Source organism: Lithobates pipiens, unplaced genomic scaffold (assembly GCF_037356315.1).
Source record: "Lithobates pipiens isolate NorthernLeopardFrog02 unplaced genomic scaffold, aLitPip1_a1.2 Scaffold_23, whole genome shotgun sequence".
In the NCBI taxonomy this organism is placed as follows: domain Eukaryota; kingdom Metazoa; phylum Chordata; class Amphibia; order Anura; family Ranidae; genus Lithobates; species Lithobates pipiens.
Genome location: NW_027507785.1, coordinates 9546040 through 9618128, shown reverse-complemented (window position 1 = coordinate 9618128; position 72089 = coordinate 9546040). Strand labels below are relative to the sequence as shown.

Below are 72089 nucleotides of genomic sequence, written 5' to 3'. Positions count from 1 at the left end.
TGACAACCCCCGCGCTTTAGAGAGAATGGTGTCCCTGTCTCTATAGTTGAGGAGTTTAAACAAGAAGGGCCTGGGGCGGTTGCCCGGAGGTAGGGGGCGAGACGGTACCCGGTGGGCGCGTTCCACAGCAAAAAGCGGTGATAAGGAGTCCTTACCAAAGGTGGCAATTAACCAGTTTTCAATAAAGTCAACCGGGTTTTTATCCTCAACACGTTCCGGAATCCCCAGAGCGCGAATATTATTGCGTCTCATGCGATTTTCCATCTCATCAAGTCGCATAGCATGCTGTTCGGTAAGATGGCAATTATATTTCAGATCCCTTTGCATGGGGGCCAGATCATCTTCTACTGTGCTCAGCCTGCCTTCAAGGGCAGCTGTCCTCTCCCTGAGCTTTTGCATGTCATGGCGGACAAAAGTTATTTCAGCCTTAACCCCTTTGATGTCCTCTGAGAGGGCTGCAATAGATTGATTACAGGATGTAACAGCAGCAAATATGTCCCTTAGCGTAGGCTCTCCCTCTGGTACTGGAGAGGGGATGGTCTGTGTCTCAGGCCTATCACTGTCTCTAGGTGTGCCAAGTAGTTATTTAAACTGAGCACTGAGGCCGCGTACACACGCGGGGACTGTTCGCCGAAACTGTCCGCTGAAACCAAGTTTCAGCGGACAGTCCACTCGTGTGTGGGCTTTCAGCGGACAGTTTCAGCGAACAGTCCGCTGAACAAGGTTTTTCGGAAATTCCGAAAAACTGTCCGCTGAAACCTTGTTTCAGCGGACAGTCCCCGCGTGTGTAGGCTTGTTCGTCAAACAAAGTTGCGCGCATGCTCAGAAAGGATTTTCACGCCGAAAGTTATAATGCAGTGTATAGGACGTTGTATTTTTCGTCCCGTCGTACGTGCCGTTCACGTCATCGCGCACGGTTTCAGCAAACTGTTCGTCCGTCGTGTGTGGGCATGTCCGTCCATGCTAATTTTGAGCGGACTGTTTGCCGAAACTGTTTGACGGACAAAGTTGGGCGAACAGTCCCCGCGTGTGTACGCGGCCTGACACATGAACCTTGCTGCGTGGTCTTTCAGCTAGTGCTTGTTAACCCGACCTGTTTCCAGTATCTTGACCCGGCTTCACCTGAACCTTCTCCTTGACCTCCACCTGCCTACCTGATCCTGGCTTGTGTCTGACTCTGCTATTACCTGATGCTCTTGTATCTTGCTGCCCGTCTGTGTACCGAACCCGGCCTGTGTCCCGTCTCTGCCTCTGCCTTTCGTCTCTGTACCTGCTCTGTCTGGCTGTTGATGACCTCCTGGCTTACGTCCCGGCTACGCCTCCATCTGCTGGCCCAGCGATACGGAGCTCCGATCCTCAGAGCCTGTCCAGCGCTCTACAGCCATCTGGTTCCTGTCAAGGTCCGGCCAGCACCATCCACTACATCGGCCCTCGTTCCACTCTGTGTCCTTCACACCCTGTCACCACTATCAGGGGTGTCGGACAGCAGGTGCAAGAGAAGCCCTCTCTCCAGCTCGATCTTCACCAGGTACGTGACAGCAACATACAGGTACGTGATTCTGCCTGTATGAGTCCTTTTTGCCGCAGTATATCTGTATGAGGCGGTCGGAAAGTGGTTAAGCATGACTGTCACAAAAGACACATTTTTCCCTTTATATAATTACATAGTTAGTAAGGTTGAATAAAGACACCAGTTCAACCTGAGTGAGTGTCTACAATTGTCCCTATCCCTGTACATTGCACACTCACATCAGTCCCTACCCTCAAGGAGCCCACAATCCAAGGTCCCCATTCATATACTAGGGCCAATTTTGGACAGAAGCCAATTAACCTACTGTTAGGGTTAATTCTGTGTCTAGGGGGGTCCCTTCAACCTCTCAGACCTTAGATCCAATGTATTATATAAATTCAGAGTACTCTGGAATCAATTCTCAAAGGACAAATAAATTCACACACACACCATGGCGTCCTTCGAGAACTAATTGTATTGAGATTTTACAAAGCAAATAATATAGTGTATTTTACGTCATACAGAATAAGACATGCGCAGTAGACATCAAGACGATTACAGCTGGTCAAGACAAATCGCTATTGTTCTTTGTTCTAAGCTAGCTGAATTAATATAAGAAAAGATACATAATTTCTTTTGTAGCAAAAAGATGCTGAGAAACAGTGTGAAGGTTATAGATAAGTGTGTGAGAACACACGGGTTAGAAGAATCTCATGTTGAGACAGTTATCTGAGAAGTTAAAGGGGTGTTCAAACTGTACATATTGTGAAATGGAAGTTTGTGAATATTAAGATGGCTGACAGAAACAAGATGGATGCTTAGCATAACCTTTCAACCCCCTCTTTAAGTCATGAAATGACTTCTACAGATCCGCAGCCTCCTGAAATCTACGGTTCTTGCTACGTTTGTTATATTCTTTTACATAAAGCTGCAGATATTGTGTATATGCGTGAGAAGGTTGGTCTGGTGTAGTACACTTGCTAATACAAAGTAGAATAAGCTTGAAAATCAAGTAGCCTATCAATCCTAACAATAGTACTATGATAATCATAATCACTATGTCCTTTAACCATGAAAACATTCCACCTAAACCCAAACTAGAAAAGGGATTCCATCCATAATTACCTATGTCCCTTGCTTGTTTCATTAATTCATTTACCTGTGTTCGGTGTTGATTAATAACATCATAGTAGTCTGGGATTTCCAGGCTGGTATTGTGAAACCATGTACAACATTCATAATCTTGGGTCATCTCGCATAAACCTGTCAGAGCTGCACTCATGCTTTCAATAGCAAATTCGTGTAACTCTAGTTGTCTTCTAATTGCTTTGAGCTCGACATTGAGTAGTCCTATATCTTGGGAGTTTTTTTCCATAACATCATTTATTAAACTAGTGTAGTTATTTAATTTGTCCATCATGGTTATGCCCCATCCTGTCCAGGATGGAAACCATGTCCATGACTTATCTGAAGTAGAAAACATAGGTGGGTTTTCTCTCTTGTATTTATAAGTTAACCTATGTACTGGACTTGAAGTAACTTGTATGTGATGTTCCTGATTCTGGCCTAGGGCTGACATGACTGGTACCAACTGTGCTAAATAACACCATCCTTTCACTCCTGCGGGGATCCATGGGTAACAAATTTTAGCACAGCATACATATGTATTGTTTCCCAATGAAAAACTTCTTAGAGAACTACGTTGGGGCTCAGTTCCAGCCTCAAATGCAGCACTAACAAGTTTACTCACAAGTATCCCAGAGGTTGTGTTCCTGTGGAAGGGAATACCCTTTGAAATGTTAAATACAGACTTGGAACACATACCTATTCCGTTGGATGTATTGCCTAACTGAACACACCACTCAGGTTCATGTGTCTTTCCTAAAGTGTAAAACATAATACTCTGATTGCGGTACCCTTCCGAGACATTCTTAATACTTAAGACTAGAGTATTTTCCAATAATGACTTGAGGTTCAGAGGGACAGCTAAGAGTGGGATTTTAGCAGTTTCTGGGTGCAACTTACTACAAATCCAGCATTTTTCATATCCTGACTTTCTAGCGTAAGCATATTTAAATTTTAACAGTAACATTTTTCCAGAAAAACTTGTTTCTTTGATCAATTCATTAGAGACATCTCTTTTACTGCGATTTCTGAGGTGAAAGTCAGTATGGTTGGAGTGTATTTCGCTTTTACCACATATGAGTTTCAAGGCACCTAAGTCTTCAGGATGAAAAATACAGTTAGTTATTATCCACACTGGGACAAAGATCAGAAGTAGAAACATCACCAGAAGGCAAAAGGCCTTCCCAGAAGTCTGTGGTGAAATGAGTGACATCACTGTCCTTTATGTCTGTGCTTGTCTTTTGAGGACTTAAAACACCTGCTTCACCTCTTTTCAGCCTTTCTTGGATTCCTGGGCTTAGATCAACCTTCTTTACTCTGCTGGCATGGATCCAAGTAGGACTTTCCTCTGTAAGGATGGCGGTCCTGGTGACGGCTACCACTTTGGTCACTGGTCCGAATGGAACCTCTTGCGGCTTTCGACCTTTCTGAAGCCTTTGGACCACAACTTGATCACCGACCTGGAACGGGTGGGTTGGTATCTGTGAAGAAGAAGGAGAGGTGCGAGCAACTCTTCTTTCGACAATATCAAGAGTTTCAATCAGTTTTTTTACATATTCCTCCTGTATTTGTTCCAAATCACCTTTCTCTACCATCAAGGGATGATTAGCCCACGGTGTGGGGAATGGCCTACCCATGAGTACCTCAAAGGGGGAATAACCCGTCACACTGTGAGGGGTCATTCTGATTTCAGCTAATACAGCTGGGAGAACTTTTTTCCACTTGCCAAAATTCCCACCCGTAGCTTTCCTTATCCTGTCTTTAATTGTTCTATTCATTCTTTCTACAATTCCTGAACTCTGTGGATGGTAGGGGAGGTGAAATTTCCAGTCTATTTTTAGTACTTTTACAAGATCTTGGCATATTTTAGCTGTGAAAGCTGGGCAATTGTCTGAATTTATTTGCAATGGACACCCCCATCTAGGAATAATTTCCTGTGTGAGGATCTTCACTACAGTTTGTGCGTTTTCATTGTTGGTGACAAAAATTTCGGGCCAGCGTGACATTATGTCCACGATAACCAAAAGATATTGTTGTTTCTTTCCTTCTTTGGGCATATGTGTAAAGTCTATCTGTAAATGGGTAAACGGTGTTGTTGGGTATTCAAGATGTTCATGCTTTGATTTCTTTGGGTTTGTTGGATTGTTCCTAATGCAAGTGACACATCTCCTTACAAAAGCTTTGACTAGATTAGGTAATCCTGCAATGAAAAAATCTGCATCTAGAAGTTCACATGTGGCATGCCATCCCTTGTGACCCAGTCCATGGTATTGTGCAATGAACAGGGGGGCGCTAGCAACAGGAATACACGGCTTCCCCTCTTTGAAGATTAATCCTGTTTTAGGATCCTTTTGTATCATCCCATCACAGTTCCATTGCGCAATATCATCAGGGGTGGCAAAAGCCTGTAGTTCCGTGAGCCAATGTGTCTCTTTCAGGGAACATGGCTGAGGTGTCAGCATGGGCATTTGAATGTTTGCCTTTTGTGTAGATGCAGCTTCTTTAGCTATTCTGTCAGCTAGTGCATTACCTTTGGCTATATCAGTCATTTGGCCTGTATGTGCCTTACAGTGCATGATAGCTAGTTTTGAAGGCAACTGAATTGCATCTAGTAATGCTGTGACTAGGTCAGAGTGTGAGATGCTCTTTCCATCTGCTGCCACATATCCTCTGCGAAGCCATATCACACCATGGTCCCAAACCACACCATGAGCATACCTGGAATCAGTGTAAATGTTTACCTCTTTTCCTGCAAACAGCTGGCATGCACGGGTTAATGCTATCAATTCAGCAGCTTGTGCAGACTGATAGGGTATTGGATTGGCCTCGAGGACAGTATCCGGCAGTTGGACAACAGCATATCCTGCATGATAGACATTATCACTCGGTCTGCTGCAAGAGCCATCAACAAAAACTGTTTGTGCAGTAGGAATTGGTACTGAAAGCATATCTGCTCTAGGCGAAGTGTCCTGATGTATTGATTGTGTACAGTCATGAGGTGGTGGCAAGTCATCCTGTTCTCCTTTAAGACCTAATAAGGCATTCAAAATTGGAGCTGGGCCAGAGTTTATGTTTGAACTTTTTATTTTCAGGTTTGGATTGGACAGGAGGATGACTTCATACCCACTCAATCTTTGTGCTGACATATGCTGAGTATGTAAAGTTTTGAGGAGTGTGGTAACGCTGTGTGAGGTGTATAAAGTAGTGTTATGGCCCAAAGTAAATGGTGCTGCCAACTCTGCGACCATAGAACAAGAAGCCAACGCTCTGAGGCAAGCAGGCATGCCTTGCACCTGTACTGGAACCACCTTTGAAAAAAAAGCTACAGGGCGCAGTCTCCCACCATGTTCCTGGGCCAGTACTCCCGCCATGGTTCTGCAATTTTCCCTAGCAAACAAGTGAAACATTTTGCTAAAATCAGGGAGGCCGAGGCTCGGGCTGGTAACCATTGCACTTTTCAACATGGTAAAAGCATTTAACATTTCATCAGACCATTTTACAATATCAGACATTTCAGAGAGGGTTGCTTGTCTCAATATATTGTCATAGAAAGAGCAGTCAGGTATCCATTGGCGGCAGTAACCAATCATTCCAAGAAAAGGTTAGCAGGTCTTTCTTGGTAAGTGGGCGGGGCAGACCCACTATAGCAACAATTCTTTTGTGACTGACTTTCCTAACTCCCGGAGACAGCACAAACCCTAGGTACTCAACCTCCTGTTTACACCATTGTCATTTTTTCTTAGACACTTTGTGACCACACGTATGTAACCATTTCAATAAGGATAGGCTATCAGCTCGGCAGTCCTCCTCTGAAGAACTACAAATCAAAAGATCATCAACATATTGCAACAGTACAGAACCATGAGGGGCAGTCCAAGGCCTGAGGGTGGCTTGGAGTACTATAGAATAGACCACAGGTGAGTCTATATATCCCTGGGGCATTCTACACCAGGTAAACTGGCGATTGTGTTGGTCAATCGACACAGTAAAAGCAAAGAGTGGCCTTGTCTCCTTGTCTACAAGGACAGAGAAAAAAGCATTCTTTAAATCAATCACAGTAAAACATTTGGCTGTTGCTGGAATGGAGGACAGCAGAGATGGAACATCAGGTACAATGGGTGCTATTGGGACTATGAGGTCATTTATGGCCCTCAAGTCCTGTACAAATCTGAAGGAGCCATCCGGCTTCTTTACAGGGTTAACAGGTGTGTTGTATGGAGAAATAATTTCCTCCAGGATTCCATCCTGCAGAAACTTTTTCACCATTGGCACTATGCCATCCATCTTTTCTTTAGAGAGTGGATACTGTTTGTGATAGATAGGAAAAACGCACCTTCTTTGAGAGTGGCCTTGTATGGTGTGCATGAAATAAGTCCTACATCCAGATCTGATGTAGACCAGACCTGGGGGTCTATATCCTCAAAATCTTCTTCACTATTTTGTTGTGACAGCATCAATGAACCTGGTTTGCATGCTACTATAGTGATTTTATCTGAGGAAATGTCTAGACCTCCTTCTGAGTTGGTTCTAATTGTGATTCCTAGTGGCCCAAACAAGTCTCTTCCCAACAAATTTACAGGACACCTTGGTATTATCCTGAAAGAATGTGTGCATATGGTGTACCCTTCATCATCTTCTATTGGTAGGGGTGGAGTCCTATATGTTTTTGTCAGTATCCCATTAATTCCCAAAGAGGGTTCCGCTGGTTCCCATTTGCCTCTGAAATGATCTTCACAAATAGTACTCCTAGTGGCCCCGCTATCAACAAGATAGGGGAGGAGTCTCCCATTTATTGAAATAGCAACCATTGGACTGTCAGTGAAATCATCTGAGACAAAAGGAAAAGCTGGGACACTACCCTCCGGGCAACATCATTGTTGTTGATTTCCCCATTTGATTGGAAATGTTGGACCTTGTTGGATGGATGCCTGTGGTTGTTGTGTCTGGTTAGGGACAGAGCTGGAATCGGGAGTCTGAGAAGGGGTGGGGTGAGGACACTGACTCACCCAGTGGTCTTCAGCACCGCAATTGAAACATCCATTGTTTCTAGAGCGACTCATCCCTCTTCCATTTCTGCCTCTAAATCTGCCTCTAAAATTTCCTCTGCCTCTAAAGTTCCCCTTCGTATTCCCTTGGAAATGTTGTGTGGAGACATCTTTCTGTGAAAGAGCTTTGCCAAAGTCAGTTCTAGAAAGTGTTGACCATTCAGTAATCATTTGTTTGACTGGGACCACTAAATGGGGTTTGAGATTACTCAGGAAAGTCTGGATCAATAATGGATCCAAAGTTGTCAGAATGCCCAAACCGGCTTTCTGTCCATCCTGCCATATGAACCACCTAAGAGTTAACTAGGTATCGCTCCGTACATTTAGTGTTCCTATGAAAACCAAACAATTTACTTGCTTGACTGCCACCTAGCGGTGCAGACAATCAGACAACGGTGTGAATCAGACAATTAGACAATACCTCAACCTAGATTCCTTTACCAAAAAAATCCAGTACTGTCCGTGATACTTTTTTGTACTAATACAGCTACAATCACTTCAAGACTGTAACAGAATAAATTTGGAACAAGTTCAAGAGTATTTCAGATACAATAAACACACAATCTTGCTCATGGACCTGCTGTTTTGTTTCAGACAAATTTAAACCACAGATGAATTTAACTTGCAATGTACATTAATCTGTTTACCTTTCACAAAATAGCTTTACCCAAATTGTAACATTATAACCTCCAGGAATACTACTCACCAAGTATGCCTTTTGGTTCTGGAAACAAAATAGCAGTCCACATATACACACTCAGCGCAATTCATTCAGCGTGATACTTTTAAAGCAAAGCAGTTATACAATCATACACAAAGTTTACACAATACATTGATCGTCAGTCACCAGTTCTGTGCCGAACAGAACGAAAACTCTAGAGTACTCTGTAAATTTTCCTAGGTCCCCAAAACCTATTCTTTTAAGGTCACCAAAACCTTTTCTTTTAAGGTCACCAAAACCTTTACAAGTGTCCCCAAAACACTATATGACCTCCAAGGTCATGACCGGTCAACTTATGTATACTTATGAGAGGTTCTATAACCCAACAGCAATCTCTGTGGGATGGAAGCCAAGTCACACACCTGACACCTGGACTCCGGCAAGTCAATTTCACTCAATAAGAATAGAATTCACTTACCGAGCCGTTAGTAGCTTTCCAAATCCATTAAGGGTTAACATCCATCCCGAGACGAGCTCCCAGTTCTGTTAGGGTTAATTCTGTGTCTAGGGGGGTCCCTTCAACCTCTCAGACCTTAGATCCAATGTATTATATAAATTCAGAGTACTCTGGAATCAATTCTCAAAGGACAAATAAATTCACACACACACCATGGCGTCCTTCGAGAACTAATTGTATTGAGATTTTACAAAGCAAATAATATAGTGTATTTTACGTCATACAGAATAAGACATGCGCAGTAGACATCAAGACGATTACAGCTGGTCAAGACAAATCGCTATTGTTCTTTGTTCTAAGCTAGCTGAATTAATATAAGAAAAGATACATAATTTCTTTTGTAGCAAAAAGATGCTGAGAAACAGTGTGAAGGTTATAGATAAGTGTGTGAGAACACACGGGTTAGAAGAATCTCATGTTGAGACAGTTATCTGAGAAGTTAAAGGGGTGTTCAAACTGTACATATTGTGAAATGGAAGTTTGTGAATATTAAGATGGCTGACAGAAACAAGATGGATGCTTAGCATAACCTTTCACCTACCTGCATGTCTTTTGAGTGTGGGAGGAAACCGGAGTACCCGGAGGAAACCCTGCATTGTGGCAATACATTTTCAACCACACCCTGTTGCTGTACCCCACCCTCACCACCGTGAACAGATGGAGTTTCATTCCAGACATCTAGCTTTTTACCTTTGATGCCCTGTACACACGGTCGGAAATTCTGACGGAAAAAGTCAGATCGGTTAATGTTGTCGGAAAATCCGATCGTGTGTAGGCTCTATCGGACTTTTTCAGATGGAAAAAATTTTGAGAGCTGGATCTAAAATTTTCCGACAACAAAATCTGATTGGACTTTTTCAGATCGTGTGTAGAGAATTCCAACGGACAAAGTGGCACGCATGCTCAGAATAAATTAGCAGACGAAAGCTATTAGCTACTGGCCTCTTTATAGTACCGCCATACGTGATTTACGTCACCTCGTTCTGAACGATCGGATTTTCCGACAACTTTGTCCGACCTTGTGTATGCAACACCAGTTTCGGACAAAATCCGTCTGAAAAAATCCAACGGATTTTGTGGTCGGAATGTCCGACCGTCTGTACAGGGCCTCCCCACTGAACAGAACACTGCAGCAAGGCAAGTCCTTTTTAGCACAAACAGGGGATCTCCCATTTGGGGTCACTTCCACTCCGGTGTGCGCAGTCACATAGTCCATCTTTCTTACCCAGTCTGCAGACTCTGAATCACAGGAGTTGCTACGGGCAACCGCTCTCCTCTTGAACTTCCGGTCAGCCTTTTGCTCTCTCCTGCTGTATTTACCAATGTGGTCACAGGGTGAAGTGGAAGACTCTTGGGCCTCCCAGCCCTCTTTGTGGGAATAGTGAGCCACTTCGTCATAGGAGCCCCACCAGCCAGATTACACTTCACTGGTTGCTATGGAAGACTGCATTCTCCCTGCAGAGCTTCTCCAGCCCTCTCCAACTGGCTGTAATGCCGCGTACACACGACCAGACTTTCCGGCAGAAAAGGTCAGACGATCTTCCTGACGGAGTTCCGACCGAACGGACCAAAGTCAGTTAGTTCTGAACGTGATGACGTACGACAGGACTAGAAAAGGAAGTTCAATAGCCAGTAGCCAATAGCTGCCCTTGCGTCGTATTCGGTCCGTCGGACCAGCGTACAGACAAACGGTTTGCCCGATAGGAATTGATTCCTTTAGAAAGATTTAAAGCATGTTCTATTTCTAGCTCCGTCTGAATATTTTGAAGAAAAATGATCGGAAAATATCCCACACAATATCCGACGGAATGATTCCATCTGACCTTTTCTGACGGAAAGTCCGATCGTGTATACGCAGCATTACAGTTCCTCTTGAGCCCACAAACCAGGACTCTCATCAGGATCATTCCACCATCCACCATAGGTCTCACGATCAACCTTGCCTTTGTTGCTACGAGCAACAACATGCATCTTTGCAGCAACAGATGCAGAGTTCCTTTTTTGGGCGTACTGTCTCCTTACAGCTGAGACACAGCACCCATTACTTTGCTTCACACAGCAACAGCAATACATACGGTCCAGAAATATTTAGACAGAATAAAGGTGGATAAAGCACCTGGACCTGATGGCATCCACCCACGGATTCTAAAAGAATTGAGCTCTGTAATTTCAAAGCCATTGTATCTAATTTTTAGGGACTCATTAATGATGGGAATAGTACCACGGGATTGGCGTAGGGCCAATGTGGTGCCTATATTTTAAAAAGGGAACAAAGTCTTTACCAAGTAACTATAGGTAAGTTTAACTTCTGTAGTTGGGAAGATACTGGAAAGTTTAATAAAAGACCACATAGACGAGTTCTTGCTGGAAAAAAATATTTTAGGCAACAGACAGCATGGATTCATGAAAGACAGAAGTTTTCAAACAAACCTGATTTCTTTTTATGAGGCGGTAAGTAAAACCTTGGACAGAGGGGTGGCGGTGGACGTGGTATACTTGGACAGAGGGGTGGCGGTGGACGTTATATACTTGGACAGAGGGGTGGCGGTGGACGTGGCATACTTGGACAGAAGGGTGGCGGTGGACGTGGTATACTTGGACAGAGGGGTGGCGGTGGACGTTATATACTTGGACAGAGCGTGGACGTGGTATACTTGGACAGAGGGGTGGCGGTGGACGTGGTATACTTGGACAGAGGGGTGGCGGTGGACGTTATATACTTGGACAGAGGGGTGGCGGTGGACGTGGCATACTTGGACAGAAGGGTGGCGGTGGAAGTGGTATACTTGGACAGAGGGGTTGCAGTAGACATGGTACACTTGGACAGAGGGGTGGCGGTGGACGTGGTATACTTGGATTTTGCAAAAGCGTTTGACACAGTTCCCCACACACGGCTCATGTATAAGTTAAAGTCTACAGGCTTGGAAATATCAGTTTGTAAATGTATAGAAAACTGGCTAAAAGACAGAATTCAGAGAGTAATGGTTAATGATTCTTATGCTGCGTACACACGGTCGGACTTTCTGAAGGGAAATGTTTGATGTGAGCTTGTTGTCGGAAAGTCCGACCGTGTGTACGCTCCATCGAATATTTGATGTCAGAATTTCCGGCCACAAAATTTTCCACCAACTTCACTTGTTGTCGGAAAGTCCGATCGTGTGTAGACAAGTCTGTCGCACAAAAAGCTCATGCATGTTCGGAATCAAGCAGAAAGAGCCGCACTGGTTATTGAACTTCTTTTTTCTCGGCTTGTCGTACCTCTTGTAGGTCACCGCGTTCTCACGTTCGAAATTTCCGATAACATTTGTGTGAGCGTGTGTATGCAAGACAAGTTTGAGCCAACATCCTTCGGAAAAAAAAAACACGATTCCGAACGTGTGTACACGGCATTGCTCTGAATGGTGTAAGGTTATCAGTGGTGTACCCCAAGGTTCAGTGTTGGGACCCTTACTTTTTAATATCTTTATAAATGATATTGGGTCTGGGATTAAAAGTACCATTTCCGTCTTTGCAGATGACACTGAGCTATGCAGTGGAATAACGTCCTTACAGGATGTCTCCAATTTACAAGCCGACCTCAATGCTCTGTCTAATTGGGCGACTATGTGGCAGATGAGGTTTAAAGATAATAAATGTAAAGTTATGCACTTGGGGGCTAAGAATATGCATCATACATGCTAGGGGGAGTACAACTGGGGGGATCAATGGTGTCGAAGGATCTGGGGATTTTGGTAGATCATAAGCTCAATAATAACATGCAATGCCAAGCTGTGGTTTCCAAGGCGAGTAAAGTCCTTTCTTGTATTAAGAGATGTATGGACTCCAGAGAGAGAGATATCATTTTGCCCCCTTGTACAAATCATTAGTAAGACCTCATCTGGAATATGCAGTTCAGTTTTGGGCACCAGTTCTCAAAAAGGATATCAGGGAACCGAAGAAAGTGCAGAGAAGGGCAACCAAACTGATAAGAGGGATGGAGGAGCTCAGCTATGAGGAAAGATTAGAGGAACTGAATTTATTCTCTCTTGATAAGAGGAGATTAAGGGGGGGGGGGGGGGGGATATGATCAACATGTACAAATATATAAGGGGTCCATATAGTGAGCTTGGTGTTGAATTATTCACTTTACGGTCAACACTGAGGACGAGGGGGGCACTCTTTACATCTAGAGGAAAAAAGATTTCATCTGCAAATACGGAAAGGTTTCTCCACAGTAAGAGCTGTGAAAATGTGGAATAGACTCCCTGCAGAGATGGTTCTGGCCAGCTCAGTGGATTGCTTTAAGAAAGGCCTGGATTATTTCCTAAGTGTACAGAATATAACTGGGTACTGACATTTATAGGCAAAGTTGATCCGGGGAAAATCCGATTGCCTATCTGCGATCAGGAAGGAATTTTTTCCCCTGCTGTAGAAAATTGTATCATGCTTTTCTGGGGTTTTTTTTCGCCTTCCTCTGGATCAACTGTGGGTATAGAATTAGATATATGGGATTGTATGACTTTTTTTTTTTATGGTTGAACTAGATGGACTTGTGTCTTTTTTCAACCTGACTAACTATGTAACTATTGTTCCAAGGGACTTAACATTGTCCATTTCAATCTGCAGATAATGATTGTCCCACTGGATTCCAAAGTGTTTTGTATGTGATGAACAAAGACTGTCCTTGATTTCATATTGTCCTGCGTGTGGCAGACATAGCTTTTCCCAGTGGAACTCCACTTTGCCTCTGCAATGTGGCAAACATTGTTTCAAAGGACCCCTCGGGGTTCTTACATGTTGTGGACATTAGAGACCCCACAGAACTCCATGTGGCAGACATATATTGTCCCATGGGACTCCACATTGTCCTGCATGTGGTTGATATTAATTGTCTTACCCGACTTCACATTGTCCAATCCATGTAGCATACATACCTGTAGATTGCATCACAGGACTCTACAGTGTCATGTATGTGGTGAAGAAAGGGTTTGATGCTATTTGACCAGAATGTGGAAAACATACATTGACCCCCAGCTTCCAAAATGTTCTCCAACTTTCCAGAATTGGACGGAGGCACCAGAAAGCTGCCTGTATGAGTCATCCAGCCCTGAACTTTAATAACCCTGACCCAATTACAGACTCTATGGGTTAAACATGTGTCAGCATATACATCTCCTTACACTCACACTGGTAGTGTAGAATGAATGAATGACTTGTATAGCGCTACCTATACGAACTGAATTGCCTCAGGGCGCTTTCTTGCCACCGGTGTCCATCTGCAGCTTTTATGCAGTCCATTAACCCGTGGGTCCCGATGCACTTACAACATTGACATACACATATATTATGGCCAATTTTTTTGGACAGGGTCTAATTAACCTACCAGCATGTCTTTGGTGTGTGGGAGGAAACCGGAGTACCCGGAGGAAACCCACGCAGGCACAGGGAGAACATGCAAACTCCAGGCAGATAGTGTCGTGGTCGGGATTTGAACCAGAAACCCTATTGCTGCTAGGTGAAAGTGCTAACCACTACACCACTGTGCTGCCCAGTGTAGGATCCGGAAATGGCGTTTCGTTGTTTATTTCAGCATATGCAATATACAGAAAATTGGAAGAAGACTTAGCCCTTGTACACACGGTCGGAGAATCTGTCGGAATGTGTCCTATCGGACCATGTTGTCGGATAATCCGACTGTGTGTGGTCTCCATCGGACTGATTCCGTTGGAATATCCGTCGGACCCAATTTTCCAACTTGTTGGAAATATTTTCCGACCAACTGGTTCGATCGGACATACTCCGATCATGTGTAGAGAATTCTGATCGGACCAAGTGCCACGCATGCTCAGATCAAATTCCTACATCAAAGCTATTGGCTACTAGCCTGAACGTAGTCCCATCGTAACGAAATAACGTCATCACGTTCTGAATGATCGGATTTTTCGACAACTTAGTCCGACCGTGTGTATGCAACAGTTTCGGACACAATCCGACGGATTTGGTTGTCGAAATCTCCGACCGTGTGTACAGGGGCTTAGGCTGGTTTAGCCATTGCTTTGGTGTGTTCTTTCCATATATAGGGACAACATTTACATTTTGTAAATAAACAATATGATTTTATTAGTTTAATACATGGGTCTTAAAACTATGGCCCTCCAGTTGCTCAGGAACTACAATTCCCATCATGCCTTGTTATGTCTGTGAATGTCAGAGTTTTACAATGCCTCATGGGACGTGTAGTTTCGCAAACAGCTGGAGGGCCGTAGTTTGAGGATCCCTGGTTTAAGAGTTTGGGTCATTGTCTCATTCTGTACCTGGAAAGTCTGATGCTATAGAAAAACAAATTTTGTTTTTTCCTTCTTGGATTGTCATGTATACTCCTATGTTATTATCAAGCTCACAAGTATCCCTACAATTCATTTAATTAATTTCACAGCAGTCAGATGAATCCACAATTCCCCCTGATGGATGTTAATCACTTCCCTAACAGGCCAATTCTGGCATTTCTTTCCTATGTGTAAAATGTATAATTTTTTGCTACCACTAGGCAGCCGCCTAGGGCACACTGCTGCCTAGGGGCGCCCGACTGCTGGTTTCCCTACGAGTTTGCATGCAGGCTGCAGCATGTAACTAACTCAGTCCGACTGGTAGTGTAACGAGCCATCGTAGGTATACATCGGCTCCTTTAAGTGGGATAGCAGTCGCGCATGCGCTCCGCTGGAGGCGTGCACCCGCTGCACTCCGGGGATGCCGATGCTCATGGCCGACTGTCCAGGGCCGCCTAGGGTCACCCGGCTGCTGGTTTCCCTCCCTGTTTGGATGCTCTGCAGAATGTAACTAACTCAGTCCGACTGGTAGTGTAATAAGCGGTGCAGCAGAGCACTGGAGCCAGTGCTAGAGGAAGCAGAGCCGATGATTCCTGTACAGCAGGGCCTTCTGTCAGATGGGCAGGGCAAAGGGGGTGGAGTCATGGGTGGAATCAATGGGGCAGCAAAATTAGGTTTTGCCTAGGGAATCAAAAAGCCTTGCACCAGCCCTGGCCGCCAGATCAGTTCTCGGGCTTCCGAGAACTGAAGCCTGAGAACCACTGGAAAGCGTCGGGAGGGGGCGACCCCCTTCCTGCCGTTTCTAAAACTGATCCAGTGGCTCTGGTCCTCCTAGGCCATAAAGATAAACTACGGCCATCTTTCCTCTGTTCATCTCTGTGGCCAGCTGCAGGATCAGTTCTTGGGCTTCCCGATTAGCCAGGTAAGCCTGAGGACCACTGGAAAGCGGCGGGAGGGGTCGAACCCTCCCACCACTTCTAAAAGTGATCCAACGGCTAACTAGCTGCTCTAATCACTTTTAGCAAAAAGGCCGGCGCCTTAGGAATATTTTAATACCGGGGTTATGACATATAGCTACAGCCATATCCCTGGTATTAAACATCAAACTATTAATGTATTTTCCCAGTTAGGCGCTCTGCAGGTAAGCTTATACTAAGGTAAATGTGCAGTGTTTAGCCAATATTCACATTGGCTGTAGCTGGTGAGAATGCTGTGCAAGCGCAGTGCACTCTGCATTCAGGGCAAGTTGAGTGTGCAATTATGGCATTCAATTTTGTGGGCCATTTATTTTTTTCATTGAGTTTACTACTGCTTTACAATCCCTACAATGTACATTGATCAACCAGAGGATATTGTTTTTTTTTCTAAACAAAAGTAGAGTTATTATTTTAGTCCTTCTTGGTATCTTAAGAGAATATTGTGCTCCACACATAATCCTGCTGTTCTCTGATACCATTGTTGATACTTGTACTGACCCTGGCTTGTGACCCTGATGACGATTCTCTTCTGCCTGCATCAACCCCGTGTAGCACCCTCTAGTGCAGTGATGGCGAACCTTTTTGAGCCCGAGTGCCCAAACCGCAATGCAAAACCAACTTATTTCTTTCAAAGTGCCAACACAGAATTAAACCTGCCAGCGGCTCTGTACAGAGGATGGGACTGATCATCCCTCTGAATAAATCCTAAGGGACCAAAAACCTACAATTCTAGCAGATTTGCTCAGAATGCAGGGATCAGCAATGCGTTGTGCTCATAATGCACTCACCTACCTGACCATTACCCTCACCTCCCTGACACATGCACTCACCTACCTGACCCATTGCACTCACCTGCCTGACCATTACACTCACCTCCCTGACACATGCACTCACCTACCTGACCCATTGCACTCACCTGCCTGACCATTACACTCACCTCCCTAACACATGCACTCACCTCCCTGACACATGCACTCACCTACCTGACCCATTGCACTCACCTGCCTGACCATTACACTCACCTGCCTGACCCATTGCACTCACCTACCCGACACATGCATTCACCTACCTGACACATGCACTCACCTACCTGACCCATTGCACTCACCTGCCTGACCATTACACTCACCTCCCTAACACATGCACTCACCTCCCTGACACATGCACTCACCTACCTGACCCATTGCACTCACCTGCCTGACCATTACACTCACCTGCCTGACCCATTGCACTCACCTACCCGACACATGCACTCACCTACCTGACACATTGTACTCACCTGCCTGACCATTACACTCACCTACCCGACACATACATTCACCTACCTGACACATGCACTCACCTACCTGACACATGCACTCACCTACCTGACCATTACCCTCACCTCCCTGACACATGCACTCACCTACCTGACCCATTGCACTCACCTGCCTGACCATTACACTCACCTCCCTAACGCATGCACTCACCTCCCTGACACATGCACTCACCTCCCTGACACATGCACTCACCTACCTGACCCATTGCACTCACCTGCCTGACCATTACACTCACCTCCCTAACACATGCACTCACCTCCCTGACACATGCACTCACCTACCTGACCCATTGCACTCACCTGCCTGACCATTACACTCACCTACCCGACACATACATTCACCTACCTGACACATGCACTCACCTACCTGACACATGCACTCACCGAATTAACACCTTTATTTTGCAAAATTGAGTAAAATCTGTAACTGTACAGAGCACAATGTCAGCATTGTAGTGAGTTGGTTTGTATTCGTTTTTTGTAGATTGTTACATACCGTTAAACAAGCAATAAACAGTGAAAGGCTTACTTTAGAAATGTTTAGATGCAGGGAAATAATGGATCCACTCCACATTGATCTTGCCTTTCTCCAGTCTCTCCGGCAGCTCATTCCCGCCCACAAGTCTCCTCTGATCCCAGCCGCATGTTCTCCCAGTCACGCCCAGCGCGTCAGCGCTGATTTGTTTGATGGTGGGTGCGGTGTGGATGAGACAGCCTCTATGATTGGATTAGCGTGCGCACGTCACCCCTGGGCATTTATTCTTTGTCACGCCCACTCGCCTACAGAACTCTGGGAGATGTAGTTTGCGGTGCGGACGATTATGCTTTCACTGTGTGCTTTTCTCATTTAATGGCTCTCCTTTCATGGCGTGCCCACAGAGAGGGCTCAGCGTGCCGGCAGCGGCACGCGTGCCATGGGTTCGCCATCACTGCTCTAGTGTGTGCTAGGATTAGAGTAGGCAACTCTTACTTTGACTCACATGCTAAGTCTGTGAGTCTTAATAAGGTCAGGGTTCATTGGAGTTCACGACTGGGTGACTCATCCTGGCAGGTCTCTCTGGTGCCTCTCCCCTGGTCTGGAAGGTTGAAGAACCTTCTAGAACTAGAGGGTGGAGGTTAAGAGGAGCTACCTTGAATATTTATGGAGCCTTGGCCAATCCCTTGAGGAAGGCTGGCAGGGGCAGGAGACAACCCCATAAATAGACATGGGCCATTCCGACAGGGCAGTCATATGGAAGATGGAGATGCAGTGTTGTGGAGGCTGTCGGTGGCCCTAAGGGGTACCCCCTAGTTGGGGGGGGTGTTTCCTGCGTTGGGCTGGGGCTCAGGTGCTGGAAGCATCCTGCCAAAACTCATGCTAGGAGGTCTTCCTGGAGGCACAGGAGCAAAGAGTGGACACAGTGAGTAGTTCAACACTTGGGGACTAAAAAAGGGGGGAGACTGCCACATGTAGCCTGTCTCTTTTGAAGACAGCGGTGGTGGCTTAAGTCTTCAGTTCTGTCCCTGAGAGATCTCCTGAGAGTCAGCTGGGTGGGCTGGTGGAGTCAGTTGGGTGGAGTGGTGTAGAGAGGCAGCCAGGAGGGCTGGTGAAAGAGACAGTGGCAGCCAGGTGGGCTAGCCCCTGCCTGAAGAAGTGGTGTGGGGACTAGTAGCCACCGAGGAAGGAGGAAAGGTTACATACTGTTTCACTACATCTGAGCAACACATAAGGGACTGCGAGTTCCTGCCTGGTAATGGGCTGTCGCTGATCTAACAAGGAGCCTGTCAGATCCTTCAAGAGTGATTCAGCAGAAGCTGGCAAGTTTGTGCAGGAGGAAAGTAAAGAGGAGACTGTATATATTTGTATATAGGAAGTTGTCCCTGGAGTTTTCAGAAGTCGAATGGGCATTCCATAACTTAACATCCCTATCCAAGTTGTTAGCCCATAATAAATAACAAAAACAAAGCTACAGACTCGGATTCTGTGTGCCTGGCTTGTGCAGGAGTGGGGGATCCCTGATCATCTGCAGCTCCTACGTGGGGTGGGGCTTGCTACACCCAACTTGTGACCTTGATGCTGATTCTCTGACGCTTGAACTTGGCTGAATTGATCTTGGCTTGTGACCCCATCGCTGCTTCTGTGCCTTGTGATCCAGACTTGATTTCTCGTTCGCTAAGAACCATGCCTATCATGGAGTTTCTGGCCACTGCCCCCCCATTCCCTAAAGGTACATTCCTAACACCAGATGAAACCTAATCAGCCAACTAGGCTTAAGTGGTAGGTGTAACTATGCAAAGTCAGCAGCTTTTCCACCAGACTGTGACTCCTCCTCAGCTGGTGTCCCAGGCATAGACCTGCCTGGAGCTCTGATGTCAGAGGAGAGGGCAACCATTCTGCAATGAGAGGCATGGACAAGATGGTCTTTAGCTGGCCATACTGTACCTGGTTTGTCTTTTTTAAGGCCAACTAGGCTTAAGTTGTAGGTGTAACTACGCAAAGTCAGCAGCTTTTCCACCAGACTGTGACTCCTCCTCAGCTGGTGTCCCAGGCATAGACCTGCCCGGAGCTCTGTTGTTACAGGGGAGAGGAGAACCTTTCTGCAATTAGAGGCATGGACAAGATGGCCTTTAGCTGGTCATACTGTACCTGGTTTGTCTTTTTTAAGGCCAACTAGGCTTAAGTGGTAGGTGTAACTATGCAAAGTCAGCAGCTTTTCCACCAGACTGACTCCTCCTCAGCTGGTGTCCCAGGCATAGACCTGCCCGGAGCTCTGTTGTTACAGGGGAGAGGAGAACCTTCTGCAATGAGAGGCATGGACAAGATGGTCTTTAGCTGGCCATACTGTACCTGGTTTGTCTTTTATAAAGGGGGATGAAGATCTTCGCCGTGTTAGGACTGTTCCACCACTCACTGCTGTTAGAATATAATGATCAGCAGCTGCCAATCGAGAAACATTTTCCAATATGTTCCTTTGACAGAAGTTAAAGATCAACTTCTCTCAAGTAGGGATGACCACACACAAATTGAAATTCATCCAGTCCCTGCTGAACCAACTGATATTTAATGAGTGTATGACCAGCTTTATTTAGAGCCCTCAAGCTTTGCTGCAGAGGCTTGACAAAATGGCACTCCACCAATATCCATAGAGGAAGAATTCTTAATGTATTAGCTCAGGATCTGGAAATAAAGGACTTGGGAATTCAAATCATTTATTTTATGATGCAAGCAAATTACATGTCCAATCAAACCTTCATAAGCCAAAAAAAGGACGAGAATCATTAACGAAAACACAGTTCAGTCATTGGTGTTTGCCCAAAAACTATCTTAAAAGGTAAAGTATTCCATGTCTCTCTAGATGTGTGACTGAGGAACATAAGCGCCAAACTCATTGCATCCATCAATGACAATAATACTTTGAAAAACAAACTTCATGATCAGACATGAGGTTTGTTTTTTCAAAGTATCATTGTACCTTTCCACTAGATTGTTGGATGACATGGGGTGTGAAACTCCTGGGGCATCCCAAAATCTTTGTAGCTTCTGCCCCTTTAATATCCCCCCTTCTGTTCGAATTTCCACGCTGCCGTGGAGGAGGAAGAGGGCGAACCCTCTGGTCCCGGAGCTTTGTCCAATTCAGAACATGATTTTTTTCCAGTGTGAACCTTCAGGTGTCTGATAAGCTGTCCCTTCTGTATAAAACCTTTATTACATTCAGAACATTGATACGGCCTCTCTCCAGTGTGAGTCATCTCATGTTTGAGAAGATTTGTCTTCTGTGTAAAAGTTTTGTCACATTCAGAACAATGAAAAGGCTTCTCTATATCCGATTTGTCTCTAGTGTGAATTTTCTCATGTCTGATAAGATTCGCCTTACTGATAAAAGGTTTACCACATTCCGAACACTGAAATGGTTTATCTCCCGTGTGAATCATCTGGTGATGGACAAGGTGTGACCTCACTGAAAATGCTTCATTACATTCAGAACACTGAAACGGTTTACCTCGTGTGTGGATCATCTGGTGTTGGACTAGGTACGACCTCATTGGAAATGCTTTGTTACATTCAGAACACTGAAACGGTTTATCTCCCGTGTGAATTATCCGGTGTTTGGAAAGGTACGACCTCGATAAAAATGCTTTGTCACATTCGGGACACTGATATGGCTTCACCCCAGTGTGACCCTTCATGTGATTGACAAGGCTGGGCTTCATTTTAAAAGTTTTGTCACATTCACTACACCGATACGGCTTCTCTCCGGTGTGGTCCCTCTCATGTACGATAAGCTCTGCCTTCTTCACAAAAGCTCTGTCGCATTCAGGACACTTGTATGGCTTCTCTCCAGTGTGAATCCTCTCATGCATGATAAGGTTTCCCTTCAACGTAAAAGCTTTGTCACATTTCAAACAACGGAATGGCTTCACCCCGGTGTGCACCCTCTTGTGTCTGAGAAGTAAAGGTTTCAACCTAAAAGCTTTGTTACATTCAGAACATTGATATGGCTTCTCTCCGGTGTGGACCCTCTGGTGCAAGATGAGCTCTGCATTCCTTATAAAAGCTTTATCGCATTCTGAACATTGATAGGGCTTCTCTCCAGTGTGAACTCTTTGGTGTATGGTGAGGTGTGATTTCCATGGAAAAGACTTTTTACACTGAGAACACTGATACGGCTTCTCTCCAGTATGGACCCTCTGGTGTAGGTTAAACTGTGACTTCGTTGTAAAAGCTTTGTCGCATTCCGAACAACAGTAAGGCTTTTCTTGATGGTGAGTCTCATGGTGCTCGATAAGAGCCGACTTCCATTCAAAGGCTTCGCCACAGTCAGAACACTGATGCATGTTCCCTTCAGTGTGAACCATTTGGTGTGTAATAAGACATGCCTTTTGTATAAAAGACTTTTCACATTTTGAGCACGGATATGGCTTCTCTCCAATTGGAGCTCTTTGGTGTCTGATAAGCTGTGACTTTGTTGCAAAAGGTGTGTCACATTCAGAGCACTGAAATGGTTTTGTGTGAACCATCTGATGTTTGCGAAGCTCTGACTTCCTTAAAAAAGCTTTGTGACATTCTGAACACTGAAATTGTTTGGCGCCAGTGTGCATTATCATATGACTGCCAAGAATTGACTTTTGAGTGAAAGCTTTGCCACATTCGGGACACTGAAATGGCCTCTCCCCCGCATGAAGCATCTGGTGTTTCATAAGTTTTCTCTTTGTTGCGAACGTTTTTCCACATTCGGAACAGTGAAATGGCTTCTCTGCTATATGAACCCTCTGGTGTACGATAAGATCCGTCTTTCTGGCAAAAGCTTTGTCACATTCGGGACACTGAAAGGGCTTCTCTCCTGTATGAACCCTCTCATGTCCGATAAGATTTCCCTTTGTTGTGAAAACTTTGCCACATTTGGAACACTGAAATGGCGGCTCTCCTGTATGAACCCTCTCGTGTGCGAGAAGATATCCCTTTGACGTGAAAGCTTTGCTACATTTGGAACACTGAAATGGCTTCTCTCCTGTATGAACCCTATCATGCGCGAGAAGTTTTGACATTGCTGCAAAAGCTTTGCCACATTTAGTACAAAAATACCTCTTCACTTTAGGGCGAGCAATCTCATGTCCGAGGTTGGGTTGAATTGTAATAGCTATGACGCTTTGAGAAGCAAGATACGGCATTCCTTCTGTGTTTTCCATCTGGTATTTAGTTAGGTCTGATTTTGCGGCAAAACCTTTGTCACAATCCAGAGAACGTATTGCTTCTCTCTTGAATTCGACTTAAATCCGTTGTCACCTCCAGAAACCGCAAATCTTCTGAGGCTGGATCCGTGCCGAAGAATACCCAAAACAATCATCAAATTTTAAAAATGCATATGACTTGTATCCAGAGTGAATAATCCGGTAAAGATGTTCAATCTCTCAGAACACCCATATGGACCTGGCACCAGGCTGGCTCAGTTGGGACTATGATGACCAACCTGATCAGAGATTTGGTTCACCAATCCACCTGTACGGAGATAAAAAAATAAAAATGGAAATTCTGTAAGTGTGGCTAGAGTAAAGTTGCTATTTCATTTAACCTTCATTATTACATTTTAAAATCGTTTATGTACATGTTTGTTTTAAATTTATAGGGAATGCTCTGTTATTCCCATTATTGCCTTTGGTTGATATAATTTCATTTATTCTTTGGACCCAGTCAGAGCATTTTCAGCACAGAGAAACTACAATAAATTAGGAGCGGTGTGTTAAGCTTTGTGAGGATTCCTTGCTGTGACTCTAATCCCTTGTACACACGGTCGGAGAATCCGTCGGAATGTGTCCTATCGGACCGTGTTGTCGGATAATCCGACTGTGTGTGGTATGCATCGGACTGTTTCCGTCGGACCAAATTTTCCAACTTGCTGGAAATATTTTCCGACAAACTGGTCCCATAGGACATACTCCGATCATGTGTAGAGAATTCCGATCGGACAAAATGCCACACATGCTCGGATCAAATTCCTACATCAAAGCTATTGGCTAATAGCCTGAATGTAGTCCCATCGTAAAGAAATTACGTCATCACGTTCTGAAAGATCGGATTTTTCGACAACTTTGTCCGACCGTGTGTATGCAACAGTTTCCGACAAGATCCGACGGACAAAATCCGACGGATTTGGTTGTCGGAATCTCCGACCGTGTGTACAAGGGTTTATAATGGTTTTAATGACGTTTTCAGGTCTTTTTTTTTTTTTAAATCAGAACAAAGTTTTACTTGAGCACATTTGAAAATACATGTCTGTAAACACTCACAAATGAATGTAGAGTTGTAATGTATAAAAACAAAATACTGTACAATAAAACCTTGGATAACGAGTGTTTTTTTTTTTTTTTTTTTTTTGCAAAATCTTAACTTGATAAACGAGCGATGTCTTGCAATAAGAGTAGCAACTAAGTATAAAAGAGAAGAAGAGAGCGCCTCTTAGCCATTGTACACACGGTCGGACATTCCGATGGACAATGTCCGATAGGACCGTGTTGTCGGATAATCCGACAGTGTGTGGGCTCCATCGGACTGTTTCCGACGGACCAAGTTTTCCAGCTGGGCTATAAAATTTTCCGACAACATGATCCGATCGGACTTTTTCCGATCATGTGTAGAGAATTCCAATCAGACAAAGTGCCACGCATGCTCAGATCAAATTCCTAGACCAAAGCTATTGGCTACTAGCCTGAACGTAGTCTCGTCCTAACGAAATAACGTCATCACGTTAAGTACGATCGGATTTTCTGACGACTGTGTGTATGCAACAGTTTCGGACAAAATCCGTTGGACAAAATCCGACGGATTTGGTTGTCGGAATGCCCGACCTGTGTGTACAAGGGCTAAGTGTAGCAATATGGTTACATTTTTTTTTTTTAATCAAAACATTTTTATTTGTTGATGCAGCAAGTAATTATACAAGTACAAATCAAACTGTAAAAAAGCTGAATATAGTCACAATCGGTCAGAAATAAACAGAGCATATCTCCAAACACAGCCAGATATGTTGCACTGCATCATTTCATAGCTGTTAAAGCGAACTTTTAGCACTTTGGTTAAACAACTTTTTCTTTCTTTTTTTGGTAGCGGATTTTACTATAACAAGTGTTTAAAGAGGAAGTAAACTCTCTCACTCTGATGCTTCTTTTCATTTAGTCCATTATAATAAGTAATTATCAGACTATAGCCACTGTAATCCAGCCCAAATCGCATATTACTGTTTAAAGAAACTTTAAAAAACTTGTTTCCAGGGGTTAGGCAGCACCATCTTAAGTATTGTTTTCTGAGTCCACAGTGGAGTGTATTTTTACCCTTACATTGAGCACTTCCTGTACTGTTAACCAAGCCTCCTTCTCAATCCAACGTTTCTATTGCAACCCTGCTTCCCTGTTCATAGCTTACTTGTTTATTTCATAGTATTTACTTGTGCCGATGTCTAATGTTTGCCTTTGTCTGCCTTATCAGCTTCAGCTGATAAGACTGCAGTAATGGCCAAGTTTAGACTGTACGTGAGGTCACATGGTCACATGGTGTGTAGGAGGAAGCTCTGAGTGATTAGCAGAGTTCAGTGTTGTGCCGTAGGAAGTCCTGATAACAGATAGATAAGCACAGAGAGTGTGCCTTAAATCAGGGAAGATCTGGGCATGCTCAGTAACTTCATTCTACTGAACAACAAGGATTACAACAATACTAAGCAAGTAAGGAGATATCTACAAGCAGTGTTCATTAGGGTTTTTATGCTGATTTACATGGGAAGTTTTGGGGGAAGGTCTACAACCACTTTAACGTATCAAAACGAACACTTTTAACTGTTTTCCCTTCCTTTCTCCTTTCAACCCAACCCCTCCCTCCATTTGCTTCTCACTTTTCGTTATTAAAGTTGTATCAATCTATCCATAACTAATTGTGTGTGTGTGTGTGTGTGTGGTGGGGGGGGGCAAGAGCTGGATCAGACATCCATGGCTGCCAGACAGCTTCACATTATTTCATGGCATTTCTATGGCGATATGCCAGTTGTTCCCTGATCAAGAGTGAGTTCACATATACAATCCATTGTTTCCCCGTTGGTACAGTAGGCTCCATCCAGTGTCTGGCTATAAGGTTTCTAGCCAGGTATAGCAGTCTAATAATCATAGTGTACATTCCCCTCTGGTACATCTCATCAATCGCACCCAATAGACACACCAGAGGGGTGGAGGGCACCAGTACCTGCCCCAACTGAGATACGGTCTGTGTGACCTCAGTCCAATATCTATTGAGCTTTGGAAATCGCCACAGCATGTGGATGAGGTCCCCCTGGTGTATTTTACGTTTTGGGCGTAGAGGAGTATCCCTCAGGCCCCATGCAAACAGTTTTGTTGGCGTCCGATCTTCTGCGTTCTATGCAGAATAAACAGCTGCGATAACCTATGGGAGGCTGAAATGGAGACAGTAGGGATTGATTCCAATGCCATGTCCCATTGATCACCATCAATCTCTCCAATGTCTTTGGCCCATTTAGTTCTACATTTCAAGGAAACGTGGTCCTGAATGGAGAGCAACAATGCTGAATAGATTGTGGAAATCTGTCCCTTTCTGACAGTCGCATGAAATAGTTCCCTAATGCCCCGTACACACGAGAGGGATTAAGTCTGACAGACTTCCGACGGAGTTCTAGCGGAGTTCCGCCGGAGTTCTGGCGGACTTTTCGACCGAACGGACTTGACCACACACCATCACACCAAACTCCGACGGAGTCGAACGTGATGACGTACGACTGGATTCGACGTAGGAAGTTCATAGACAGTAGCCAATAGCTGCCCTAGCGTCGGTTTTAGTCCGTCGGAGTAGCACACACACGAGCGAATTTTTCGAAGGGGACCGGGTCCGGCGGAGTTCCGTCGGGAAAATTTGAAGCATGCTTCATTTCTAAAGTCCGTCAGACTTTTGCGAAGCTAAAGTCCGTTGCAGCCCACACACGAGCGGATAGTCCGCCGGACTCAGTCCGTCGGAGTTTGGATGTCGAAAAGTCCGCTCGTGTGTACGGGGCATTAGAAGCGGGAAGGAGGTCACCGACAGGGAGGTTACCTGACCCTGAGACTGTAGGGCGTGTCGGAGTTGTAAATACTGAAAGAAACATCTATTGGGGAGTGTAAATTCTAAGCAGAGTTGTGCAAAAGATTTCAATACCTTTCCTACATATACCTGTGAGAAAAACCAAATCCCCTTACGTTTCCATAGGGCAAATCCCTCTATTTTTATGAGTTCTGGGTATCATGGATTATCCCACAGAGGGGTGAATCTTAAGGGGCCATCAACCTTCAGTGCCTCCTGGACTGCCCCCCACACTTTTCTGAGGAGACCCACTGTCTGAGTTTGGGGGCAAACCAGGGAGATCCATTTCCAAATGGGAGCTGGCTTTCAAGTCCGGGTTGGTTCGGACCACTAGATGGACTATGGGAACGTCTAAGTCTTCATCACTCTCCCACCCTGTGAGCTGCTGCATTTGAGAGGCCAAAAATATAGTTTGGGATGCGGTACCACTAGACCTCCTCTATCTTTACTATATTGTAGGGTAGTTAAACTAATTCTGTCTCTTTTCCTTTTCCAAATGAGGTCTTGCATCTGTGTATCTATTCTCTTGAACCATTTATTAGAGATCCACATGGGGGAATTCTGAAAGATATACAGCAGTTGTGGGGCCCAGATAATTTTTATTAAGTTTACTCTCCCGACGACTGATAGGGGGAGCTTGCATCAGCTAAGGGACTTTTCTCTTTGTTTATCCAATAAGGGGCTCAAATTTGGGTCAAGGTATTTGGAAGTGCCTGGAGTCACACCGACCCCCAGATATCTAAATGAATCGGCAATAGTAATTTGTCCTGTCTCCTGGGGCATGGGTTTTGTCACGGGATCTAGGGGCATCAGGATGGATTTGGACCAATTTATTGAGAAGCTCGAGAATTCACCAAACCTGGTTACAAGCGCCATTAGCACCCGCAGAGAGGTATTCGTATCTCTGAGATAAAGTAGGGCATCATAGGCTTAAAGAGAAATCCTTTCCTCCGAGAGGCCTGTACGGAATCCTACTATGTCAGAGGATCCACGGATTAGTATACCCAAAGGTTCCACCGCAAGGGCAAACAGGGATGACAGCGGGCACCCCTGCCAAGTGCCCCTATGTAATGCAAATGACTGGGATAGAGTATTGTTAATGCAAAGTCTCATCCTGGGGGCCGAATAGAGGATCTTCAACCAGTTAACAAACATTTCACCCAGGCCAAAAAGAGCTAGGATCTCCCAGAGGTAGGGCCACTCCACACTGTCAAAAGCCTTAGCGGCATCCACAGACAGAATGGCCTTCCCTCCAGGATTGTCCACTGTGGTTTGTAAGTGTATAAAGAGGCATTATTGGCTTTAGACCTAGTAGGTATAAACTCGGATTGGTCTCTGTGCATGAGCCCCCAAATCACTCTGGACAGTCTGTTTGCCAGTACCCGTGCCAGGAGTTTGACATCCAAATTCAAGAGGGATATGGGTCTGTATTAAACCGGTAGGAGCTTGTCCTTCCCCGGCTTGGGTATCACTACTATGATGGCCTCTTGCATGCCTGCCGGTAGACATTCCTCCTCCTCCGCTGCAGAAAAAGCCTGCAGCAGCTGTGGAAGGACACCATTATAGCACAAATAAACCTTAGCAGGTAAGCCATCCAACCCCAGAGATTTATATTTCTTAGCCCCCTGAAGGGCCTCTGTCAAGTCCCCCATGGTGATCGGAGCACTCAGCATGGTCCTATCAGCCTCCGAGACTTGAGGGAAGGTACAGTCCCATAGGAATGACTCCAGTTTAAAGGAGCTGACCCCAGCCCTAGAGGAGTACAAATCTGTGTAAAATTGGTGAAATACCTGCAGTATGTCAGCCCCAAGGGTGTGAGTCTCCCCGACTTAGTGGCCAGAATGGAAGCCATGTCTCTTTGATCTCTGGCTAACAATGCAAGAAGATGGCCTGTGTTCTCTCCCTCCTCATAATACTCTTGTAAGAAAAAAATCTCCTCTTTTCGGCCGCTGACAACACTACTGAATTGTATAATGATTGGGCCTCAATCCATGCCTCTCGATTCTTTTTGGGAAGGGTCTGTGACCACTTTCTGCTCTCTAGTTTGTAGGTCGTCCCTGATTCTGGATTCCCATTCTCCTGACCTCCTCTTCACACCAGTGAATCCTTTTGTTGAAACTTAGGAACTTCCAAGGCACTAGCAATCCCATCCGGTGTTGGCATCAGTGTCAGCCAGAATGGATTAATCCTCCAGAGGGGTCAGACTTCCTGAGCCATGACATCTATCTGTACCCAAAAGGGAGAATGGTCAGAAAGCAATCGGGGGTTCATAAGCTGCATCTAGCATCCTCTACATAAGTGAGACATTTCACAAGCCCAGGTCTATGCGCGAAAGGCCACCATGTGAGCCTGAGTGACATGAATAGCATTTGACCATTGGATGCCTCTCCCTCCACACATCTTTCAGACCCAGTTCAGCCAACAAGGATGCAAATATGGTTCTAACAGTGGAGTGACCAACCGGTCAGGGGTTTAAGGATAATCTGTCCAGTTGTGTGTCTAGGACATTATTGAAGTCCTCCAGTGTGACGACTAGTACCTTGGGGTATAGGGCCATGAACTGGGCAAATTTCTTGAGAGGGTCCAAGGAGTATGTGGGAGGGCCATACATGGCTGCCACAATACACAGAAATTCATTAAGCTTACATAATAAGAACACAAATCTGCCGTCCCTGTCAATCCTCTGTTGCGAGCACTCAAAAGATATCCTCCCAGAAACCAGCACACTAACCCCCCCCTAGAATAGGAGGAGTGTACTGAGTGGAACTGTGTAGGATATTTGCGGGATCGCAACCGGCGGATCGAATCAGGCTGTAGATGCATCTTCTGGAGACAGATCAAGTGTGGCTGCAGTCTAGAGAAATATTAAACATTGCAGCCCGCTTGGTTTTGTCCCCTATATACAATCTTGGATCAAATCATGGTTAACCTGAATCAGGCAAGCATGTGGTACCAAGCTGGTATAGTGGTTACATCTTAAAGGTTTTAATAAGGAAACATGGAATACATTAAAAATACGCACGTTGGAAGGAAGAGCTAATGCATAAGCCACTGAGTTAACCTTATGGATTATGTGGAAAGGCCCAAAATACCAAGGTGCCAGTTTTAGTGAGGGAACATGGAGTCGGAGGTTACAGGAAGACAGCCAGACTTTCTCTCCAAATTGGTTGGAGGATGCAGGTAGGTGTCGGCAGTTAACATGGAGTCTGTACCTCTCCCTGGAGTGTTGCAAGGATTCTTGGACCTCCACCCAAGTGGAATGGAGTTTCTGAAGATGTTCCTCCAACTCAGGAATTCATTGCGGAACAAATGTTTCAGGCAATATGAGTGACTGGAACCCATAGTTTCGCCATAAACAGAGATAATAGGGAGGCAGCATTGATGGTGCTATTGTGAGCAAACTACGCCCAAGGTAATAGGCCTGAACAGTTGTTACGGTGATCTGCAATATAGCAACATAGGAACTGCTCCAAGCCCTTTCTATGGCCCCATTGGACAGTGAGTGATATGCCAAGGAGAAGGAAAGCAGAACTCCCAACTGTGCACAAAATGCCCGCCAAAACCTAGACAAAAACTGGCTACCCCTGTCTGAGACGACAACTTCAGGTAACCCGAGTGAAAATTGATGCCAGTTCTTTAGATGTAGGCAACTTCTTTAGCAGAATGCAAGGTGACATTTTCGAAAACCGTTCAACCATCAGGAGAATAACTACGTTCCCCTGGGAGTTAAGTAAAGCCATAAAAAAAATAAAAATAAAAAAAATCAATAGAAGTGGGTCCATAGTGGACAAGTGGGTCCAAGGCTTTTCTCCACTGGGCATGGGTTGTAGGGGGTCCACTGGAAGGTGTAGGTGTGTTTTATTCTGGGCACACATGGGACAAGTGGTTACAAAGGCGGTTATATCAGAGCCAGTGTTGATTTTTCTCTGGGTGCCCAGCTGCTTTAGGAGAATGGTAAGTCTGGAGCAAAGCAGTGTGGAGATTCTCAAACAAAGCAGCAGTCATGAGGTTTTCTAGGAGGAGAATGAATTTGAGAGGCCAGAATTCTCTCACTCAAAAGGTGAAGCGAGTCTAGTGTGAATAGTGGCGAAAATGTGGTCTGGAGATTTCACAGAAATAGGAACAGACTCCATTTTGGAAGAGGAGGAAAACCACTACGATAATGCATCTGCCATTATATACTTTGTACCTTGTAAGAATGAGACTATGGGGTTGATTTACTAAAGGTAAATAGTCTGTGCACTGCAAGTGCACCCACAATTGAAGTTGTTCTAGATCTGAGGGGAACATGCAAGGAAAATAAAAAAAACTGTATTTTTGCTTGCACATGATTAGATAATAAAAATCAGCAGAGCTTCCCCACAAATCTAGAGCAACTGTACTTGCAGTGCACTTCTAGTTCACAGGGTATTTGCCTTTAGTAAATCAACTTCCCTGTAATTGAAGCTTGACAGAAAAAGAGCATACCAAGCCCTTATAGGAGAAAAGCATTTAGCCTCAGACAAAATGAGGACCAGCACAGAAGTACTCTTGAGGCGATGCCTCCATTCTTTAAGAGCTAAAATGATGGCTAATCATTCTCTGTCCCCAATTTCATAATTGCATTCTGCTGGAGACCTTTTTTTTTTTTAGAAAAATAGCTACCTCTCAAAAGGTAGGACGCTGAGACAGGAGAGCACCTACTCCACTCTCAGAAGCATCAGCTTCAAAAACGAAGGGATAAACATTGGATCAGGACGTGCCAGCACTGGAGCTGCAGCAAAAGTAGCCTTGAGGGAATCAAAGGCTTTAATGGAATCCAGGGACCAGTTCTGTGGGTTGCCCTATTTTTTGGTCTTATCAGTAAGGGGTATGACCAGAGAAGTGTAATTCCGAATACATTTCCAACAATTGGCAAAGCCCAAAACATTTTTTGTAGAGGATGTAGGTCTAGGGGTCAAGGCCACTGTAAGCCCTTGTAAACACGGTCGGAGATTCCGACGGAAAATGTCCGATCGGACCGTGTTGTCGGATAATCCGACCGTGTGTGGGCTCCATTGGACTTTTTCCATCGGAATGTCCGACCAACAAAGTTTGAGAGCTGGATATAAAAAATTTCCCACAACATGATCCGATGGGACTTTGTCCGAACGTTTGTAGAGAATTCCGATCGGAAAAAAGTGCCACGCATGCTTAGATTAAATTCCTAGACCAAAGCTATTAGCTACTAGCCTGAACGTAGTCCCGTCGTAATTAAATAACGTCATCACGTTACGAATGATTGGATTTTCCGACAACTTTGTCCGACCCGTGTGTATGCAACACCAGTTTCGGACAAAATCCGTCTGAAAACATCTGACGGATTTTGTTGTTGGAATGACATGAGGCTTTTTGGCAGTAGTGGTGGAGCAAGCAGGATTATCAAATACCCTTTTAAAAGGAAGCGACAAACTCAGGGTAATTATGGACAATGGGTTTTTGTGTCTCTCATAGTGAGTTTACCCAAGCCAAGGCTTTGTTAGAAAGCAAAGAAATGATAAAACCTACTTTGCATCTCAGTAGGGAAAGCCTGGGGCAACATCTCAAAATATATTCCAACCTGGTTGAGAAACCATCTGCATTGAGCTGGATCACCCCAAAACATTGGGGAAGCAGAGCAGAACCAGTCATACCTCCTACAGTGGTAGTGTTAGAGGCGACTACCTGAACAGAGACAGGAGCAGCAGCAAGGGTGGCTTGCAACACTGTACCAGAGCAGCTGGAGTAAGAGGATCCAGATAAACAGTTTGAATGAGGAGCGTTGGCAACGCTATGGCAAGCTGGTGCATGCAGTGGTCCTGCACGTCCAATCTGGAAAAACAAATTACAAATAGATGGATTGCCTAGATCTTCTGCATTCATGGCTCCTGCATAACGGCAGGAACCATAAACCAGACGGAGATAGAAAATGCAGTTAAAAAAATCACACCTTTAATGAAATTTAGGAATGTAGTCAAAAACAGAAGCCAGAGTGGTTAATCAGATCAGCCAGGATCGGAAAACCAGAAGTCAGTGTAGTCAGGAGCAAAAATTAGGTACAAGAATTGGAAGAGAAGCCAGCCAGGCCAAGTCATACACAGGAGCACAGGAAGGACTGCACTTTGAGATCATAGAACACGCAAGGGCAAGGAAGAAACAAGCTAAGCTGCTTCAATAGCAAAAAGGGCCTGGCTGTGGGCTGGACTTAAGAGGCAGGTTAATGGTAACCAGGTGATTCACTGTGGCAACATCAAGTGGCTGGTAAATAACCAACAGCTGAGCAGCTTCTGAGCACTGAAGAAAAGATCTGCTCGCCAAGTAGCTGGAGCCCAACCCTGACAAAAATACTGCAACCAAAACTGAGAAAACCCCCGTTAGACTTACCGGTAATGGTATTTCCAGGAACCTTCCAGGACAGCTATTTGAGAGAGATGATTGACTCCGCCCTCTACAGGAAACACAAATAAGATACAATTTAAAAGGCCCCTCACTTTCCTCTGACTCTCAGTTGTTTAGAAGATGAAGTAAACCTCCACCAAAAGTGCACTCAGCAGAGGAAAAAAACAGAAACTCATATAAAAACACCACCAGGTAAACAAGGTCGACCAGTGAAAAAAACAGAATAGGGTGGGAATATAGACGCTGTCCTGGAAGGTTCCTGGAAATACCGTTACCGGTAAGTCTAAGCCCATGTACACACGGTCAGAGATTTTGACAACCAAATCCGTCGGATTTTGTCCGTCGGATCTTGTCCGAAACTGTTGCATACACACGGTCGGACTAACTCGAAAAATCCGATCATTCAGAACGTGATGACGTAATTTTGTTACGATGGGACTACGTTCAGGCTAGTAGCCAATAGCTTTGATGTAGGAATTTGATCTGAGCATGCGTGGCACTTGGTCCGATCAAAATTCTCTACACATGATCGGAGTATGTCAGATCGAACCAGTTGGTCGGAAAATATTTCCAACAAGTTGGAAAATTGGGTCCGACGGAATCAGTCCGATGCATACCACACATAGTCGGATTATCCGACAACACGGTCCGATAGGACACATTCCGACGGATTCTCCGACCGTGTGTACAAGGGCTAACAGGGGTTCCCCCCTCACCTTTCAGGACAGCTACTTGAGAGGATAAACAAGATTCTATGCCTTAGGAAGGGACGACGGCCTGAAGCACTTTCCTACCAAAGGAGAGGCCCTAGCTGGAAAGCATCTGTACTCTATAATGTTTGACAAATGCATGAGGAGGAGGACCAGACTGCAGCTTTAGAAAATTCTTCCCATGAAGCCCCCGCTCTTTCTGCCCATGATGTGGCCATGGATCGCGTTGCTTAGGCCCTAATTCTAGAAGGAGGGGTATGACCTGACGCTTTGTATACCTCACAAATAGCTCCCTTAATCCACATAGCAATAGAACTTTTCGATGCTTTGGAACCTTTCTTGGGGCCACTGAATAATACCAACAATTGAGAGGAACTCCTAAAACTACTGGACTTTTCTAGATAAAGTAGAAGACATCTCTTTACGTCTAAAAGACTAAATCTTTCCTCCTCCGCATTCTTGGGAGAGGTGCCGAAACTAGGAAGAACTACCTCCTGGAACCTATGAATGCTGGAAGAGACTTTGGGTAAATAGAAAGAATCAGGCTTAATCACTACCCTGTCCTCTAGAATTCTCAGGAAGGGATCTTTACAGGAAAGAGACTCTAGATCAGAAATTCTTCTTCCTGATGTAATAGCTAAAAGGAAGGAACTCTTTAAAGAAATACATTTCAGGGAAGCCTCATGGAAAGGTTCAAAAGGAGCCCTTGTTAGCATATTTAACACTAACGACCGATCCCAGAGAGGAATATGCTTGATGACCTTGGGAGCATGTCTAGATCTGGCTGAAAGGAACCTCCTGACTAAAGAATCCTCCGCTAGTTTTCTCTCTGAAAACAAAGATAGGGCAGCAATCTGAACCCTAAGGGCGCTGACAGAGAGTCCCTTTTCCACTCCTGACTGCAAAAAATCCAAAATACAGGGAGTGGAAAAATAATCTAAACCAGTTTTCCTTAGCCAGGAAATAAAAGTTTTCCAAACTTTCCCATAGATTCTTTTGACTAATTTACGGCTGTCCAAGATAGTTTGAATAACCCTCTCTGAACATCCCCTTAACTGTAGGATGCCCCGCTCAGCCTCCAGGCCATCAAATAGAAGGTCTGAGGGTTTGGATGCAACACTGGTCCCTCTAAACTGGTAGAGGCCAGGGAGGATTCACAGAGAGGGCCTTCAGAGAGGAAAACGAACTCCTCCTGGGCCACTAAGAGGCAATCAGAGTAACTTCTGCCCGGTCCTGAATAATTTTCTGAATTACTAGAGGTAGGAGGGGAAAAGGAGGGAAGGCGTAAGCCACAGTGAAATCCCACAGGAAGGAGAGAGCATCCATCCCCAAGGACTCTGTCTCTCCCTCCAGCAAGAAGAACTCCAGCAGTTTTCTGTTGAGACTAGAGGCAAAAAGATCCACTGTGGGAAGACCCCATCTTAGCACCACCTCCCGGAACATGCCTTCATGTAGTTCCCAATCGCTGAAACTGATGCTCACCCTGCTCAAATAGTCCGCCAGCACATTTTCTGACCCCTTGATGTGGACTGCCCTGACTGAAGTGACATTGATCTCTGCCCAGGACAGAATCTGCTGTGTTAATGGCAGAATCGACTTTGAGCGAGTGCCCCCTTGCTTGTATAGATACGCCACAGTTGTGGCATTGTCTGAGAAAATGAATAGGTCTTTTGAACAGACCCTCTCTTCCAGAGACACAAAGTCTCTCGCTATGACTAGAAGTTCTCTGAAATTCGAGGAGTGGCCTGCCTCCTCTAGCAACCAGGCTCCCTGGGCCTGCCAGTCCTGTGAGTGAGCACCCCTACCCCACAGACTGGCGTCCGCGGTAATGTTTACCAGGGAATGTTGTGCCCAATCCTTCCCTCTCTGCAGATGTTCTCGTTGTTCCCACCAGGAGAGATCAAGAAATCTTCTCCTGGCAGCTGCACCAGCTGATCTAGAGAACTCTTCCTGCGATCCCAATGGAGCAAGAGAAATGCTTGAAGGGGTCTGGAGTGTAATTGGGCCCAAGGCACCCCTGGAATGGCTGCAGTCATCAACTCCAGCAACTGCATGATCCACCAAAGGGAGGTCTGAGGTAGCAACTTGAAGGCCTGCACGGAGAGAAGAATTTTCAAAATCTTCTCTTCGGGAAGAAAAATCTTTTGGACAACACATCTAGATGATTTTTTGATCTTTGCCCGAGACAAGGATTCCCTTGTTCAGGATTTGCAATTGGTTTTACGGACCTTTCAGAAATTGGGGTGGAAAGTCAACCAAACAAAAGTCTTGCCTGGTGCCCTCCCAGAGCATACTTTTCCTGGGTTATCTAATTGGGAGGGCACCAGGCAAGACTTTTGTTGGTTGTCTTTCCACCCCAATTTCTGAAAGGTCCGTAAAACCAACTGTAAATCCTGAACAAGGGAATCCTTGTCTCAAGCAAAGATCAAAAAATCGTCTAGATATGGGACAATTGATACATTTTGAATCCAAAACAAGGCCATGACTTCGGCCATGATTTTGGTAAAAATTCTGGTTGCTGCCGAAAGACCAAAAGGAAGGGCATTGAACTGCCAGTGAGGCCGCGTACACACGCGCGGACTGTTCGCCCAACTTTGTCCGCTGAACAGTGTTTGGGCGGACAGTCCGCTCGTGTGTGGGCTTTCAGCGGACAGTTTCAGCGGACAGTTTGACGAACAAGGTTTTACGGAATTTCCGAAAAACTGTCCGCTGAAACAAGTCCGCTCGTGTGTAGGCTTGTTCGTCAAACTAAGTTCCGCGCATGCTCAGAAAGGATTTACACGCCGAAAGTTATAATGCAGTGTATAGGACGTCGTATTTTTCGTCCCGTCGTACGTGCCGTTCACGTCATCGCGCACGGTTTCAGCAAACTGTTCGTTCGTCGTGTGTGGCCATGTCCGTCCATGCTAATTTTGAGCGGACTGTTTGCCGAAACTGTTGGACGGACAGAGTTGGGCGAACAGTCCGCGCGTGTGTACGCGGCCTGACTTGGCTCGTTCCCCATGAGAACTGCAAACCTGAGAAACTATGGCAGATACATGTACATGAAGATAAGCATCCTGAAGACCCAGGATAAAGACCCCCTGGCAACAACAGATTCCTTACAGAATAAATGTTCTCCATCCAGAAACGTCTGTAGACTATGTATTTGTTCAGGATGCTAAAATTGATGACCATACGAAAGCCGCCGGAAGCTTTCCTGACCAGAAAGACGTGAGAATAAAACCCCCGGAATTTTTGAGTTTCCAGAACAGGAGAAATAACTCTCTCTGTTTCCCACACAGAAATCAGATTTGACATGGCTTGCCGTCTCTCTTGTTCTCTCGGCAGATGGGGAAGAAAAAACCTCTCGGGGGGATTTTTGAATTCCAACCTGTAACCCCTTTCCAAAGTTTGAAGAATAAAGGATCTGTCGGAAATCTCTGCCCATTCCTTGATGAAATGGGACAACCTTCCCCCCTACCCCTATACTGGCGTCACTGGGGATTTTTGGAAGGGGCTGAGGAGCAAAGAGAGCCCCTGATTTTTGCTTGTCTTTGTCAATAGACCACTTCTTCTTTGCCTGTTGGCTTTAAAATTTGCCTCGTTTTGGAAGCCACAAGGGTTTTATCACTTTGGGAAGAAGGGAACCGTTTACTCTTCTCAGAGGAATGGGATAGGACCTCCTCTAAGGAGGAACCAAATAAGAGCTGGTCTTCAAAGGGGATGCCGCAGTTTATTCTTGGAGGTAAGATCACTTTCCCAAGATTTAAGCCAGATAGCTCGCCTAGCTGAATTAATGAGAGCAAAAGCCCTGGCTGAATCTGCTGCTGCATCAGTCAAAAAGGCAACTAATTTGGCAATGAGTGGGAGGAACTCCGTAATCTCTTCTTTGGGGGTGTTGGGTGACAGAAGATCATCCAGACGCTGAACCCATATGTCTAAAATTCCTAGCCACACAGGCGGATTCTACCACCGGACCCAAAGCAAAAGCTGAAGCATCCTAGGCCTTACATAGCAATGAGTCGGCCTTTCTATCCATTTGATCCTTAAGGACCCCAGAATCATCAAAAGAAAGATCCGACCTTTTGGACACCTGTGACATAGGGGCATCTAATCTGGGGCACTTGAAGAAAACCTCTCAAACTCGTACTGAAAAGGGAATCTTCTTTTGTGTCCTCTGGAGTGCAACAACCTCTTTTCAGGTTCTCTCCACTCCAAAGAATCATGTCCCTAAGTGACTGGAGCACCGGAAAAGGCTCTAGCCTTCCACCCCTGTAGACCCCTATACATTTTATCCTGCACAGATTTGGCTTGCTGAGGCAATGGTCACCTTTTCACTCTCCTCTTCACTATCCCTTTCCTCACTTTTTATTTATTTTATTTGTGTTTGTGTGTCATGTCACAGTCACTGCACGTTTTGATGAGTAGGCTGTCGGTCCTCGGACCTATCCTGAAAGTCTTGTGGGAGGGTGGACATAGGCCTTCTGGCTTGGTCCGCCCTCTATTGGGGGGGTCTACCTTTGGGGAAGCCCCATAGTACCAAGTACCTAGGAGGCTCTGTTTCGGCAGACCTACCCGGGAAAGGAGGTCTTCTGGCTTCGGCTGGAAGACCGCTGATGAGTCTGGTACCTCAGTCCCGGTCTGGAGCCTAACGCCCCAGGGGATCAGGGTATGGTCCTTCCTAGTGGAGGACATCACACACCCGTCTGCACTTTTTAGTGTGTCACTCTTTATGTGTGTGTGCACTTTTTTTATGCACCGGGTGGAAGTTTTTTGGGTGTGTTTTGCACGCCATGGGCTTTTTCAATCAATCTAAATCTGCTCCGAGGTATATATTGACTTTAGTAGTTCATCAATATCTTCAACTGGAAAAAGATATTCAGATGAGCTACCTGTATCTTCCTCTGATGCAGATCCCTCATCAGATGAAGAAACTGGATTCTCACCTTCCTCTAGATCAGAAGTATTGAGTGAACTAATGGTCTCAGAGACTAACAAAGGAAGGGATCTAGCAGAGGCTGAAGGCTCTTGAGCTAAGGGTCTAGACGAGGAAGGCCCTAGACCAGATACCCTGTCATTAAGGGACCGAAAGGAGTCCACAACCTCCTTCATGGAAGACATTAACTCTTTAAAGAGGAAGTAAACCCTAATGGGTTTACTTCCTCTTTGATTCCCTGCAAAGGTAAAGCATAATGGACTACTATGCATCGCATCGCATCGCATAGTAGTCCATTATGTGTCACTTACCTGACACAGGAGCCAGCAAAGTCACCACTGTCCCCTGTAGTTCCAATCGTCCATCTTCTTGGTGGGTCTCGCTGCTCCGGCACTGTGATTCACAGGAGCAGCGATGACGTCACTCACGTGCATGCGCACGGGAGCCGACACTCGCGGCATATCGCCGCGATCTGCGGCTTGCCCAGTGCGCCTGCGCCGTAGACTGTCTTCAGGTAAATATCTCCTAAACCGTGTAGGTTTAGGAGATATTTCTTGGACCTACAGGTAAGCCTTAATCTAGGCTTACCTGTAGGTCAAAGTGGTTTGTTAAGCCCCGTACACACGAGAGAACTTATGTCCGACAGACTTCCGAAGGAGTTCTGACAGAGTTCTGACGGACTTTTCGACTGAGCGGACTTGGCCACACACAATCACACCAAACTCCGACGGATTCGAACGTGATGACGTACGACCGGACTCGAATAAGGAAGTTCATAGCCAGTAGCCAATAGCTGCCCTAGCGTCGGTTTTAGTCCGTCAGAATAGCATACACACGAGCGAATTTTTCGGAGGGACCGGGTCCGGCGGAGTTCCGTCGGAAAAATTTGAAGCATGTTCCATTTTCTAAAGTCCGTCAGACTTTTGTGAATCAAAAGTCCGTTGCAGCCCACACACGATCGAAAAGTCTGACGGAATCATTCCGTCAGACTTTAGATGTCGAAAAGTCCGCTCGTGTGTACGGGGCTTAAGGGTTTACAACCACTTTAAAAGTGGAAGTCTCTGAACTAGCTTTGACCAGAATACAATCCTCACAAAATAGTTTTCTATAACTATCAGAAAGACTGGCCCTACAGTTCCCACATTTCTTCTTCACCGGTTTGGCCTAGAAAAAAAAAAAGCAGAAACAAGAACCATAAATGAAAAGAAGTTCCATACAAAAGGTCCCCTGCTGTAGAGCTATCCACAGGCAAGGCCTTACCTTGGGGGCAGTATGGGACCCGGATGCTGCCGCTGGTTCAATACGAGCGGACGCTCCATCCTCAGACCTGTCCTCAAGCTCCATGAAGCAAGTGGAGATTGGCCGTAGAGTAGACAGCTGCTGTATCGCTAAATGCGCTAGTCTGGCATTCCGGCAGACTGTTCCCCCGAGCAGCAGGTCCTCAGTGTATCCACACTGTGCTTCCTTAATAAAAAAAAATGGCACCCAGAAGTGCGTCATGTGACTTCCGGCTCCATCTTGCCGCGTCACCGAAAGTCTTCCGCTGCCATCTTGGTACACCGTGGTAAAGCACGAGGAGGACGCATTTCCACACAGCAGAGGTGGGGAAAAAATGGAAAGGAGTTGCCACCAATCACACAGGTAGGCTAGTAACCCCCAAAAAAAGGGAACCCTTTTGGTAGGAGGACCAGCCTCGTCTCCGGGGGTGGGAGAGCACTGCGTGCAGTAGTCGGGCTTGGGCGCCGTCCGCCTATGGGTGGCTCGAGAGGCAGGCGGGCCCGGGACCATCACCCAGGACTTGGCCACAACTAGTCCTGGATGAAACCAGAGAAGGGGGGTCCACCAACCACAGTTACCAGACCCAAGAAAAACCAAAAAAACGTGTCGGTGCTCCTGGAGGGTCTAGAAACACAAAACTACTGAGGGTCAGAGGAAAGGGAGGGGCCTTTTAAATTGTATCCGATTTGTGTTTCCTGTAGAGGGCGGAGCCAATGATCTCTCTCAAGTAGCTGTCCTGGAAGACGAGGGGGGAAAAGAGAAGATATCATGGTCCTGAGCAACCCAATTATAGTAGAATGGTTACCACCTGATAGCATTCCTCCATTACTGAAAAATGAAAAGGGATCCTGATAAAAAGAAAAGGGTACAAATGGCAACCACCCCAAACTTTAAGTGGCCTTTTCAGCAGGGAGCACGTGGGATGGCAACGCATATCAAAAGCAAACAAATTCCCAGCTCACGTACCAGCCAGACTGCAACAAAACCGTATTGTCCTGTCTAACAGTTCACCTTAATAACAAGGGGTTTACTTTGCACACATTTGCAAATATACAGTATGTGCAGACCGCAGCGGCCACATCCCCGCACCCCACTGTACTGAGGTCCTAACTCTATCATTTTAAGTCTCCCAAGTTGGAGCAATAATAGGGTGTCCCGTGTGTCCATCTACCTTCACAGTGCACTGGGGAGTTTTGAACAGTACTGTAGGCGATTGTCTGTGGGGGGAGGTAGGTGGTCTGTGAGTGGGGGGGAGGTGATCTGTGCATGGGGGGGTAGGTGATCAGTGGAGGGGGTAAATGGGTAATGTGTGTGTGGGGGGAGGTAAGTGATCTGTGAGTAGGAGGGAGGTAGGTGATCTGTGAATAGGAGGGAGGAAGGAGTTATGATGTGGGGGGGGGGGGGGGGGTAGGCGATCTGTGCTTAGGGAGGAGGTGATCGGTGTGTGTGGGGGGAGGTAAGTGATCTGTGAGATGGAGGTAGGTGATCTGTGTGTGTGTGTGTGGGGGGGGTAGGTAATCTGTGTGTGGAGGAGGAGGAGAGGTGGGTGATCTGTGTGTGGAGGAGGAGGAGAGGTGGGTGATCTGTGTGTGGAGGAGAGGTGGGTGATCTGTGTGTGGAGGAGGAGGAGAGGTGGGTGATCTGTGTGTGGAGGAGTAGGAGAGGTGGGTGATCTGTGTGTGGAGGAGGAGGAGAGGTGGGTGATCTGTGTGTGGAGGAGGAGGAGAGGTGGGTGATCTGTGTGTGGAGGAGGAGGAGAGGTAGGTGATCTGTGTGTGGAGGAGGAGAAGAGGTAGGTGATCTGTGTGTGGAGGAGGAGGAGAGGTGGGTGATCCGTGTGTGGAGGAGGAGGAGAGGTAGGTGGTCTGTGTGTGGAGGAGGAGGAGAGGTAGGTGATCTGTGTGTGGAGGAGGAGAAGAGGTAGGTGATCTGTGTGTGGAGGAGGAGGAGAGGTGGGTGATCTGTGTGTGGAGGAGGAGAGGTGGGTGATCTGTGTGCGGAGGGGAGGTAGGTGATCTGTGTGTGGAGGAGGAGGGGAGGTAAGTGATCTGTGTGTGGAGGAGGAGGGGAGGTAGGTGATCTGTGTGCGGAGGAGGGGAGGTAGGTGATCTGTGTGTGGAGGAGGAGGGGAGGTAGGTGATCTGTGTGTGGAGGAGGAGGGGAGGTAGGTGATCTGTGTGCGGAGGAGGAGGGGAGGTAGGTGATCTGTGTGCGGAGGAGGGGAGGTAGGTGATCTGTGTGTGGAGGAGGAGAAGAGGTAGGTGATCTGTGTGTGGAGGAGGAGGAAAGGTGGGTGATCTGTGCATGGGGGGAGATAGGTGATGAGAGTGTGTGGAGGAGGGGAGGTAGGTGATCTGTGTGTGGAGGAGGAGGGGTAGGTGATCTGTGTGTGGAGGAGGAGGGGAGGTAGGTGATCTGTGTGCGGAGGAGGAGGGGAGGTAGGTGATCTGTGTGCGGAGGAGGAGGGGAGGTAGGTGATCTGTGTGTGGAGGAGGAGGGGAGGTAGGTGATCTGTGTGCGGAGGAGGGGAGGTAGGTGATCTGTGTGTGGAGGAGGAGGGGAGGTAGGTGATCTGTGTGTGGAGGAGGAGGGGAGGTAGGTGATCTGTGTGCGGAGGAGGAGGGGAGGTAGGTGATCTGTGTGCGGAGGAGGAGGGGAGGTAGGTGATCTGTGTGTGGAGGAGGGGGAGGTAGGTGATCTGTGTGGAGGAGGAGAGGTGGGTGATCTGTGTGGGGGAGGAGCAGGGGAGGTAGGTGATCTGTGTGGGGGAGGAGAGGTGGGTGATCTGTGTGGGGGAGGAGCAGGGGAGGTAGGTGATCTGTGTGGGGGAGGAGAGGTGGGTGATCTGTGTGGGGGAGGAGCAGGGGAGGTAGGTGATCTGTATGTTATAATTCTTCTCTCTTGGGACAGTCTGTGTTCACCATGACCTGATTTTTGTTCAGTACATTGGTGCGCACTTACTGTACCCACCAATCCCCCAATAATAGTGACCTCACACTGCCCCTCCATAGTCCCCCATTCTTACCCCCGATCTCTCCAGAAGTCTGTCCCTCGGTCTCCTGTCTGTCTCTGGCTGCAGTAACGTGTGGACGGAAGAAGAAGAGGGGGAGGGGATATTTGTCTGCATTTTATTTTAGCTCAGAGAGGGAGAGGGGTGTCCTCCATTTTCTTGTAGCTCAGAGAGGGGGAGGGGCTGCCCTCCATTTTCTTGTAGCCCAGAGAGGGGGAGGGGCTGCCCTCCATTTTCTTGTAGCCCAGAGAGGGGAGGGGCTGTCTTCCATTTTCTTGTAGCTCAGTGATCCGATTTTGCTGTAATGACACAATGGTTTACTAAAGGCAAGCCGACTGTGGATTCTGCAAGTGCAGTTTCTCCAGAGCTTAGTAAATAAGCAGAATCTCCGCAGACTTCCATCATCCAATCATGTGCAAGCAAAAAATGCTTTTTTCATTTTTTTTCCTTGCACGTGATTGGGTATTCTTTGCAAAGTGAAGCTTTACCTCATTTACTGAGCTATAGAGCAAAGTGCACAGTCTATTTGCCTTCAGTAAATCAACCCCAATGACTTCTCATTGTTTAGAAGAAATGTGTCCATTGATAAAGATCTTCCTCCTTTATATACAATGTATACATGCTTTCCTTTCCTGGTGGATGTGTCCTCCATTTTCTTGTATCTCATAGAGGGGGAGGGGTCTCCTCCATTTTCTAGTAGCCAGAGAGGAAGGGGAGGGGTCTCTTCCATTTTCTTGTAGCCAGAGAGGAGGGGGAGGGGTCGCCTCCATTTTCTTGTAGCCCAGAGAGGGGGCGGGGTCTCCTCCATTTTCTTGTAGCTCAGGGATCTGATTTTCCTGCAATGACATTATGAGCTCTCATTGTTTAGAAGAAATGTGTCCATTGATAAAGATCTTCCTCCTCTATATACAATGTATACATGCTTTCCTTTCCTGGTGGATGGTGGGGGTGTCCTCCATTTTCTTGTAGCTCATAGAGGAGGAGGGGATGTCCTCCATTTTCTTGTAGCTCATAGAGGGGGGTATCCATGGGCGTCCGCAGCAGGGGGCAAGGGGGGTCAAGTGCCCCCCCCCCCTGAAATCCCCAAGGTGTCTGCCGTAGCCGCCGACATGCTGCGTTTTTTTCCCCTTTTTTTTCATTTTTTTGTCCGCTGGCGGCTGCATCCTCCGCCCTCTCCTATGGATCAGAGCGCTGGATGGCTCTGTGTTCGGCAGCCACTCTGTAACACAGTCCCGCCCCCTCAGACCGGCTCGTGTGATAGTAAAGAAAATCAACATTCCCCCTATCACATGAGCCGTTCTGGGGGGGGCGGGGTCGTGTTACAGAGCGGCCACCGAACACAGAGCCAGCCAGCGCGGTGATCAAGAGAAGGAGATGCTGCAGGTACAGCCTGCCCTGTGTGCTACAGTGCCTGGATAGGAGGATCGAGGGGAGGGGGGGGGGGCTGCAGGCAGCCCCCTGACGATTATCCTATCCAACTTATTTTACTGTCCCCAGTTCACCTTGTGCTCCCTGCCCCCCTCTCTCCTCCACCACCACACTCTCCTACCTCCTCACAGTTTTTTCCTCCCCTGTTCTTGCTGTCCCCCCTGCTCTCCAGCTCTCCCCATCCTTCTCTAGCCACCATCCCAGTGCTCCCCCCCGTCCCACCCCCCAGTCCTCTCCCCTCCGTGCTCTCCCCCTGTTCTCCTCCCCAGTGCTCTCCCCCCTGTTCTTTCCCCCCGTGTTCTTCCCCCCTGTTCTTCACCCCCGTATCCCCCCCCCCCCGTGCTCTCCCCCTGTTCTTTCCCCTCCAGTGCTCTCCACCCCCTCCAGTGCTCTCCCCCCTGTTCTTTCCCCCCCAGTGCTCTTCAGCTCTCCCTATCACTCTCCAGCCCCCACCCCAGTGCGCTCTAGCCCCCCATTCTCCCCACCCCTGTTCTTTCTGCCCCCCTGGTGCTCTCCACCCCTGTTCTTTTTGGCTCCCCCAGCACTCTCCACTCCCCACCCCTGTATTCTCCACTCCCCCTGCATTCTGCCCCCCACCCATGTGCTCTCCACCCCCCATAGTGCTCTCCAGTCCCCAGTGCTTTCCACCCCTGTTCTTTCTGGCCCCCACTGGTGCTCTCTACTACCCCCCCTGCTCTTTGTACCCCCCCAGTACTCTCCAGCCCCCGTGCTCTCCACCCCTGTTTTTCTGCTCCCCCAGTGCTCTTCACCGCACCACACTCTACTGCCCCTCCGTGCTCTCCTCCACCACCACACTCTGCTGCCCCCCCCCCCCCCACAGTTTTCTCCCCCACTGTTCTTGCTGCCCCCCTGCTCTCCAGCTCTCCCTATCCTTCTCCAGCCACCATCCCAGTGCTCTCCCCCCTGTTCCCCCCCAGTGCCCCCCCCACAGTGCTCTCCACTCCCCCCAGTCCTCTCCCCTCCGTGCTCTCCCCCGTTCTCCTCCCCAGTGCTCTCCCCCCAGTTCTCCCCCCCTGTTCTTTCCCCCCAGTGCTCTCCACTCCCTCCAGTTCTCTACCCTCCAGTGCTCTCCCCCCTGTTCTTTCCCCCCCTGTGCTCTCCACTCCCCCCAGTGCTCTCCACCCTATTCTCCCCCCCAGTGCTCTCCACCCTATTCTCCCCCCCAGTGCTCTCCCCCATTCTCCCCACCACTGTCCTTTCTGCCCCCCCAGTGCTCTCTACTCTCCGTGCTCTCCACCCCTGCATTTTGCCCCCACCCATGTGCTCTCCAACCCTACCAGTGCTCTCAACCCCCCATAGTGCTCTCCAGTCCCCCGTGCTTTCCACCCCTGTTCTTTCTGGCCCCCACTGGTGCTCTCCACTCCCCCCTGCTCTTTGTACCCCCCCAGTACTCTCCAGCCCCCGTGCTCTCCACCCCTGTTTTTCTGCCCCCCCCCAGTGCTCTTCACCGCCCCACACTCTTAGCCCCCCCAGTGCTCTCAGCCTACCGTGCTCTCTACCCCTGTTCTTATTGCCCCCCCAGCGCTCTCTGCTCCCCACCCCTGTGATCTCCACTCCCCCTCGCTCTTTGCCCCCACCCATGTGTTCTCCAACCCCGCCAGTACTCTCTACTCTCTAGTACACTCTCCCTTCTGTCCAACTCCCACCCAGTGCTCTCCACTTCCCCAGGACCAGAGGACAGGCTGACTGGGGCCGGAAAATGAGGATGGCTGAAGGTGCAGGTGGCCAGGGACCACTCCATCTCACAGCAGACAGATCCTCTGGAAGGAGCACCGTCCCCATCCAAAATGACAACAGACCCTGCCTGCTGCTGCCCGTCATGGATATCCTTCTGGCATGCAAGGTACCGTACCAAGCATCAACAACACACCTTCCCACAGACAGGGACTGCAGACTGGGACAAGGGGCACAGGAGGGGCTTCAATGATGGACACAGTGAGGCTGCATTTGATGGGCACAGTGAGGCTGCATTTGGTGGGCACTGGTGAGGCTGCATTGAGCTCTTGCATCAAGTCTGCAGTCTCTGACCATCTCCTGTAGCATGTCTGCAGTCTCTGAGGGAGTCTGGAGAGGAGTCAAGAGTGGGAGCGCCGCCGGGATGGGGGTCATGGGAGAAGTCACACTTGTGTGGACTGTGGACAGGAGACTATAGGATAAAACCAAAGCCACCAAGCTGCAGCCGACTGACTGAGCCCTGCACAGTGCACCTGAGAGGAGGTCAGTGAAAGCACCGCCAGGCCAGTCAGGGGGGGATCACTGATGTAAGGGGGGAGTGAATACGATAATGTAAGGGGCACTGATATAAAGGGTTTCCTCCTTATGTTAGTAACCCACCCCCCTTACCTTAGAGTATTCTTTCTGCAGAAGGTGCCCCCCCCCCCACGTTCTGAGTTCCTGGGGTCCCCCTTGATGATTGATCACTTACCACTATTAACTGGAATTTGAAAAAAAATATATATTATAAGCCTTATGTGATTTCATATCTATATATAATACGCTCTTCATCAAATGTGCTTTAAAATGTATGGTTTTCCCTTTCATGAACAAGAAAATAATGACGTTATGCTGTTGGGCTGGTATAATAATGCTGTGAGGCTGGTATGAAATTTTTTCCAGGGCTGGTTTTTGAAAGCATGGGCGTCTGCAAGGTTACTCAGGTGGCTGGGTACCATGCCCATATAGCCTAGACAATGTACATCTTTTTACATTGCAATACATCTGTTGTGGCCATATTTTTATCTTGATGAAAACAGCCAATACAGTGACAGTATGAGATCAAAATATGGCCACAACAGATGTATTGCAATGTAAAAAGATGTACATTCTCTAGGCTATATGGGCATGGAACACAGCCGCCAGAGTCACTTCCAATACAAAGTAAAGATGAATTATCTGTTATATAAACACATATTTATTACCAGTGGAAAGATTTTCATAAGATTGTTGAAAAGGGGCGGAGCATGAGTGGCCTTAAAATGATGCCCCCCCCTGGAAAAAGTTCTGCGGACGCCCATGACCCCGACTTGTGACCCCAATACTGATTCTCTGCCGTTTTAACTGATCTTGGCTTGTGATCCTGAAGTTGACTCCGTGCCTTGTGATCTGGACTACTTAATTCCTCTTTCAGCAAGAACTGTGCCTATCCTGAGGTTTATGTCCACCTGTCATCACTCCATATAGGTGAGTTCCAAACAGTGGCGGCCCGTCCATTAAGAATGCACGGGTGCCGCCCCCCAGCCATGCGTCTGCCCCCCTAATCTACGTGCATTGCGCCAGATGCATGGATTCCAATGGGGGGGGGGAGTTTGAAGTATGTGATTAGAGCCAGAGGTTCTAATAGGCATAAAAAAAGGGTGGGCTCAGGCCATAGAGCACTGCGCTCCAAGCCCACCCAGTTGTGTGTCAATAGCGAATGAATATTCGCTATGGTCACACTGATCCTCCTCCCGACCAATTAGGAAGCGGGTCCTGAGACCAGTCTTCTATTGGACGCCTAGGAGGAGGAGGAGGAGGGAGGAGACGCATGGTGGAAGCAGTTGTGATATGCAGAGGGTCAGACGATGCAATGGAAGCTGCAACTCACCGCCCGTAGGAGCGCTGCCCGCCCGTGACCTAGATGGGGTAAGTGCTGATTGACCGCGAGCACGCGGGGGGGGGGGGGGTGTCACCAGCCGCCAATGGTTCCAAACAACAGATGAAACAATTAGCCAACCAGGCCTTAGTGGTAGGTGTAAGCAAGCATAGCATTAATTAAACCGAAGTTCCAGCACCAGGAAACCAATGTGAACTTATTGAAAAAAATGGAAATTGGAATAAGGGGATTTTTTAAAGGTGCCTGAAACTATATCATGTATAGTTAAAGTAACACATTTTTATTTCATACAAGTAAAAAATATATTTAATACAAGTAGAAAATATATTTAATACAAGTAAAAAAAAAATAACAATCTTTTAGTTTAAAATTGCATAAATCAGACTAAAACATTAAAGAGTGAAGTATAACTACTGTATAACAACGTGATTCTCTTCGAGACTTTAAACTAAAGATTGTTATATCTTTTTTAAGAAATAAATTAAATAAAAATGTGTTACTTTTACTATACATGATATAGTTTCTCATTGTTTTAGGCACCTTAAAAGTCCCCTCATTCCAATGCCCATTTCGTTTTTTTCAATTAATGTGGGGATGTGGTGCCTTGCTCCACCTATCCTTGGCCGATTCCCTTGACCTCCCAGTGTTACCCTATGCTAGTGCGCATTGCACAGGTGCTCACACTTCTAAGCAAAAGGGCAATGTTAGATATACAATTCCGGTTTGCCCGTGCCCCAGGTTTGAGTCCATATATGGCATTCCCAATAGAATGGTAGTGGTCTGGCAGTCAAGTTTTCCAAGGTAGATTCCTTTAGGGAACCCAGTTCATGGCAGCAGGCACACGTTGGGAGCGTCAGCACAGGCTCCCAGACCTTCCCGGCCCCAAACTGCCCCCTTTTTATAGTACATTCGGGTGGGAAGGCAGGACCTAAAAAAAAAAAAAACCCGGGAAAGGAGCCTAGAAAAGTTAAACCCTTCCTCACACCCTTTACTTAACTAAGTTAAAGCAGAGCCCAACTTGTAGGCAACCTGCCTACAAATGGACATCACCAGCCAGCTACTCCGGCACTCATGCTACTCCGTGCCTTCACACTCTCCGTTTCCTCCTTTAAGAGTGTTGGGCAGGAGGTGCAAGAGAGGCCTTCACAATGTTCCTGCCTTCACCAGATAAGCGATACATAGGAAGCACCTTTTTCACCAGTGACTCCTCCTTAGCTGGGTCCCAGTCACAGACATACCTGGGAGTGCTGTCGTCACAGAGGAGAGAGGAACCTATTTGCAATGGGAGACATGCCCAGATTATCTTCAGCTGGCCATACTGTATAGAGTTTTTTTTTTTTCTTTTTCATTCAGTCAGAAAAAAAAAAAAAAAAAACCCACCAGACTCCAACCACACAATAAGCCCTTGTACACACGGTCGGATATTCCGACGGAAAATGTCCGATCGGACTGTGTTGTCGGATAATCCGACCATGTGTGGGCTCCATCGGACTGTTTCCGTCGGAATATCCAACCAATAAAGTTTTAGAGCAGGGCTATAAAATTTTCCAACAACATGATCCGATCAGACAAAGTGCCATGCATGCTCAGATCAAATTCCTAGACCAAAGCTATTGGCTACTAGCCTGAACATAGTCCCATCGTAACGAAATTATGTCATCACGTTCTGAAAGATCGGATTTTTCGACAACTTTGTCCGACCGTGTGTATGCAACAGTTTCGGACAAGATCCGACGGATGAAATCCGATGGATTTGGTTGTCGGAATCTCCGACCGTGTGTACAAGGGCTAACATGTCCTTTCAACTGACACCAGTCAAAGATCAACTTCTCTCAAGAAGAGCTGGCCACACATTGATCAAAATGTATGCAGTCCCTGCTGAACCGGCCAAATTTTGATCATTGTATGGACAGCTTTAGTAGGAGCCCTTAAGCTTGGCTGCAGAGGCTTGCAAAAATGCCGCTTGACCACTACGTAAGAGAGATAGAGCTATTTATGTATTAGCTGGGGATCTGGAAATAAAGGAAACACTTAGGAACTCAGATCATTTAATTTTTGATGCAAATGAAGAACACGTTCAATCAAAGCTTCATACGCAACAAAAAAAAAAAAAAAAAAGGGAGGAGAATCATTAAGGAAAACAAAGTTCAGCCATTGGTGCTTGTCCAAAAAGTATCTCAAAAAGGTAAAGTATTCCATGGCTCTCTAGGTGTGAGCCTGATGGACATAAGCACTAAACTCAATCTATCCATCCATCCATTACATTCTTGTTTGATCATGAAGTTTGTTTTTCAATGTATCATTGTACCTTCCACTAGATTGTTGGATGACATGGGGTGTGAAACTGATGGGACACCCCAAAATCTTTGCAGCTTTTAACCCTTTAAATTTAAAAAGGTAACGTATCCCATGGCTCTCTAGGCGTGATGGACATGAGCACTAAACGTATTGCATCACCCATTACATTCCTGCTCATAAATTGTAGCAAGTTTGCTTTTCAAAGTATCATTGTACCTTTCCACTAGATAGTTGGGTGACATGGGGAGTTAAACTGCTGGGGCACCCCCAGGGGCAGACTGACAACTCATGGGGCCCCCGGGCAATAGGAGATTATGGGGCCTCCGGGCAGTAGAAGATTATGGGGCCCCCAGGCAATCAGAGATTATGGGGCCACATAGTATACACAAACACACACACATACATACAGTATACACATACATGTACACACAGTATACACAGACATGTTTCTGTTGGCTGAAAAGGTACTGGAGAGGTGGGGCAGCTATAATCTGATTTTTAGACCAAAAGGATGTCGGTAAGGGACATTTCAGAGACAGATGTAAAAAAAAAAACAGATTTTTACATACTGTCCCTGGTTTTACTGAGGCTGGCAACCCTGATGGGGCCCCCTAGTGGCCCGGGGACCTCGGGCAGTGCCCGAGTGGTCAAATGGTCATTCCGCCCCTGGACACCCCAACATTTTCATAGCTGCTGCCCCTTTTAGTAACCCCTTCTCCTAGAGTTTCCTCTCTGCAGCTGAGGATGAAGGCCGGGAAACCTCTGGTGCCGGAGAAGCTTTGTCCAATTCCGAACACAATTTATTTCCAGTGTGAACCTTCAGGTGCCTGATAAGATGCGTCTTCTGTATAAAAGTTTTATCACATTCAGAACATTGAAACGGCTTCTCTCCCGTGTGAAGCTTCTCATGTCTGATAAGATGCGTCTTCTGTGCAAAAGCTTTATCACATTCGGAACAATGAAAAGGCTTCTCTACATATGGTTTTCCTCCAGCATGAACCTTCTCGTGTTTGAGAAGACCTGCCATTACTATAAAAGCTTTACCACATTCAGAACACTGAAACGGTTTCTCTCTCATGTGAATCATCCGGTGTTTGACGAGGTTTGACCTCCTTGCAAACGCTTTGTCGCATTCAGAACATTGATATGGCCTCTCTCCGGTGTGCACCCTCTTGTGATTGACAAGATCGGACTTAATTTTAAAAGCTTTGTCACATTCACTACACTGATACGGCTTCTCTCCAGTGTGGGTCCTCTCATGTACGATAAGCTCTGCCTTCCCTGTAAAAGCTCTGTCGCATTCGGAACACTTGTACGGCTTTTCTCCAGTGTGAATCCTCTCGTGCATGATAAGGTTTCCTTTCAATGAAAAAGCTTTGTCACACTTCGAACAGCAAAATGGCTTCACCCCGGTGTGGACCCTCTCGTGCCTGAGCAGCATAGATTTCACCCTAAAGGCTTTGTTACATTCGGAACATGGATACGGCTTCTCTCCGGTGTGGACCCTCTGGTGCATAATAAGGTTTGACTTCTCTCTAAAAGGTTTGTTGCATTCAGAGCACCAATAGGGTTTCTCTCCAGTGTGAAGCCTTTGGTGCGTGATGAAGTTCGATTTCCATGAAAAAGCTTTGTTGCACTCAGAACACTGATACGGCTTCTCTCTAGTATGGACCCTTCGGTGTAGGATAAACAGTGACTTCGCTGTAAAAGCTTTGTCACATTCCGAACAATAATAAGGCTTTTTAAGATGGTGAGCCTTCTGGTGCATTATAAGAGCAGCCTTCCATGCGAAAGCTTTGCCGCAGTCAGAACACCGATGGAGGTTCTCACCGGTGTGAACCATCTGGTGCGTAATAAGACGCGCCATTTGTGTAAAAGCTTTATCACATTTTGTGCACGGATATGGCTTCTCTCCGGTGTGAAACCTCTGGTGTCTGAGAAGTTGTGACCTTGTTTTGAAAGCCGTGTCACATTCAGAACACCGAAACGAGTTTGTGTGAAGCATCTGATGTCTGCGAAGATCTGACTTCCTTAAGAAAGCTTTGTCGCATTCTGAACACCCAAATGGTTTGGCTCCAGTGTGGACAATCTTATGACTGGTAAGCTGCGCATTGGATGTAAAAGCTTTGCCACATTCAGGACACTGAAATGGCTTCTCCCCTGTATGACCCCTCTCGTGTGTGATAAGATTGGCCTTTGTTGCGTAAGCTTTGCCACATTTGTCGCAGCGAAACGGCTTCTCCCCTGTATGGACCCTCTCGTGTGTGATAAGTTTTGACTTTACTGAGAAAGCTTTGCCACATTTGGCACAAAAATACCTCTTCACTTTAGTGTGAACTCCTTCGGGTCCAAGGTTTGGTTGAACTGCAAAAGCCAAGATGCATTCAGCAGACAGATATGGCTTCCCTTCTATGTGTTCCATCTGGGATTTAGTTAGGTCTGATTTTGCAGTAAGGTAAAGTTTCTCTCTTGTGTTGAGCTTACAGTCGTGCACTTCCAGAACCCTGAAATAACTTCTCTTCTGTTGCCCCCCCCCCCCCCCCCCGAGAGGTTGGATCAATGCTGAAGAATATTCAAAACAATCAAGAAATGCAGAACACCGATATGGCTGGTGTCCAAAGTGAATCCTCCAGTAAAGACTTTCAGGCACTCAGAACACCCATAACTACTTGTCTCCAGGGTGACTCAATTGACAATGAAGACCAACGTGACCATTGCCAGGAAAGTTCAGTTGGGATGATGAAGACCAACGTGACCAAAAGTTTGGTTCATCAATCCACCTGTATGGAGAACAAAAAAAAAAGAAGGGACATTATGTAAAACTGGCTATAGTAAAGTTGCTTTATCTTTAATTTCACATGCATTATTAAATTTAAAAACAGTAGGTGAGGTACATGATTCATTTTATAGGGACCTCACTATTATTTCCTTTGGTTGGTATAGTTTAATTCATTCTTTCAGAACGGGAGATAGGGGCAATTGGGACTTTACATGAAACAACGCAATAATGAGTCATTAACATTAGGCACTTCCAATAAACAGCTCCTGATGAGTGGACCATCTTCCACGAAACGCGTCGAGCCTATCTACGAGCCTATTTACTTGCTGCCATGCCACAGCATTATTATATTTATCATACTCGATAATTGAGTCATTAACCCTATTCTGGTTTTACTTATCTATTTAGTTGTTGGGGGTAGTGTTTGTTATTATTAGTGACCAGGTGCTACATTATTTACTATGCTACTATTTATTATTAATGTGATTTAATAACATTTATGTCTTACTGTATAATATATGTATGAATTATAATCTTTGTATCATCAAATGCACTATGCTCCCATAGGGTACTAATAAATATTTATCTCTTTTTTTTACCCTATGTTAATGACTCATTATGCCGTAGTGCGTTGTTTCATGTAAAGTCCCAATTGCCCCTCTTGCCCCTATCTCCCGTTCTGATCTCATATTATCGGGGATGGAGACCAATGTACTGGTGTCGTGGTCTCATGTAAAGTCCCAACCTATTTTCTCTTTGATTAATTCATTCCCTGGTCCCATTCAGACCACTGGGCTGCATTTTCGGCACAAACTGTACAATAAATCACAAGCAGTGTGTTCAGCTTGGCTCGGCAGCTTTTTCTATAAATAATGGATTTAATGAAGTGTTCAGGTCTTTACTACATACAGAACACAGTATTCAGACCCAACATAGTAGACGATTACAACTCTACAAAGAGCACTTGATCCATTACTGTGACAAATCAAAGAAAGTTAAGGGTCCTCTAGCTTCTAATGTAGAACAGATTAAGGCAAGAGAGACAGCAGGTGGGCGGGTTGTATTGCCCCACCTTGAACCCTTCTCACAGGTGACAATTGTGTTTGATAGTATTAATTTCTACACATTTTTTAGTCAACTGATTGAGTGAAGATGCCTCCATAATTAACCACTTTCAGACCGGACCATTTTGCTGGTCAATGACCAGAGGTCTTTTTACAATTTGGCACTGCGCTGCTTTAACTGGTAATTGCGCGGTCATGCAATGTTGTACCCAAACAAAATTTGCGTCCTTTTTTTCCCACAAATAGAGCTTTCTTTTAAAGGTATTTGACTGACTCTGCGATTTTTATTTTTTGCGATATAAACGTAAAAAGACCGCAAATTTTGAAAAAATAATGATATTTTCTACTTTTTGTTATTAGAAAAATCCAATAAACTCAATTTTAGTCATACATTTAGGCCAAAATGTATTCAGCCACATGTCTTTGGTAAAAAAAATATCAATAACTGTATATTTATTGGTTTGCGCAAAAGTTGTCACATCTACAAACTAAGGTACGTTTTCTGGAATTTACGCAGCTTTTAGTTTATGACTGCCTATCTCATTTCTTGAGGTGCTAAAATGGCAGGGCAGTACAAAACCCCCCCAAATGACCCCATTTTGGAAAGTAGACACCCTAAGGAAATTGATAAGAGGCATGTTGAGCCCATTGAATATTTTATTTTTTTGCCTCAAGCGATTAAATAATGACAAATAAATTTTTTTTTTTTTTTTTTTTTTTTACACAAAGTTGTCACTAAATGATATATTGCTCACACATGCTATGGTTATATGTGGAATTGTACCCCAAAATACATTCTGCTGCTTCTCCTGAGTACGAGGATACCACATGTGGTCGACTTTTTGGAAGCCTAGCCGCGTACGGGGCCCCGAAAACCAAGCACCGCCTTCAGGATTTCTAAGGGCATACATTTGTAATTTCACTCCACACTACCTATCACAGTTTTGAAGGCCATAAAATGCCAAGATGGCACAAAACCCCCACAAATGACCCCATTTTAGAAAGTAGACACCCCAAGCTATTTGCTGAGTGGCATGTTGAGTCCATGGAATATTTTATATTTTGCCACAAGTTGCGGGAAAATTACAAACTTTTATTTATTTAATTTTTTTTTTCACAAAGTTGTCACTAAATGATATATTGCTCATGCATGCCATGGGCATATGTGAAATGACACCCCAAAATAAATTCTGCTGCTTCTCCTGAGTACGGGGATACCACATATGTGGGACTTTTTGGGAGCCTAGCCGCGTACGGGGCCCCGAAAACCAAGCACCGCCTTCAGGCTTTCTAAGGGCGTAAATTTTTGACTTCACTCCTCACTACCTATTACAGTTTTGAAGGCCATAAAATGCCAAGATGGCACAAAACCCCCACAAATGACCCCATTTTAGAAAGTAGATACCCCAAGCTATTTGGTGAGAGGCATGTTGAGTCCATGGAATATTTTATATTTTGCCACAAGTTGTGGGAATATTACAAACTTTTTTTTTTATTTTTTTTTTCACAAAGTTGTCACTAAATGATATATTGCTCACACATGCTATGGGCATATGTGAAATGACACCCCAAAATAAATTCTGCTGCTTCTCCTGAGTAGGGGGATACCACATGTGTGGGACTTTTTGGGAGCCTAGCCGTGTACGGGGCCCCGAAAGCCAAGAACCGCCTTCAGGATTTCTAATGCCGCCTACAAAAAAAACTGTTAGCGATCGCAGAGATCAGGCCTGACTCTGCGAACGCTGCAGTTATGTGTGTTGTGTTTTGTAAGTGACAGTGATCGATCGATACTGCACTTGGGTGGGCTGGGCTGGGCTTGGCGGAGGGGCTAAACGCAGGTGCTAGCAGGTATCTGGGCTGATCCCGCTAACAATGCGTTTTGGGAAACCTAAACTGCTGGCGACGCTAATATAGATCTGATCAGATACTATATTACTAAGGGAGGTGTATGCTTTGTGCGTGGGTGTTAGCGGTACTGGCACTAACCTGACGCTGCCTGGGGCGACGCAGACCCTATCTGACCCTCAAACTTATATCACCCGCCGGGTGATCAGGGGGTTAAACCTTTATTAGGTAATAAATGGCGGGTGCCCTGAAACTATAAAAAAATAACGAACCAACCAGCGTCACCTGTAACAGTTATATGGTGATCACTGGTGAAAGGGTTAACTAGGGGGCAATCAGGGGGCTTTATGCGGTAGTATATGGGGGTCCCTGGCGCTATAAAAAGCTGCAGCGAACCTAAATACTTGCCTAACTAGCGTCACCTGTGACACTAATACAGCGATCAGAAAAACGATCGCTTATTAGGCTGGGTTCACACTGGAGCGATGCGGGAACGCCACAAATCCGCGGCGGGTTCCCGCATCGCATGCCTCCCGGCGGCAGTTCACACTGCCCTATGCGAACTGCTGGGAGTGTCAGTGAAATGTTAATGACACCCCCAGATCAGTTCGCATATCGCAGTGCGATCTGCAAACTCGGACAGGAATCGGATCGCATGGTGTGAACACCCATGCGATCCGATTCTGCTGCGGACCAAAAAAGGGTCCCGTGCGAGTTTGCGGCGGGTGCGGCGGGTGCGATGCGAATTCAGCCATACTATCTGTATGGCTGAACTCGCATCGCACAGAGATCGGATGTGATTTGCACTGCAGTGTGAATCACATCCGTTCTCATAAACCGCTGCAATGTGAACCCAGCCTTAGTGACACTGGCGACGGGGGGTGATCACGGGGTTAAACCTTTATTGGGGGGATTAGGGGGGTACCCTAGAATTAAAGGGGGCTAACCCTAACTGCCCTAACAGTTATTACAGTCACAAATGACACCAATGCAATAAAAAAAAAAAAAAATGCAATTGGTGTCACTGTGACTGGGGGGGCAGGGGTGATCGGGGGGTGAAGGGGGGGGTGTGAGTGTGCCTGGCATGTTCTACTGTGTAGTGTAGTGTTGGTGCAATTTACCGATCCTCTCTCCTCGGTGCCGGAACGAAAAATACAGACACGGAGGAGAGATTACATCACTTCCTCTGCCTGTGTTTACATTACAGGAGAGGAAGTGATGTCATGCTGCACTTCCATTCGTCAGGAGCGATCGCAAGGGGGTGGCCATGAATGAATGGCCGCCCCCTCATCCCGGATCGCTCCTGAACGGATTCCGACCGCCGCTGGCACCGGGGGGGCCCGATCGGGCCCCCCACCCGCGGGAAGGCAGGGACGTACAGGTACGCCCATATGCCTGCCCGTGCCATTCTGTCGACGTACATAGTCGTGCGGCGGTCGGCAACTGGTTAAGGAAGGGGGGGGGGCAAGGAGAGAGAGGTCCTTCGAGACCAGAGCAACCACTAGGTTACTATGGATTGAAGTATGAAGGGAGCAGTCCAGGTTTATGTGGCTATTGTAATTCAGCCATGGTGTCCAAACCTTGAGAAACTTGGCATGGGTATCGTTAAGTATAGAGGCAAATTTCTCATGCACCATTGAACTCATGAGTCTCTGCCTCACTTTTGCAAAAGTTAATTGATGACTGCTTCCAGGCTCTAGCTAGCATTTGCCGAGCCACTGGGAACACAAATCCCACCATCTTTTGCTATTGAGGTCTAAAAAGGGGCCTATGTAGAGCCTCCCATAACCCAAGGTTAATATTCAGAAACATTTGAAGCACATTGTAAAAAAAGGTATCTAAAAATGATAAGGACCACCAAGTATGGATACATTTGTGTTCTCTACAACCTCAGAAGCAAGTCAATGGAGCATTAAGGACATATTTGGCTCCATGGCTTTGGAGTCATATACCAATGCAAAAGCACTTTGTATGGATTTTCCTGGGCCAGAATCTTGTACAAGCACTTGGAGGTGGCCAGTCACATTTTGTGCCGATTGGCCTGGTTGAGGGATTCACCTAGATCCTGTTACCACTTGTTTATGTATGGAAGCTTGGCAGAGCCCATAGAATCTCTGCAAATCTTTTGGTTATCTCCTTTATATTCAGCCACACAAATTGAGGAGGAGGTGCTGCAAAGCAAAAATTAGTTTGTATGACTAAGACATACAAGGAGCTGATCAATATTTAGGCAGGGATGCCATTCCAAGGGGTATATATTGTCTACAGATTGCAGGTGCCATTGAAGGCTTATCAAAGTTTTTGATCTGGCTCCACTTCCAGTAACCGAAGGAGGAAACCCCCAGGTTTTTCCCTGACCTCCTGCAGAGTATGGAAGCGTCCGACATCATATGATGTAGCTAAAATTTACCTTCTACTTCCTGAATATCTCATGACCCATTCATCCAGCCCAGATGGGAAGTGAGAGGAGCCTTCAAGTTAATTTGCCATTTTCTAAAGATCCAGGTTTTGAGTCAGCTTAGTCATTGGTGCCATTGAAAGTTTTCTATACAATCTTTGGAACCACAGAACGGTTCTCAAGGATTGTTCATTGAGGAATCCCATCCATTTTTTGGGTCTGCACTTAAAACACTCCAATGTTCTGACTAGTAGGGTTGCCCTATAGTATTTATGACGTTTAGCCCCCTGCTGATTTGGTCTAATCACAAGTTCGTAGTGAAGTCAAGGTTTGCAGTCAAACCAGATACATTTTCAGATTTTTGTTCTGGAGGGCCTCATTTAAAAATGGTAGATAAATCTGCAACAGTTGATAGAACTAAGATCAGTGTAAAAGATTTGTGTTTATAAAAAAAAAGGGACGATAATACCCGATAAGGTGAATGCAGGCAACGCATCTCTCTAGATCAGTGATTCTCAAACAGGGTTCCTGTGGAACCCTAGGGTTCCTCCAGAGGTTGCTGGGGGTTCCTTCAGCATTGGGCAATTTCTGCCTCTCAGATAAGTTCCCACTGACACCATTGATCTTTTCTAACTATCTGTAAGGAGGTAATTCTTCCCAATGACCACAAGTGTAAGGACCATTCTTCCCACTGACCATCACACTAATGTATCATGAGTTGTAGATTACAAATTTTTAGCAGGGGTTCCCCGAGACCGGAGAACTATTTCAAAAGTTCCTCTGTGTTGAAAAGGTTGAGAAAGGCTGCTCTAGATCCTCTCTGAAACAGTTGAGAAGGTGTTGTTAACTGGATTTGTATAGTTCTGTGTAACTTGAGGTTAGAGTTCGAGTTAATTTCCAAATATTTGAGAGAACCATGGCAAAGGAGGAAAAAATGGTCTAGAGAAGGGAGACCCTAAGCCCTTGTACACACGGTCGGAGAGTCCGACAGAATGTGTCCTATCGGACCGTTTTGTCGGAATAATCCGACTGTGTGTGGTCTCCATCTGACTGTTTCCATCGGAATATCCGACGGACCAAGTTTTCCAACTTGTCCGTAATATTTTCCGACAAAATGCTCCGATCGGACATACTCCGATCATGTGTAGCCTACTCCAACGGACAAAGTGCCACGCATGCTCAGATCAAATTCCTAGACCAAAGCTATTGGCTACTAGCCTGAACATAGTCCCGTCGTAACGAAATAACGTCATCACGTTATGTACAATCAGATTTTCCGACAACTTTGTCCGACCGTGTGTATGCAACAGTTTCGGACATAATCCGTCGGACAAAATCCAACGGATTTGGTTGTCAGAATGTCCGACCGTGCGTACAAGGGCTAAGAGTGACTCCCTGATTAAGGAGCTCAGGTCTGGCCGTGTTCATTTTAGAGTTTGGTAACTTCCTGAACTTGATACAATTTCTCTATTACAGAGGGGAAAGACAAATCTGGGCAGCACATCATCTTCAAATGCAGCTAATTTATGTTCCTTCTGAATAATTTAGGCTCTACTTTACCTTTGCCAAAAGGACCCTATGCACAGGATGCAGTGTGTACCTAGTGTGACTTAGTAGAGGAACTCCTTATTGGATTCTTGATTTGTTGAGTTGACTGATTCTTCCTAACTAAATCCCTACTTTACCCCATATTTAATTCTCCTCTCATCAATAAAGAACAACTCCAGGCCCCATCTTCCTCTGGACACCCTATAGGCTGCCCCTGGCAGTAAGATTTATTTTATTTATTTATTTTTATGCCTGGAAGATACCTATACGAAGGAAAATGATTGAATTAGAAAAGGGACATGGGAACAAGAGTAGAATATGTGGAAAAACACCACTACTGAGCTGACAGACCAATTGGAAGCCCATGAAACAGCTCCAAATGAACACGTAGATTCAAAAATTACTATTCCAAAAAGATATAGAGAACAAAAGCAGATGCAACAACGTCTCCTGGAGACAACTGATTCAAAGGATATTTATTTTGCAATCACAGCTGCTGCAAAAATTGAAAGCCCACCAGACAAAAATTGACAGAATTCATCTGCGCCTGAGGAATACATATGCCGCTTACCCCAAATACGTGATCTGTCATGTACATTATTATTTTTATTTTTTTAACCACTTGCTTACTGGGCACTTAAACCCCCCTCATGCCCAGACCAATTTTCAGCTTTCAGCGCTGATGCACTTTGAATGACAATTGCGCGGTCATACAACACTGTACCCAAATGACATTTTTATCATTTTTTTCCCACAAATAGAGCTTTCTTTTGGTGGTATTTAATTACAGCTCGGAGTTTTATTTTTTGCTAAACAAACAAAAAAAGATGCAAAAAAAAAAAAATCATGTTTAATAGTTTGTTATAAAATTTTGCAAACAGGTCATTTTTCTCCTTCATTGAAGTACGCTGATGAGGCGGCACTGATAGGCTGCATTGGTGGGCACTGATAGGCATAGTTAAGGCGGCACTAATAGGCACAGATAAGGTGGCACCGATAGGCACAGATAAGGCGGCACTGATGGGCAAAGATGGGCGCGGATAGGGTGGCACGGATGGGTGGCACTAAGGGGCACTGATAGGTACCACTGATAGATGGGACTGATGGGCACTGATAGGTGGCTCTGATAGGTGGCACTGCTGGGCACTGGTAGATGACACTGATGGGCAGCACCGTTGTTGAGGCAGATTGTGGGCATTGCTGGGTGGCACTATGGGCACTGCTGGGTGGCACTGACGGGGGGCACTTATTTTTTTAATGAGGTGGCACTGGCAGGGGGCAGGTGGGCACTGGCAGGGCTGGCCGTGATCGGGACTGATGTCCCGATCATGGCCGCCAGTGATCGGCTCTTTTTTTTTCTCCTCGCGCTGACAGCGCGAGGAGGATTAATAGCCGATTACCGGCTCCGTTGTATCACATGATCAGCTGTCATTGGCTGACAGCTGATCACGTGGTAAGGGGTCGGGATCGACCCCTTGCTCGGATCAGTGATCAGGCGAGTCTCATAGACCCTCAGGGGGCGCGCAGGCCGCTCGTGCACGGGACGACGTCAATAGACGTAGTCCCGGCAAAGGAGGTCCGCGCTGTAGCCGTCATTGGGCTATAACGCGGGTCTCAAGTGGTTAAGATGAAGAAGAAATTATGCAGACAGCCAGGTCACAGGATGTGATGATTTTCAGTGATACCAGAGTATCCTTACTTCCTTACCTATCCCAGCAAACCTTAACTATGCATAGATCGCTAAAGTTGCTACAGGAGGGGGAAATCAGCAATTCTCAGAAATCTGGGTAATCTCTTTAAATTCTTTGGGCAAATCTGAATTACATTGTCTCATCAGATTGACCCCTCAAATTCTCCCTGGCTTTGCTCCTTGACCCTCTTGGCAGAGGCATTTGGGGGAAAAAGGCTTCCGAACCCAAAATCCTGGAAAACTTGTTCAGAGGAAATACCTGCTACTGATACTGTACATAGAAAGTCCAAATGAGATAATACTCGCGCCTCCTGTATCTGACTAAAAAGGGGATAAGTGGTAGTGGATATTTGTTGGGTATGGTGATTTTTATTGAAGCCATGGCAATCTAAACACAGACGTAGCAACACATCTTTTTTTTTTTTTTTTTTACACAAAAATGAAACCCGCCCCTGTAGGTGAAGTGGATGGCAGGTTATAACCCTTCACGTTTTCTCTAGATTAGACAAAGGGAAAACACAACCTCTGGGAGGAGAGCTTCCAGGCAAGAGGTCAATTGGGCAGTCGTTAGGACAATGGAGAAGAAGGTTTTGGAAGCAACCCTTTCACAAAAACCATCATTGAAGCCTACAAAACAACATAGAAGAGGAAAGATTAGCTAGGATGACTCACACAATTCTGCAAGCATGAATGAGACCAAGAGCAGATTTTGCCCGATATGTAGATTGTGCAGTTTTAACCAGGGGTAGCCTCATATGAGTGGTTACAATGGAGAAACTATCTGGCAGAAGCCGATTATCACCCAACAAGCTCCGATGGTCAAAGTGACTGGGACAGAACACTGAGTTACTTGGCTTGAGAGCAGAAGGGAGTTGTCCAGGGCAATGATAGAAAAGGTACACTGCAGGGAGGTCAGAGAAATCTGGATTCTATGAAGGGCCAACAGGAGGCGAGACAGAGAATCTAGTGTAGTGCTGGCTCCTGATGAGCATGCACTATATGTTTTTGAAAATTATTATTCCTGAAACCACAGTTGGGTTTTAGGGCTAATTTTACCAAATTATGATTTCGGTACCAGTTCAGCTAGGTTGCACTGGGTTTTCCTTGGCCGCAGGTGTCACTGTCATCACCGGCAAGTGGTAGAACACAGTTTAGCTGGGTGTATTGAGTGCCACGTTTTTCTCGGAACCAGCCCAGTGGGAGTGTTCTCCTGTTGTGCACTCTGGGAGGTGGTATTTAAGATGCTGACATCACAGGTTACGGGGTTCCGTGCCAGAGGATTTCCTGTCTGTTTGGTTCTGGTCCTCCTGACCAGCCCCCATGGCCCTCCTGGCCTGGGGTGTGGTTCCATGCATTTCCGAGTCTTGGGGCTGGATAGCCCGAGGGGAAGCAATTGCAGGGACAGGCCTGAACGGATGTCAAGGCCCGATGATCCGAGGGTGGTCCGGTGCCGTCTCATCTAAGGAGAGGCCCAGCAACTGGAGAAGCATCCAAGGGAGGACACTTCAGGAGAAGGCTATGCACAAGGCTGACTTCTCTGAAGGAGCCTGGAGGCTCAGTTGAAGGACACTTCATGGATCCACACTCATACGGTATCGCCGGACCGACAGAGATACTGTAGCGTATGATAGCTCTATAAATGTGTCTATAGCCGCGTACACACGGGCGGACTGTCTGTCCAACTTAGTCCGCCGAAACACATTTCAGCCGACAGTCCGCTCGTGTGTGGGCTTCAGCGGACTTTTTCAGCGTGCAGTCTGGCGGACTAAGTATTTCGGAATTTCCGTAATATTGTCCGTCCAACTTTGGTTTCAGCGGACAGTCCGCTCGTGAGTAGGCAAGTTGGACGGACTAAGTATGGCGCATGCTCAGAAAGGATTTACACGGCGAAAGGTTGCATTGCTGTGTATTGGACGTCCTATTTCTAGGCCCGTCGTACGTGCTGTACACGTCATCGCGCAAGCTTTCAACGGACTGTTTGTTCATCGTGTGTGGTCAAGTCCGTTCATTCGAAAGTAGGACGGACTGTCTGTCGGATTGTCTGACGGACTTAGTTGGCCAGACAGTCCGCCCGTGTGTACGCGGCTTAAGTCCCTCAGTTACGCTCAAGTCTGTGGCAGAGACGTTTCCTTAAGTATTCTACACTCAAGTCTGTGGCAGAGACTTTACTTTACTTAACACCCTACCGGCTGCTAGGCCTAGTGAGAGGAGGTCTATCCGGGGGCTCTAAAATTCCAGTTGTGAAACGGTTATTCTCTGGATTCCTTCTATAGAGACTTTTGACAGTCCAAAGTACCTGAACTTCCTCCTAACCCTCTGCCTTAAACTGAGAGATCTTGTTTCTATTTTCAAATAAACCAAAAGAAGATCCAGTGTCAGTTTCTGCATTTCTTTGGGCCATCTACAACGGGAAACCCTAGACAGAGACGAGGTCAAGAAGGTAACGGTAAGCCCAATAAAAACCAGCAGCTCCTTCGAGGGTGAGTGCTACACTAGCGTAGGCTGAGCAGGTACAAATAGCTTATTCTGACCTGAACCAGGTACTGAGTTGACTAGGGAAAACAGACCCAAGTCTCCCAGGACATTTGTCATTACCTGGCTTGCTTGGACATTTAACAGGAAAGTGCCCCTGACCACTCTAGTATAGATAGATAGAGTTCTATTGTCCTACCTTTTTCTTACATGGACAGCCATGTGGCTCCTATCTGAATTAGCTCTTCCAAGTTCAGAGCAGGGGGTCCTGGAAAAGCCAGCAGAAGTGGTGCTGTATGGACAGTTGGGATTTGGGATGCTGCCTTCTCAGTGTCTCTTCCTCAGACATCTACCCACCCCGACGGAAAATCGCATGACCTCTTTTAAGGTTTTGGGCTCCAGGTAATGCACCAAGGAATCTTCAACTGAATTGGACAACCCCAACTCCACCCTAAGTCAAGCAGCAAGCAATGGAAGCCAGAGCACTACTCTGCCATATGCCTACCTTCCAACAAAGCTCTAAGAGAGGACTCAGCAGTGTGAGTGCAATCAGAGTCATTGTAGAGAAGCCAAGAACTCATCCACTGAGATCAGAGCATGGTTGTCCAAGGACAAGCTAAAGACTCAGGGTTGTGGGTCTCCATGTAGCAGGGATATGATTGTCCATACCAGCTGGACCTCAGAACCGAAAAGATGTGGCCTGATCTGGAAATACAGCTCACAACTGTGGACAGGGCTGGTGCAAGGATTTTTAACACCCTAGGCAAAACCTAATTTTGCCGCCCCCCCCCCCCCCTGGCCCTACCCCCTTTTCCCTGACATGTAAACACCACCTTTTTAATGAAGCACCCTTCAAATGCAGTCACTAGCACCCATCAAATGCAACCTCACTAGTGCCCCTCAATGCAGCCTCACCAGCGCCCCTCAATGCAGCCTCACCAGCGCCACTCAAATTCAGCCTACCAGCACCCATCAAATTCAGCCTACCAGCAACCATCAAATGCAGCCTCACCAGTGCCCATCAAATGCAGCCTTACCAGTGCCCATAAAATGCAGCCTCACCAGAATCCATCAATGCAGCCTTACCAGTGCCCATTAATGCAGCCTACCAGTACCCATCAATGAATTTTTGCTTGCTTCTAGTAATTCGGGAGTCGGGACACAGACACGGACCTCCACCCGCTGAGATTTGCTCGCTAAAGAGAGAAAAGTGTAGAAACACCAGTGGTGTGGCACCCTAGGCAGCAGGGCGCCCTAGGCGGCTGCCTAGTTTGCCTAGTGGTAGCACTGACCCTGAGGCCGCGTACACACAGACGGACTGTCTGTCCAACTTAGTCCACTGAAACACATTTCAGCGGACAGTCCGCTCGTGTGTGGGCTTCAGCTGACTTTTTCAGCGGACAGTCTGGTGGACTAAGTCTTTCGGAATTTCCGTAATACAGTCCGTCCAACTTTGGTTTCAGCGGACAGTCCGCTCGTGAGTAGGCTAGTTCGACGGACTAAGTATGGCGCATGCTCAGAAAGGATTTACACGGCGAAAGGTTGCCTTGCTGTGTATTGGACGTCAAATTTCTAGTCCCGTCGTACGTGCCGTACACGTCATCACGCAAGCTTTCGGCAGACTGTCTGTTCATCGTGTGTGGTCAAGTCCGTTCATTCGAAAGTAGGACGGACTGTCTGTCGGATTGTCTGACGGACTAAGTTGGACAGACAGTCCGCCCGTGTGTACGCGGCCTGACTGTGGACAAAGTTATAAAACAATCGGTAGTCCCCCAAAAATTGGTCCGACAGGTTAATCTTATCCTCAGAGGCAGGAGGAACAGAAGACTGGCATATTGATAACTCCTGGACTTGGCGACAGTTTTTTCACAGCTCCTCAGCAAACATACGGGCTTAGGAAGAGCCAGTAACTGCTCAGGTAGTAATATTTGGCAGGCCTGTGATAATATAAAGCAAAGCCTGATGCTTGGGTCAGGAACTATAGATAGCTGCTGTTTCTTCTGCTTAAAACAGCCCCCCATTACCTTAAGGAAAAAATGCATACCAGTACTTGGTTTCCCCAAGTCTTAAGACACGAGTCACTACTTCCTGACCAGAAAGCACCAGGATGGACAAGAGATGAGGAAGGATACCTGTAGTCCAAAGGCTGGTTGGGCAGGGGACAGCAGCTGGTAGCAGTAATCCTCAGACAGTCCAAGGTCAGGGACGGTGGTAATTTGGGTGCAAGGCAAACCAAGAATATAGAAATGGGTCAGGCAAGCAAAAAAATAGAAAGCCAAGAAGCCAACACTATCACAAGCACATCCCTTCACTGTTGACCAATCCAGTGGGGAGTACGTGGTCAAAGTCATTACCCTGAGGCTGGTGAGAGCAGCTAGCAGTTTGAGAAGATTTGTTACCTAGCAGCTGAAGTCTAAGGCCGCGTACACACAGGGCGGATTGTCTGCCCAACTTAGTCCGCTGAACCGTGTTTCAGCGGACAATCCGCTCAACCGTGTTTCAGCGGGCAATCCGCTCGTGTGTGGGCTTCAGCGGACTTTTTCAGCGGACTGTCTGACGGACTTTGTCTTTCGGAATTTCTGTAATTTTGTCCGTCCAAACTTGGTTTCAGCGGACAGTCCGCTCGTGTGTAGGCAAGTTGGACGGACTAAGTATGGCGCATGCTCAGAAAGGATTTACACGGCCGAAGGTTGCATTGCAGTGTATTGGACGTCGTTTTTCTAGTCCCGTCGTACGTGCTGTACACGCCATCGCGCAAGTTTTCAGCGGACTGTCTGTTCATCGTGTGTGGTCAAGCCCGTTCATTCAAAAGTTGAACGGACTGTCTGTCGGATTGTCTGACGAACTTAGTTGGGCAGACAATCCGCCCGTGTGTACGCGGCCTAAGAAGGCTCATTAACCCTCAGATGATGGGAGGAGCTTGAAGGCTGCCTAACAGGACCATGCCCCAGTTCATACAACTTTGGGATACGTCCCCCATGATGGAAAGATCCTTTCTCATGGTTTCTAAATGATAATTTGCATTAAGATTCCCGGAGGCTTATTTAATAGTTTATTCAACAGGGCACCGGAATTAAAAAAAAAAAAAAAAAAAACACAGATTGGGTTTTTATTTGATCAGGTAGCCACATTTGAATCCTTGCATAAAAGATCTGCTTCCTTCAACATATGTTGCATTATAAAATACCAGAACTTTTAGGCCTATTTGTCAAACAATCTCTCATTGCCAGAAAGACAAAATTTCATGAATCCGCCAAAAAAAAATTAGGAAACACTTAACTCACCGGATATGCCCCAGACCCCTCATTGAACTATGCAGTATATTTCAACCTTGTCTAATTCTAAAACTCATCACCAATTCCGAAAATTGCTGAAACATTCCAAGATTACTACTCCATATAATATTCCCTCATCTCATTCTCCCTCCCAACCAACACGTTTTATAAATGCTATACTATACATGTGATTAGGGATGAGCTTCGTGTTCGAGTCGAACATACGTTCGACTCGAACATCGGCTGTTCGCCCGTTCGGCGAATTCCGAACGTTATGGGCCGTTCGCGCCAAATTCGCGTGGCGCTCACGGCCCACAATGCACTGCGATGGCGCAGTGCATTGCTGGCTCATGATTGGCCAAGCATGCACTGTGACCCCGCATGCTTGGCCAATCACAGCGCTGGCAGCGAGGAGAGCCATGTTTGGCCACAGGCAGGATGCCTGTGGCCAATCATAGCTCAGGCTGTGTAGTACACGCCCCACACTATATAAGGCCGCCAGCGCGGCGGCCTTGTGTAGTGTGTTGGCGTCTGAAGCAGTTAGTGGGTGTTCTGTGTACCTTCAACACAGTATACACCGATCGTTATCGGCCGATTTTTCGATCTTGCTCTTCTGTAGTGGTTGTTGTCTGCGTGCCCTGACCGCAGTATACACGGCTATATTCACCTCACCTATATAGCTAGAGATATATACCTATCTTTTATAATAGAGCTTGCAGTCAGTGTTAGGAGCTTGTGCGTGCTGTCTGCGAGCTCTGTACCCAGTACACACCGCTATATCCACCTACATAGCTCTTCTCTATTTGAGCCATCTGCAGGAGTTATTGGAAGTTGTGTGTGCCTCCAGCACAGCACAGTATACATCTGTATTTACCCTTTATTGCTGGTGTTCTATAATAAAGGCATCTGCAGGAGTTAGTGGGTGTTGTGTGCCTCCAGCACAATATAAACCTGTATCTACCCTTTATTGCTGTTCTCTAATAGAGCCATCTGCAGGGCTTAGTGGGTGTTGTGTGCCTCCAGTACAGTATACCCCTTTATCTACCCTTTATTGATGGTGTTCTATAATAAAGGCATCTGCAGGAGTTAGTGGGTGTTGTGTGCCTCCAGCACAATATACACCTGTATCTACCCTTTATTGCTGTTCTCTAATAGAGCCATCTGCAGGAGTTAGTGGGTGTTGTGTGCCTCTAGCACAATATACACTACCCAATTGCTGTTTTACCCAACTCCCTTCAGGCCATTACCATGTCTGGAAGGCCAGCAAGGAGAGGCAGACAGGCGCGAGCCGATAAAAGAGGGCAAGCAGGCTTTGTGTCTAGAGACAACAGTGCTGGTCGTGGACGCGGTGCATCGTCATCAGCACGTGGCCATGGGACACGCTTGTCCTTTTCGGCAGCTGGACATGTTGAGCCGCAACATGCCAACGACTTGGTAGAGTGGATGACCAAGCCCTCTTCATCCTCCTCATCCTCTCTCACCCAGTCTCAGGGTACTAGCAAAGCAGCTGCCAACGCATCGTCTTCCCTCCTCTCAATGTCATCATCAGTGACTCCTTCCCTAGACCCACCACGTCCTTCTGAGGAGTCTCCTGAACTCTTTGAGCACAGTGTTGGGTACATGCTCCAGGAGGATGCCCAGTGTTTTGTAGGCTCTGATGATGATACTCAGCTAGAAGAAGGCAGTAGCGTGAATGCAGAGAGAGGGGATGCTCAAGAAGGACAGCAATCTGGCAGTCATGTTCCACAAGCTGCAGCATACTGCCAGGTTTGCTACAGTGATGAAGAGGGAGGGGATGATGATGGCACTGACTCCACGTGGGTGCCTGGTAGGAGAGAGGAGGAGGAGGCACATGTCCAACGAGGCAGGATGCCCTCCGGGGGGCCAGCTTAGGGGCAGCACACCGACTGAATCACACCGCAGAGCTCCGCCTGTACAGGGCGCTGCCTCTGCGCGTTATTCTAAAAGTTCTTTGGTGTGGGCCTTTTTTGAGACGAGTGCATCAGATCGCACCGCTGCTATTTGCAACATATGTCTCAAATGTATCTCGCGTGGCCAAAACATCAGCCGCTTGGGCACCACATGCTTGACCAGACATATGTTGACCTGCCATGCAGCTCGTTGGCAAGCGTACCTCAAAGACCCACACCAAAGAACAAAGCGGACCTTTCCTTGCTCCTCATCAGCTGGGATCTCCAACCCCACTAGACCTTCAGTCCTCTCTGAAACCTGCTCTGAGAGGAATGAAGGTGTAGAATTAGGTGTGTCAAAGCCAAGTGCTTCCGGGCACTTTGCTAGCAGTACACCCACATCCGATTATAGCAGATTCCGGCTCTCTACCGGCATGTGGAAGGCAATGTCCTTGCCTCGCTGGACAGGGCGGTCGGCGGTAAGGTGCATATTACCGCTGACTCATGGTCCAGCAGGCATGGACAGGGACGTTACCTGTCTTTCACGGCCCATTGGGTCACTCTTCTGGCAGCTGGGAAGGATGCAGGACAAGGTGCAGTAGTGTTGAGGTTGTTCCGCCACCACGCCTCCAAAATGCTACTATTGGTTGTGACCCACCTCTCTCCTCCACCCCCTCCTCTTCTTCTTCCTCCATAGCCTCTTCCAGTGCCCTGTCCTCAGAACCAGCGGTGCTCCGTAGGCGTTCCAGGGGCTACGCAAGTACGCAGGCAAAACAATGCCATGCCGTGCTTGCGCTGGGTTTGGGGGACAGGAGCCACACTGGGACGGATGTTTTGTCAGCTCTGCAGGGGCAGGCCGAGAGGTGGTTGACGCCACGCCAGCTTAAGCCAGGAATGGTGGTTTGCGACAATGGCACCAACCTCCTCTCCACCCTCCGTCAGGGACAACTGACCCATGTGCCCTGTGTAGCTCACGTCCTTAACCTGGTGGTGCAGCGGTTCTTGGGCAGGTACCCAGGCTTACAGGATGTCCTGAAGCAGACCAGGAACGTCTGTGTGCATTTCCGCCAATCATTTAATGCCTGTGCTCAGCTGGCTGAGCTCCAAAAGGAGTTGAACCTGCCCAAGAACCGCCTTATATGTGACATGCCCACCAGGTGGAACTCAACGTTGGCCATGCTGCAGCGGCTGCACACGCAGCAGAGGGCCATCAATGAGTACCTGTGCGACTACGGCACCAGGACAGGGTCAGGGGAGCTAGTTTTTTTCTCACCACGCCAGTGGGGCATGATCAGGGATGCATGCACTGTCCTGTCACCATTTGAGGAGGCCACAAGGATGGTGAGCAGTGACAGTGCATGCATCAGTGACACTGTACCTCTTGTCCACCTCTTGGAGCATACGCTGCATGGAATAATGGACAGGGCACTTGAGGCAGAACAGAGGCAGGAAGAGGAGGACTTCCTTGCCTCTCAAGGCCCCCTTTATCCAGACAGTGTTCCTGCTGTGCCACCCATCACACAGGAAGAGGATGAGGAGGAGGTTGATTGTGTCAGCATGGAGGTGTCAGCATCAGCATCAGCAGCAGTCTTGTAGGGATGATTTACAGTCCCAAGAAACCCGTGGACTTGTACGTGGCTGGGAGGAGGTAGCTGCGGATCATGTTGTCCTTAGTGACCCAGAGGACTCCGGACCGAATGCCTCAGCTAACCTACGCTGCATGGCCTCCCTGATCCTGCAAAGCCTGCGGAAGGATCCTCGTATTCTTCGGATCAAGGAGAGGGACCATTACTGGCTGGCCACTCTCCTTGATCCACGTACAAGGGTAAGGTTGCCGACCTTATCTTGCCATCGCAGAGGGAGCAGAGGATGAGACATCTCCGGGAGGCCTTGCAGAAAGGTCTGTGCAAAGCGTTCCCAGAGACTGGGAGGTTACAAACTCCTGGTCCTGGACAACGTGTTGCTGAGGCATCGGTCAGAAGGAGCGGTGGAGAAGGTGGCCGTCTGATGCTTTCAGCTTTCAGCTTTCAGTCCGCAGCCCCAAGGTATGATCGGTTCCAGCAACCATCGCCAGCGTCTGATTTACATGGTGCAGGAATACCTAGGGGCAAGGTCAGACTTGGACACCTTTCCCACCGAAAATCCTCTGGCTTACTGGGTCTTGAGGATGGATCACTGGCCAGAGCTTGCACAGTATGTAATTGAGCTACTGGCCTGTCCTGCATCCAGCGTTCTTTCGGAACGCACCTTCAGTGTTGCTGGTGGCTTTGTTACCGATCACAGGGTGCGCCTGTCCACCGAATCAGTTGATCGACTGACCTTCATCAAGATGAATCAGTCTTGGATCACCCACAGCTACCAAGCACCTGAAGCTGATGTAACCGAATAATTTTTTTTGAAATATCACATC

General features: G+C 46.7%; 1 protein-coding gene across 1 annotated transcript; it reads right to left on the bottom strand.

Annotated features, from left to right (window-relative positions):
* Positions 1 to 20630: 20630 nt before the first annotated feature.
* LOC143927190 (uncharacterized) lies at positions 20631 to 53244 on the bottom strand. Its single transcript, XM_077451166.1, has 2 exons — positions 51580 to 53244; positions 20631 to 23021 (listed from the first exon to the last, which is right to left on the bottom strand). Exons 1-2 carry the CDS (start codon positions 53118 to 53120, stop codon positions 20987 to 20989), a joined length of 3576 nt encoding a protein of 1191 aa, XP_077307292.1. The 5' UTR covers positions 53121 to 53244; the 3' UTR covers positions 20631 to 20986.
* Positions 53245 to 72089: the final 18845 nt, after the last annotated feature.

Coding starts and splice junctions, on each gene's coding strand:
- LOC143927190 (XM_077451166.1), bottom strand. CDS start 53,120: ATGGAACACATAGAAGGGAAGCCATATCTGTCTGCTGAATGCATCTTG. Junction 23,022..51,579: donor CTTCACACGGGAGAGAAGCC/GTTTCAATGTTC, acceptor TAAAGTGAAGAG/GTATTTTTGTACTAAATGTG.